At 52.2% G+C, this 60178-nt stretch overlaps 1 protein-coding gene across 2 annotated transcripts; it reads left to right on the forward strand.

The window, feature by feature from the left end:
- The first annotated feature begins 2242 nt into the window (after positions 1–2242).
- SLC29A3 (solute carrier family 29 member 3) lies at positions 2243–49873 on the forward strand. Of its 2 annotated transcripts, none has more exons than XM_042241187.2 (6): positions 2243–2345; positions 6102–6400; positions 29719–29801; positions 37446–37672; positions 41929–42091; positions 46416–49873. In XM_042241187.2, exons 1-6 carry the CDS (start codon positions 2312–2314, stop codon positions 47065–47067), a joined length of 1458 nt encoding a protein of 485 aa, XP_042097121.1. In that variant the 5' UTR covers positions 2243–2311; the 3' UTR covers positions 47068–49873. The 2 variants fall into 2 exon arrangements, with proteins under 2 accessions (XP_042097121.1, XP_027817971.1); XM_027962170.2 differs by lacking the exon at positions 2243–2345 and adding an exon at positions 2894–2953.
- The last annotated feature ends 10305 nt before the right edge of the window (positions 49874–60178 follow it).

The following is a 60178-nucleotide window of genomic DNA, read 5'->3' on the forward strand; positions in this document are numbered from 1 at the left end:
CAGCTGAGCCACATGGGAAGCCCAAGAATATTGGAGTTGGTCCTCATATGTAAAAGAAGCTAACTAGAGTACCAGCCTCAAAGGAGATGGTTGTTGGGGATGGGGGAAGGCAGCCAGAGCGTCCTTGAGAGCTATCAATATTTTGAACCCCCCAAACCCCTGCCCCAGGCCTCATAGAAGGCTATTAGCTTGGGCTGATATGAGTAGGGAAACCAGGCTTGACTTCATAGGGATACCTAGACAGCGTCTAAGCCTAAGCCCAGGTTCATACGGCCCCAGTTTGTCCACCACACCAGGAGACGTCCCCAGCCAGTCCTTGTCATGCCATCGCAGCTCCCCGGAGCCAGAAGCAAGTCCCTTTGTAATACTGAGATAGCTTCTGTTCAATTGTCAGAACTTTCAGAGTATTTCCAAGCCAAGGTGTGGCAGGATGCTTTACTCTGAGAATTATAAATTATCAACCCAGTGAAGAGCGCTTGGGATGTTTTGAATTTTCATTTGTTCTTTCTTCTTTCTTCCTGTCTCTCTCCCTTCTCTTCCCTTGCTCTCCTCCTTCTCTTTTTTATTCTCCCTCTCTTCCTCTGTTCTCTCCCCACTTCTCTCTTCTTCATGTGCATTTCAGAACAATGGTGATGCCCAGTAGCTGTAGGCACTGTACCATTTACAAATATTTCCCTGACATTCTCTGCCTGCCTGCAAACAGGCATCAACTCCGCCCAGTTGAAATGCCTGAACTCATCTCCACCCCGGACACAGAGTAAATGGCCCTCAGGCAGGAAAGTGTTGCTTCCATTCCCGTGCATGCCTGCTAAGTCACTTCAGTCATGTCCGACTCTTTGCGACCCTATGGACTGTAGTCCACCAGGCTCCTCTGTCCATTAAATTCTTCAGGCAAGAATACTAGAATGAGTCGCCATGCCCTCCTCCAGGGGATCTTCCCAACCCAGGGATCGAACCCGAGTCTCCTGCGTTGGCAGGCGGGTTCTTACCTCTAGCACCACCTATCAAAAGGGGCCTCCACAGCCAGTCCACAACATCCGGCCAAACCAATCACTGTGGCCTGCCCACGTATTCCCATCCCCTTGGTCCTGAAATCGGTCTGCCCTCAAGTCGGCTGTAGGTTGCAGGGCTTCTGATGTCCTCTGCCCCTTCTGGCCTGTCCCCCGGGGAGAGTGCAAGCTCCTCCCAAGCAAGACCCCAGCCCTTTCCACCCTTGGGTCTTCGCACTGTTTTTACTCTCTCAACACTTCTGACAACAGATGTGGTGGGTTTCTTTTTTACATGTATACTCCAACAAATTCTCCAACTCTCTGGACACCAGCTGGGGATCCAACAATTCAATTCTGACACTATCTGGAGCCACAGATCCTACACATTGAAGGGTCCCACAAGGCTGCCCCTACTTCAACTTCAGACTCCAGCCATAGGTATAGAGTACCCAGGGTGCCCAAACTTTTGTCCAACTTGGTGACAAAATCAGGGGTTCCCACACACTCCCTCCGGTTTCAATAATTTGCTAGGATGGCCTACAGAATTCAGGAAAAAACTTACCATCATTGGTTTATTTTATATAAAGGATACAAAATGAATAAGGTACCAGGTCCCAAGTTTCTGTCCCCATGGAGTTGGGGTGTGCCACCCTCCCTGAAGGTGGATGTGTTTGCCAAACCAGAAGCTCTCTGAACTTGACCATTTAGGGGTTTTATGGAGGTTCATTATGTAGGCATGGTTAATTAACTCATTGGTCATGGATGGTTAGGTCATCACCAGCTCCTCTCCCCTCCCTGGAGGCAGGGCATGGAGCTGAAAGTTCCAACCTTCTAATCCCCAGGGTGGGTTCCACCAGCCCTCAACCAGAAGTTATCTGGGGCCCACCAAGCCCACCTCATTAACATAAATTCAGGTGTGGCTTAAATGGGCTTGAATAACAAAAAAAATCACCCCCATCACTCAGGAAATTCTATGGGTTTTAGAAACATTCTATCAGGAACCAGGGACCAGATCAAAGATATTTCTGATCCTAACACACCACAGGCCCCACTGCAGGGCCTGGCACATAGTAGGTCTGCTTAATGAAGGACGCACAGTGTTCTGCCAGCCTCACCATGAAACAAGGCTGCCACCTCCCCGTGGCCCTGAGAGCACCCAGCGCTGACCCACCGCAGTGGGGTCAGGGGACTCTCAACAGTTTTAGAACCAGACAGAGCTAGCGTTACATCACACTTCCGTCGGGGCTTCCCACAAGCCCAGCTTTCTCAGGTCCGTGAGAGGGGCACAGGACAACTCCGGCCCCTCCGGGCATGTGACAATAATGAGCGTAGACGTCCGGTCAAAGCAGAGAGAAGGTGACTGCCTTGGGCGGTAATTTAGACAGGAAGTTCTGGCGGCCGGTGGGAGGGCCTGATAGGGTCGGAGTGGTCCTGAGGACTAGCTACTTCTCTGCCTCAGCTAGTGAGCTTCTGGAAGGCGCTGGCTCCCGGGAGGGTTCCCGCGGGTGCGGGGAACAGTAGGGGATCAGAGAGGTGCAGGTGAGACTCCGCCGCTGCCTGGGCGGGGGCGGGGGTGCGGCGGGTGCAGAGCTCTTCGGGTCCTGGGGAGCAGGGCTCTGGGAGCTGACGGGGTGGTCGGGCTCCACGGTGGGGAAGCAGCGGCGGAAGCACCGGGAGAAGACTCACTGCGCACTTGCGCGCTAGCCTGGGCGGTGCACCTGGCGGCCGGCGCCTCACTCCCTCCACCTGTGAAATGGGCGCGTGCCCACAGCATGCCGCTCGCGTAACTGCGCGCGGAGCCGCGAAAGGAGACCCGTTTGCAAACCCGGAAGCGCCGGCGGGGGTGGGGCAGGCAGGGGGCGGGGCCTGGAGGCGGAGCCCGGCCTCAGGGCCGGCCGAGCCCCGAGTCGCAGTGGCCGCGGCAGCCGGGGAGGCAGCGGCGGTGGCGGCGAGCGACGGCGACAGTAAGTGCGGGCCGGCGGTCGGGCGCGGGCCTGGCCCCAGCCCAGCTCTTCAGGCTCCTGGTGGCTCCCCGGGCTCTCCCTGGGGGCGGCCTCCCCCCTCCCCAACCCCGCGGCCCTCCCGGGGGTGCTCCCCTGGAGCCTCAGAACCCCGACCCAGCCTCCAGCTCGGTGCGACGCCTCTCGCTGTGACCCCCCTTCCCCGGCGTCCATTCCCTTCCTTCCTTGCTCTCGCCTCTCACTTTCCTCTCACGTTCCCTCCTCCTGGGTCTGCGTTCTCCAGATTCTCTTCCCGCCCCCTCATGAACTTCCTGAGATCGGACCTCACCGTTTGGATGCGGGGAGCCTGGGTATGGACAAGTTAGCCCAAAGTATCCAGAAGGTGGCTGAGAGCCCAAATTGGGGCGCCTGAGTGTCCCCGACCTCAAGGCAAATTCTGCCGTGGCCTCTGCCTGGCGCCCTGTGTTTCCTACAGTGCTTTCCCATAGGGGAGCCTCCCCAGCCCCTTGCCCCCATTTCACAGGTGAGGAAATCGAGGCACAAAGGCGAGATTGACTTAAGAGTCAGTCAAAAACTTCCTGGGAACCAGCGCCCAGACCTGGAAGATGGTCTGCGGTGGCCCCAGGCCCCATGCGTTGAGCAGGGTCTACCCCTTGCCCCAAGTCAACCAGGACAGGAGCAGGGCTGAGCCCTGTGGATTTCTACAGGTGCCTGAGGAACACACCCAAGGGCATCACCAGCCCGGCCCCGGGGATGCCAGGACTCTTCCTTGCCTTTCTTCTTTTTTAATCCAAAGCCAGCAGCTAGCTTTCATAAAGAGTAATAAGACTTTGCTCACTCCAGTGCCCCAGCCTGTGACCTGAGTGAGAGAAAATTCCTGGCTCTTTCAGAAGCTTGGTCAAGGCCGAATGGTCCTGGACAAATAGGCCCCTGGAGCTGAGAATGGAGTCCAGCCGAGTGTGGCCTGAGTGACTGAACGTCAGCCCCGGCACCTACCCCTGGAGTTTGAGCATCTGGAAAGGACCGCTTGCCCATTGTCTGTTGTCCTATGTGGGTCATAATTTTTACATTTTTAAACACTAATATAGAAACTGTATGTGTGTGTGCACACGTGTGCGTGCATGACCACACTGTCTGGTTAGTTTGTTAGTGCTGAGCTCCCTGTGAACCAAAGCTGGGAAAAGGCTCTGCTCAACCAGGGGAGTTTAAAATAGACTTGCTGACACAGATGCTCTGGGCTTCCGGCCGCCTCCTGCCTGCCTGCTGCAGGGTACGTGCTGCCCCAGTAGGGGTACATATCCTGGCTGTTCAGAACCCATTCATTCAGCAGGTGCTGATAAGGGTGCCCTGCAGTGCTGCCTTCGCCTCGGTTCACAGCTCACTGACCGGGAATTCTTCCAGAAGGTCTGTGCTTGGAGCCGGTAGACAAGGATGCACATTGCCAACCACCTTCCTCCCAGGGAGGCCAAGGAATCCACATGGCCCTCAGACTGATTGGCTGAGTAACCTCACTTTTCCCATTTGTTAGCTGCATGACTTTGGGCAAATTACTCAACCTCTCTGAGCCTCACTCTGAGCCTGTGAAATGGGTCTTAGAGTAGCACCTACCATATTGGCTGTTGTCAGCCTCAAGTGCCAGGTACAGACCTGGACATGCCCCAGTGCTGGATTTAACTATTGGGAATTCTCACTGTTTGAATGTGGGACAAATCAATGTGGGACAAACTTTACATCCTCATTCTTTGCATCTGATAAAAAGGAAGCAATAATTCCTGCCTAATTCTGAGAAATATTGTGAGGCTCTCCTGAAATAGCAGATAAGGCCCTATACTATACCTCTGTGACAGTGTTCGCATTTCTCCTGGTCTGGCTTAATGCTGAGTTAAGGCTCAGCCTCCTATGTGAGCCTAGATGCACTGATTTATTTATTGCAGAAGGGACTACAGACTGTCCCATCCTCAGTTTTATGGAAATTTTTCCCATTTATCAAGCTGCTGCCACAGCCTAGGTGCTATATAGAGCATAGAAGTAGGCATGCTACCTTGCAGCCAAACTCCACAGCCAGCCAGCCAGCTGACAAGCCCAGGATGGCAGGGAAGATGCTGACACTTATCAGCATTGCCAGCCAGTTGCAATTTACAATAACCATTGTAAAAAGGCTTCCCCGGGTTTGCAGATGGGGAAAGTGAGGCTCAGAACTTGGTGCCTTGCCCGAGGCCGTGTACACAATTGTTACTGGCAACCCAGAATCTTTAGTTTGTTTTAGCTGCTACTGCAGATGGGGAGTTGCTGTCTCGTGGTGGGATGTAATGAACAGAGGTGGGGGCCCAGGCAGGAGCTGCAAACCCAGGCTTGGCCGTTTGCCTGGTCTGTGACCTGTTCTTTGGACCCCAGTTTTCCCACAATGAAATGAGGGAGTAGACTATTAGATGTTTCAAACCAGCTTCTGGGGGCAGCTCTAGATACTATGAGGTTTATTTTTTTTAATGTTATTTGAATGCCTTCATTTTTATTTATAATTTTTATTTTTGAACAGACAATACACTCACAAAGTTCAAAATTCAAGAGGCACAAAAGAACATGCAGTGAAGTCCCCAGCCTCGCTCCTCAGAGGCAACCACTGTTTGAAATTCCTTGTGTATCCTTCCAGAGGGTATACTTACATATGTGTGCATCTCCCCTCCTCACCGACCTGATCTGTGCTTCTTATGTACAGATAGTACCATATTCTACACAATTTCCTCCTCCTTAATTTTCTCCCACAAAGTTGAAAAGAGTTTAGAGAGCATTCTTGGCTCATCGAGGGGCCTAATTCTTTTTGTTGTGGCTGCTTAGAGATTTAAATGCCTTGAGACCAGGTTTGGCCTTCTGGACTGAGTGCTACAGGCCCCACTATGCCACATTGCCTTACTCCCAGCCAACCTGTCTGCTACCATGTGGCCTCTGTATAGTTTGGGGGCATCCTGAGGTCACTTACAATGCTGACATCTTGTCTTTGCCCCTAATAATTAAACCTGGAGCTCTCTAATCACACTTTGGTGACTCCACAGATCCCCAGGTAGGGGCAGAATCAGCTGTGTAAGATGGGTGAGTCTCCAGCTGTACCTGATCTCAGCTTCTGATCACCTACCCTGTCTCTCCGCTCCAACAGTGGCCATCATCTCAGAAGATGACTTTCGTCATACCTCCAATTCCACCTACAGAACTGCAAGCAGCTCCCTCCAAGCTGACCAAGAAGCACTGCTTGAGAAGCTGCTGGACTGCCCGCCACCCAGCCTGCAGAGGCCCGAGGACCGCTACAACGGTACCTACATCATCTTCTTCAGCTTGGGCATCGGCAGCCTGCTGCCATGGAACTTCTTTGTCACGGCCCAGGAGTACTGGATATTCAAACTCAGCAACTGCTCCAGCCCAGCCACTGGGGAGGAGCCTAAGGACTCAGACATCCTGGTAAGGCGAGCTTCTCCCATGGGGTTGGAGGTCAGTGGGCAACAAGCTTCCTGGAAGGGACAAAGGCTGAGTTCACGTGGGTGCACCCTTCCAGGAAGGCTTGTCACATATTGCGAGTATGGATGCAAGTTGGGAGGCTGTGTAGAGTGTAGTACGTAGACAGAATTCATTTCAGCCCTAAGACATGCTCTGTGTTATGTGTGAGGCCTTTTGTTTCACATGGCAGGATAACATGGAATTGGATAAGACACAGTCCCAGCCTTCACATTGCTTAGTATTTAACCTGGGGAGGAGATGCAAATGATGAGTCTGTGTAGTGTGGTATAGTAATTGACCCCAAAATCCTGAGTCTATGCCTCCATGGGTTTGAAAGGGTGACTCTAATAGCATCAAGTTCAGCTATGAGTTGCAGAAAATTCCAAAAGAGCAGTGGCTACCACAAGATGGAAGGAAGGTCATTTTCTCTCATGTGCAAGCCTGGAGGGGCCAGCCCAATGCTGGCATGATATTCCATGTTGTCAGGAACCTAGCTGCTCCACCATCTGTAGTTTCCATGTTCAAGATCACTTCATAGCCCAAGATGGCTGTAGGAGTTCTTGCCATTACATCACACAGGAAGAGGAGGAGAGGCGTAAGAACATAAACACTCTGGGAATTAAGCACATGGCTTCTGCTCATATTGTATTGGCCATAACGCAGTCATGTGACCACATGCACCTCAAAGGAGGCTGGGAAATGTAGTCTTTAAGCATAGTCTTTATCCCAGAGAACCATGTACCCAGCTCAGATGAGAGTTTGTGTAGTTGTGGAAGACAGGGGGAATCGAAGAATGGGGATAAGTAGTCTTGTCATAAAGGGAGAGATCTCTGCAACTTAGAAGAATGGGGAGGAGACATTCCAGGTGGAAGGCAAAGTCTGAGCTATGGTAGGATGGGAGGAAAGTTCAGACGTCTCTGAGGAACAGTGAACCGTCTAGTTTTCCCGAATGTGGGGCACCCACACATGTAAGAGACAGATAAGGCTTGATTTTATTGCCTTGGCCTTGAAGTCCTTGCTCGGGACTTGAATGTCAAGGTGAGGAGTCTCAGTTTGGTTGGCAGTGGCATCGGGTCTACCCTTGCCACCTGGGGCTGCTCACTTTGTGGGCTGACTTTTCCCTCAAGCAGGGCGAGTGTTAAAGAAAAAATAATTCTGCCACTTGTTAAAGCAGTAGGGAAGCCTTTACTCAAGACTGTCACAGTAAGGGAGAGAGATTGGGCTCACCTACTACAAGGACCGGAGAAGGCAATGGCAGCCCACTCCAGTTCTCTTGCCTGGAAAATCCCATGGACGGAGGAGCCTGGTGGGCTGCAGTCAGTGGGGTCGCTAAGAGTCAGACACGACTGAGTGACTTCACTTTCACTTTTCACTTCCATGCATCGGAGAAGGAAATGGCAGCCCCTCCAGTGTTCTTGCCTGGAGAATCCCAGGGATTGGGGAGCCTGGTGGGCTGCCGTCTCTGGGGTTGTCCAGAGTCAGACACGACTGAAGCGACTTAGCAGCAGCACTGCAAGGACAAGAGGGGATTTATGGCCAGGGAGCAAAGCGAGAGGTCAATGGATGGAAAATTCCTAAGAGGAGCCGTCAAGGATAGGGTTTTTTTTTTTTTTCTCTCATAAATTAATGTTTTATTATACTTTGGTTTAGTATAAAAATTGTCAGTAACCTTACTTGGGAAATAGCCAGAGCATTTGAGAATTCTTTTAAAAATTTATTTTATTGAAGTATGGTTGAAAGAGCCTCAGTTTCCACAACTGATCCAGAGCAGTGTCTGTTCTCTCTTGAAAGCTCATGGATGGGGGAGGTAGGGTGTCTCTGAAGGCAAGCCAGACTGGGGCTTGCCAGCTGCCACCTGTCTCCTCTAGGGCTGCCCTAGGGAACAGGAACAGGATACCCTAGCTGACCCAGCCATACCCCTCAACTGGCCTGGGAGTTGGCTCACCAACCCTCTTCTGAAAGTACATTTGAGATCCCTGACCTAACCCCGTGGAACTTTCGATGAGTCTGACATTAACTGAGGCTTCCCTCTTGTCTGACTGGAAGGGCTTTTCCAGTTACGTGGTCACCCAGGGAGCTTTTTCAAAAATTCCAGTCTGGGCTCCTCCCCTGACATTCTGATTGAATCAGGCAGAGATGAAGTGGACATGGTAATTTTAAGACTTCACGTCTCCCCCTCCAGCTCCAGCCCCAGCCCCTAGATTCTGACATCCTGCGAGTGCCTCTCTCTGTTAACTGAGGAATTCATAGATGCTTCTAGGGACCAGAGCAGCCAGTATAAACTCATTTTGCTGCTGAAGGGCTGTCTCAGGAATGTAATGTAGTAATTTAGAGCATCCTACTCTAGGTGTGGTCTTGGAACCAGGCTTCACTGGGAGCGTGTTAGTGAGGCAGTCTCAAGCCCCTGGACTGGCTGAGTCAGGAGTTGCTAACATGCCACCCTGGTGACTGGCAGGCATGGTGGAGCTAGGGCAGGGCTTCTAGAAACAGACTGTGTGGGTTCAAACCCTACCTCTGCTCTTAGCTCCCTGGCGTCTCAGTGCTCATCTTGCAGTATGTAACAGGAGGCTTATACCCCCACCAGCTTCTTAGGGTTGTTATGAGGATTAAGTAAATTAACATGCACACACAGCACTTAGAGTCTGGTACCACTGCTGTGAGTGCCGTATAAACATTATTATTATTATCATTCGAGCGATGGGGCCCACACTCTGAGCTGCATGTGGCCCTGGTGTATTTCCAGACGGCTGGCTTAGCCGGGGTGCTTTATGATCCACTTTTATTTACCAGTGACTCAAGCGTCCCAGCTTTCTGCCAGCCTCGGTAAATCAGCCAGCCCACTTGGGCTTCATCCAGAAGATCCCCGTCTGCCTGGGCCAGCACCCGGCCTCGGGCAGCCCCCAGGGCTGGTTCCATGTGCACCTGTCCCGCCTTCCCCTCTGCCTGGTGGCCCGGGTGGGGAGGACGTGCAGTCCCGTGTCTGGGAGCCTGCCCTTGCCCGGTGGCCATGTGCCGTGAGCCGCTCTGGCTGCAAGGCAGTCCTTTCCCAGCTGCAGGCACTTAGCATTCCAGGCCCTGCTACTGTGCTTTATTGCCTCTTTCCAAGTGCTGGCAGGTGCAGATGCAGTACCAGCGGCTGCCCGGAGCTCCTGGCTCCTGGCATCAGAGATGAGAAACCTGTCACCCTTCGATTCATGGGCCAGGTTTGGGAAGCAAGCATGCTGGGGTGTTTCTGCATTTTGTGGACCATTTTTCTTTGCCTAATTCCTCATTTCTGCCACCCTCCTCCCCAGTTCTTTTCCCCTCTCTTCCTGATTTCCCTGTGAGAGGTGATTGGTCTGTGCTGTCACCTGAGGGCTACGTCTTGGGGAGGGAGCCGGAAGAGTCAGACATCCGCCTTCAGCCGCCCCTGCGACTCAGTTAGCTGTGGGTCTGGCTGTTGTGTTTTCTCTGTACTTTCCTCTGTATTTCCCAGGGATGGATACCTTTGGGTGGGGGGTTTGAGTCTATAGGAATTTTGCACAGACTGCCTCCCCCGCCACCCCCACTGCCCAAATTATGTACTTTCAAGGTCACCTGCCTTCTCAGGCTCATTTCCGTCGGCCTGGAGCAGCCTTGGGATGGTTTAGAAAGCTTTCTGCTCACCTGCCCCCTTGTCTCCATTCTCTGGAATAAGAACTTTGAATAAACTCACCACAAGAATGTGGGCCCAGAGCCAAAAACAATTAGAGCGTAAACAAGGAAGAATTGACAGGAAAATCTGATGCAGGGGGAACCACGATGACTGCCATATTCTGAGCCCGACTATAGGCCCACCATGCTGGCAAGGGTGTTAAACACGGTGTCTCTTGTTAACCCTGTTTTTTTTTTTTTTTTCCAGACAAAAAAGCTAAAGGCTCAAAGAGGTTCGATAGCCTGCCCCAATCAGATAGCTAGAAGGGTTGTAAACAATTTTACGGAGAACTTAGGCAGATAGATGACTGCAACATTTGTCATGTTCAGAGGGTGGTGCAAAGGGGACTGTTGTGGAGACAGGGGCCAACCTACACCCAGATTGGGCCAAACCCTGTCTTTCTTCCTATGGAGAGCCTGAGCCTGGTCTGGTCTCCTTTCTACCCAGGAAGCCCAGGGCCCTTAGCTCTACTCCTGGATTCTGGACCCAGTTTCCAAGGTGTCAGCTGATCCCTCCCCAACCCCCGACTTTCTCCACCCCGGCCCCAGTCCTCCCTTGGCTCTGGGGTTTTTAAACCGTCCCTGATCCTGTGGGGCCTCCTTGCCCTCCCCTCGGCCTTTCCTGCAAGCCTGTAGACTGCTGCTTGGCCAGGGCCTGTCCGTCGGCCACACACCCCCTTTCTGACCCAGAGAGGACAGTGGTGACGGTTTCCCCTGGTCATTCTCTGTCATGAGGCTGCCATGGCCCCTCCCCACACACCCAGGGCTCCTTTCTGAGGGGGCTGTGGACACGGCCAGGTCATGGGTGGGACCCACAGTCTGAGTTGGTGTCAGCAGGGCCAGAACCCGGGCCTGGCAATCTACAGCTGTCCCATCCATCGGCTGACCAGAGGGGGCCCCAGTGGCCCAGTCCTAAGGAGTGGGGCAGGAGGCGGGTGCATCTCTGACTCTTGGGAACCTCCCCTGCTGCCAGCCGTCTGAGCTATGGGCTTCTCATCGGCATCCCCAGCCTCCAGTGCACTTCCCCCTCAGGCCCTCACCCCACAGCTGCTGGTCCTGACCACTTATTCTGGGGAGCCATGCTCTCAGCACTTTGCATTAGCTCGTTTGACCCCACTGCACCCTGTGAGGTGGGAAGTGTTGTCTTCCATGGTGACAGCACACTTTTCACAGACCGTTCGCTCCTCAGGGGTAGTGAAATCAGGCCTCTGACTGTATGTCCCTGTGTTCCCAACAAAGAGTTGCACATGATAAATATTCGTTGCATTAGTTATTATATGACTGGGGAGGAAAGCCTCGTGACCCCAGTCCAAAAGAGGGCTTTGCAAGGGAGCAGAAGGTCTGGAGGTCACAGTGGTCACCACCGAAGGAGTTCTGATGTTTCAGGTGGTGGGCGGAGACAAAGTGGGGCTCCTGCCTCGGGAAGGGACCCAGGTTGATCTGATTTAGCAGGTGGGGATCCTGAGCATCTTCCCACTTATGGTAGCTTTGTCCTCACCCAACCCCTCAGCCCCACCCAAAGGGGCAGGATAGCATGACTGGGGAGCTATTCTTACAGCTAAGGGCAGGCATCCCAGTCCAAGGAGGAGGGTTCAGAGCAACCAGGATGAACTAGTTTAGAGAAGGACACATTATCAGATGCCTTGGTTATGACTTGTTGGTTTTACAGAGTCCCCACCACGCAGCCTGTGCCCACCACCAGTGGACCCCCCATCTTACTAATATTTCGTCTGCAGGATGACCTGGTGAGTTAGGTGCTATGCCCAGTTTTCAGATGGAGAAGCTGAGGCTCACAGATTTGGAGCTAGTGACCCAAGGTCACTGACTCCCAAGTGACAGAACTGGGCTATGGACCAGTCTGGAAGTTAGCAAGAGCCTGTGCTGGTAAGCAACATGCTCTGGACTCTCCATCTCCCCTGGTGTCCTCGGTTCTGGCTACCCACTAGAATCACCCAGTGAGCTGTGAAACCTACCCGCCTACCCTACCCATCCAATTCTAGTAACACTGAAGGAGGGGCCTGGACACAAGTATTATAAAGCTCTCTGGGTGAGGCTAAATGTGCAGCCACATGATCTAAGAGAAGGGTTACCAGGTGGGGGTAAGGAGCAGCCTCTACCAGATCATCCATCAGACAGGCTTAGGCTACCTCCTGAGAGATGTAAGTGAGCCCTCTGAAAGGACCTCCTACAGTGCAGGTAGTCAGAGCTGGCAGTGGAGGGGAGGATGAAAGTAGGCTCCCTGCTGGAAGTCCAAGGAATGGCTTTCCTTGGCCTGGGCTTCTTCAGAGAGAGTGGGGTCCTCACTGGGACCCTTCCAAACAGAAATGATGGTGCTGAAAGGTCAGCTTCTATGCACCGGTGCTGAATCAAATCTGGGAGACAGAGTTTGGGGTGAAGTAGAGAAGAATAGCTTTGTTGCTTTGCCAGGCAAAAGGAGACACAGCAGGCTCCTGCCCCAAAAAACTATGTGTCCCTACATGGGAGGATTTGGTGAGGAGTTTTATAGTGATAGTTCAAGAGTGGGGTTGCTGATAAGAGGAATGTGTGTGTGCAGGGCCTGCACGCCTTTAATCTGGCCTCAGGTCGTCTTCTGTGCAGTGAAGAATGCTAATTCCATTTGTTGGGGGTTTTGATTCTGTAAAGATCTCAGAGATATTGTGTATCCCAGGAGGTGGAATCAGAACCCAGCCCCAAGGCTGCACTGTTTTTTCTTGGCTGCCCTTCCCTTATCTCTGTATAGCTTCCCAGATTAGCAGCTGTTGGAATCTGCCCTTTGGAAGCTGGAGTCTGTTCCCTACAAGAAGAAAGGACGGAAAGGCTCCAGTGCTCAGAAGCCCTGCAGGGTCCTGCTCAGTTTCACTGAACGGGAGTTCTGGTATTCCTTTGACGTAAACACTTCAGGCTCGATTAATTCCTCAGCGTGCCTCTACCGTTCCCCCAGGGCCTGACAACCTGGGGAAGAGGCTTCAGCCCTTCCTCCGGTCACGCGCTTAGTGCAAGCTGGGAGGGCTCCATAGCCACCCTCCTCTTACTCCTCACTTGCCAGCCTCCTGGAAGAGGAGCAGTAGGGCCGACTGGGTCCTGAGGTGGACGTCCTAGCACCTGGGGTGACACGGGCAAGAGCAGGGGGGCCATGAGGATGGAGGCCCACCGTTCAGTGGAGGTGGTCCTGGTCTCCCCTCTCTTGCGCGGCTGCCTCTGTGAGGACCCGCCAGTGGGCTGTGACCTGCTCCTGGAGTTTCAGAGCCATGAGTCATTTCTTCGGTAAATGCTCAGTGCCTGGGAGGAAGCTGGGCCTGTCTGTCCCCTGCAGGGGAGTTGGGAGGAGCCCAGGAGGGTGACAGGACTTTATTCAGCTCCAGTTTTAGTAGTGCCCTCCCTCACTATGTGGCTTGGGGTCAGGCTCCGTGGCTTCTGGGTCTTTTGCACACAGACCCACCTGCAGTCTCTACAGAGTGCTCAGGATATTATTGCTGGGAGGGAAGCCTGGTGTTTACTGAGCGTCTCCTGTGAGGCATCTGCAGTGTGCGGACTGGGCCGAATCCTTATAATATTCACCACCTTTACCAAACTCTCACCCTGTGCCAGCCACTGCAGTAACAGCCCTAGTTTGTTTATTAATTCCATGAGATTTGTTAAACAACCTGCTGTGTGCCAGAGGTTTTCTTTATCTCTCTTGGTCCTTATAGCCCTCAGGGTATTATTATGCCCATTTTACAGAGAAGGAAACCAAGGCTCGAAAAATACAAGTGATTTGTTCCTAAGCACAGTCAGTGACAACTGTTACTCAAGCCAGGCCATCTGAACCTGCGTTGTCCGTGCCCTTATTTCCTGTGCCCCAAAGCTGCCTTTCTGATCTCGGGTCGCCTCGGCCTGCAGTGGCTTGAAGCAGGGCTTGGGTTCCCAGGTAGGGATTGAGGCGGGGTCGCGGTGGTGAGAGCACCAGATCCTAGCCACTAGACCAGTGGTCAGTGACAAGGGCCCAGCCCCTTCACCTTTGCAGAAAAGAATTTCCACAAAGTTGGAAAGTAGTGAAGGAAGTGAAGAGTTTATTAGGGGAAGAAAGTACACAGTACATGTGGGTAGACACATGGGCAGACTCAGAGAGAGAGAGAGAGAGTCCCGGAGTCGCACCCTGGTGGCAGTTTGAATTACTTTTATGGGGCATTTCTTCTGGGTGTCCTTTGGCCAATCATTTTGGTTTGGCTGGTTCATAGTCCATATTTGGGCTTCCCTGGTGGCTCAGACAGTAAAGCGTCTGTCTACAATGCGGGAGACCTGGGTTCGATCCCTGGGTCAGGAAGATTCCCTGGTGAAGGAAATGGCAACTCACTCTAGTATTCTCGCCTAGAAAGTCCCATGGATGGAGGAGCCCGGTGCAGGCTACTGTCTGTGGGGTTGTAAAGAGTCAGACCCAACTGAGCGACTTCACTTTCACTCTCAGTCCATATTTGGTATATCTCAGGATCATCACATGTGTGTGCACGCCTCTCTTAGCCAAGATGAATTCTATCGAAAAGGTTGTGGGTAGCTTAGCATCAGTAGATATCACTCCCCTTTAGACCTCCAAGGAGCCTTTCTGTGCCTGTGTGGTCAGGAAGGTACCCTGACTTCAAGAATAAGAAATATGTGGCCTGGGCCAGCCTCCTCCCTTAATTGTCCTGCCCTGTCTTGGAGCTTCGGTCCTCAGGGAGTGAATCCCTTATCACTTTACCCCGGGGGTGGGGGTCGGGGAGGGCCCATCTGCCTCCTGCCTCATTTCCAGATGTTTTCAGACTGCTTTTGACCCCAGTGCACGTCTCACCTGGCAGAACCTACCTGTCTGTAAGGGAAACAGCGCTTCACGAAGCAGCATCTACACTTTTAAAAGAAGATCTCTGATTGTAATTTTCAAAGAGGAGCAAGAGATCATGGGGCTGATTTTATAAATGGCTTATAAGCCACCCAGGCTGAAGATGGAGAGTTTGCTTTGGGATTTAACCTTTGGTACGAGCCCATGATGGCCTTGGGGGGCAGTGTCATGGGGGAGGGGCAGAAGCTGGACCTGAGGCGGTGGGGGAGAGGATGGGGGAGGAACTGGGGAGACTGCACACCTGGGAAATACCTCGAGGTGTTCTACTCTGAAACTTTCTCCTTTTGGAAGTTTGGAGCAGGAGTTACAGGGGGACGTGTGGTCAGGAGGGTATGGATTTCTCTGGGTTTGTTTTGTTTTTAATGCAGGGGAAATGGCAGGCAGTGTGTATGCTTGTGTGAGTGGGCCAAGTGGAGAGGGGACCATGGGTGCTGAGGAAGATGAGGAAGCAGAGCTGGGTGAGGTCCGCAAGCAGATAAGGCCTGGGCTCAGAGCGCAGTGGAGGGGTCCCAGCCAAGCCCGCAGATGATTCTTCCTCAGGAACAGGAAAGAAGGCAGCCAAAGAGAAAATGAAATAAAATTTTGGTCCTGACCTATTAAGTGGATTTCATATCCGTCAGTGGGTTGCAACCTGTTATTTGAAGAGCCCTTCACCTGTTTGCCTGTGACCTCACAGTCAGCCATAAGGATGCGTTTTCCCCAGAGGGAAGGAAAGTGAAGCGGTAAGTGACGTGCTGATGCCATAGGGCCGTGAAGACAAGGATAGGGACTATAACCCAGGGATACCTGAGGCTGTGTTAGATTTCCTGGGGCGCTTCGGCAGACACTCAGATTCTCAGGCTCCACCCTGCTGGCTGCCTCTCCCGGACGGGCCAGGTGCTCCTGACATAGCCAGCTGGCAGGGGGCTGGGCATCCAGGTCTCCTCTATGCCACATGCTGTTCCTTGAGAAGCTTGCACCTCTCTGGATGTAGATAGATCATGGCCCTCCTGCCGTCTGCTCCTAGCGCAACTCACATCTGTATTAAGGCAGGATTTTGCCTGAGCCCTGTCATCCCAGAAAAGGAGACAGTAGGGGCAGTCTGGAGGTCAGGCAGAATGGGAGGGGGGCTCCAGGCTTCTTGCACAGGGCATGGGCGAGTGGCTGCCAGGCAGAGGGCAGGTCCCTCCCCTCGCACTGCCCAACAGCCTGGGCAAACATGGATGGCTGCTCTAAACCATTTTTTAAAATTAGAACCAAAGTGAGTCATTTTTTTTATTCCCTTGTCCACCCTCTGATTCTAACTGCAGACCCAGCCAGCATGCTATTCCCAATAAATATACTGTGATGGCTTTTTCTTCTGTTTTTAGCTCTTGCTGTGTCCTGCAGCGGGAGAGAAAAAGCCCAACCTGAGATGCTGTCACTCGTGCCTTCAATGGCCTCGACTTCTCTCTTTGTTTTCTCCCCGTGTGCTCAGGGCCCCTCTCCACACCGGCACCCTGCACCCTGGCCCTCCCAAGCTATTGATGGCTACCCCTCGGTTTTATTCCTTCCCTCTTTCGTCCTTAGAATCTAGAGGCGATTTCCTCGACAAGTTCGAGGGCTTTGAGTCTCCTTAATGTGATTGATCATCCCGAGGATCCAGAGAGCAGAAACAGACTGCAGTCGTTGTGGGCGCCTTTGTTACAGGGCCATCACCTGGGAGGGGCATGTGGTGGCGGCAAGGACCGGGGGGTGGTCCTCTTGGGAGTCCTGTCTGTGTCTACACTTGTGTGTGCACACATCTGAGGTAGCAGCCTATGGTTTCTGCTCACATGGACCTCAAAAAGAGACACAGGCTCCCTGTAGAGGAGAGGTCATGCTGGGTGAGGAATTGCAGCCTAGGCTGCTAAGGACTCCCTCCTCCTGGTGGTTCTCCTGGGTTTCCTTCTACAGAGAGTCCGGAGCACTGCCACACCACCTCCACGTTATACACATGCCGCAGGGCCTGGTCCCTGCCCTCAGCGGTCAGCCCTGGGGGCCGATGCACGTCAGCCCTCTGAGAGCTGCAGAAACTGAGGGTAGATGGGGAGTTTCCTTGGAAGACCTCTTCCTCCTTGCCCTGGCCACATGGTCCGGCAGCAGACAAGGAAGGACAGGCTGGCCAAGCAACATCAGGGGCCGAGCCCCAAATCAGCTCTCACCCCGTGGAGACTGTGCGTGGACTTATAGGCTTCCAGTTTCTCTGACCTTTTGTTCTGTCTGTTTCTGAGCCCTTTCCCTGCCGACTAAGGTTCTAGCCTGAGGGTGTGTGGTGGTGGTGGATTGATGAGTCACCAAGTCATGTCCAATATTGCCACCCCATGGACCGTAGCCCGCCAGGCTCCTCCGTCCATGGGATCTTCCAGGCAGGAATTTTGGAGCGAGGGTGTGTAGGTAGCACATAAAGGATGAAGATCCCAGGCCTGCTTGCCCCTGGTCAGGGACCAGGTGAAGGTGAAGGAGGGCGGGGAGCAGAGTGGAAGGTTGGCAGAAGTGGTGTTGCCATTTACCCTGCTCACCCTGCCTGGTGGAAGGACCTGGGGTTCAGGAGGGCTGGGTTGTTTCTGACTCTTTGTCGAATTTGCTGGGTGACTTAGGGCTCTTGTTTCCTTAAGAAACTAGATTGAGGCTGGCAAACTTTTTGCAAAGGGCTAGATGGTAAATATTTCAGGCTTTTTGGGCCACGGGATCTCTGTGGCAGCTGCTTGGCTCTGCCCTTATAGAGTGAAAGCCACTGTGGATAATTCATAAACAAACAAGCATGACTTTTTCAGCATTTCCCAGAAAAAGGAAGCTAGACAGATTTGATCCCAGGCCAATCTCTTGCCAACCCCAGGACTGGCCGCTCCCTGTGGTTCTTCCCCCTACAAGTGTTCTGAGATCTGCTATAGAGGTGCCTAACTGACTTGATTTCTCTTTATAACACTTACCACTGCCTGACATATTGTCTGTTTATTTTCTTATGCGTTTGCTGACTGTCTCCTTGACCAGAACATCAGTTCCATGAAAGCAGGAACTTGAACTAAATCCCTCTGAATCACTTCTGGGCTCAGAAAGATGAGCAGAGTGAGGAGTTGATGGATAAGTGTGTGTAGAGGACCTGTCTGTGCTGGACTCATGGGGAGAGGGCACGGGAGGAAGACCCTTGCAGGATTAGATGCCGTGGTCCCACATTCAGGGGGCTGGACTCTCACCATGGGGTCAGTTTTGCACAGAATACACTGGAGCAGACGTCCTTCCCTGCCCAGTCGAGTTGCTGAAGCCTGAAACTGAGGGCTTACCCTTTGTCTTCCTCTGTCCTTCTACCCCCGCAGTCAGCCTACCTCTGAAACGTCTTAATCCCTCCAGTTCTTCCCTCCATGGCCTCGGCCTCGCTGGCTCCCAGGGTGTCCCCTGCCATCTGTTCTCCATGGAGGCTGCAGAAGTGGTTTCTTTAAGGCAAAATAGAGAGGCCAGGTAAGGGGACAAAGGACTGGGTCTGAGCTGTGTGACTTTGGACAAGTACCTGACCTCTCTGAGCCTCAGTGTCCTTGTCTGCAATGTCGAGGGATTAAGTACATGAAGAACACTTGAAATAGCTCTGCATGGTGGGGCTTGGTGAGTGGGTGAGTGGGTGCTGGTACCCAACTTCTCAAAGGCTTAGAACCTCACATCCAAACTCTGGCCTCAGCCAGTTTGGTCCCCCCTTCTCTCCCTCACTCCCTGGATTCCAGAATCACCCTGGTTTTTCAGTTGTTTGAACGCACCAACCTCATTCATCCCCTCACCTTTCACAAGCTTATCCTTGGGTCTCTGTTCACATGTTACCATCTCACTACCCTCGCCAATATAAGTCCCCGCATTAGGCCCTGTTTTATCCCCTTACTTGGTTTTTCTTTTCATTGCATTTGTTACAATTTGCTGTCCTTTAAAAAGCTTGTTTACTCTTTTTTTTTCCTCCCTAACTAGAGTACCCCAGCCTCTAGCGCATGCTGGGCAGATAGAGGGTGCTCGGCCATTACCTGTTGCATAAATGAGTGGGCTCTGAACGATTGACTGCCTTTAACATTTCTTGAGTGAATGAATGAGTGGATACATGCATAGCCCCTGCCACCAGCTTCTGCTCCTCCGTTCATTCCACTACCTCCTGCCAGGTGACCCTCTAGACCTAGCACTGACCAGATGGTTTTGCTGTTCAGAGGCCTTCCATAGCTCCCTGCTGCTGCTGCTGCTGCTAAGTCGCTTCAGTCGTGTCCGACTCTGTGCGACCCTATAGACGGCAGCCCACCAGGCTCCCCTATCCCTGGGATTCTCCAGGCAAGAACACTGGAGTGGGTTGCCATTTCCTTCTCCAGTGCGTGAAAGTGAAAAGTGAAAGTGAAGTCGCTCAGTCGTGTCCGACTCTTCGCAACCCTATGGACTGCAGTCCCAGGCTCCTCCGCCCATGGGGTTTTCCAGGCAAGAGTACTGGAGTGGGGTGCCATTGCCTTCTCCATCCATAGCTCCCTAGTACCATCTGAAATAAACACCCCTCTTCAGCCTGCTACATGAGACCACCCATTATCCTTCACCCCCATGTGCCATCATATAACCAAACTGGAGCTTAAAAAGGGTCAAAAGGGAGGAGACAGTGCATGAAGAGGTCCAAGGAGGGGCCAGGAGGCCGGGCTGCATGGGGAAGAGTCCACAGCTGCTGGACCTTGAAAGGCAGACACACGCAGGACAAATGGGCTTGGATTGGGGGTGAGGAGGTGTGGGCAGAAGAAGGAGCTGAGCAAAGACATGGGTGGAGCTGGGATCTGGTGGAGTGAGCATGAGCCACAGTCAGCTGCTGGGGATATGGGGACCAGCAAATGAGGGCGCGGGGGTGAGAGTGAAAGGGAAACCAAGCAAACTTTGAGAGGAAGACAGAAAAGGAGGAGGAACCCTGGGCCTTTGGAGGGGGGCTTGCCTTGAGGGCCTTTGGAGGGGCTTGCCTTGAGGGTCTTTGGAGGGGGGCTTGTCTTGAGGGCCTTTGGAGGGAGGCTTGCCTTGAGGGCCTTTGGAGGGGGGCTTGCCTTGAGGGTCTTTGGAGGGCGGCTTGCCTTGAGGGCCTTTGGAGGGGGGCTTGCCTTGAGGGCCTTTGGAGGGGCTTGCCTTGAGGGTCTTTGGAGGGGGGCTTGCCTTGAGGGCCTTTGGAGGGGGGCTTGCCTTGAGGGCCTTTGGAGGGGGGCTTGCCTTGAGGGCCTTTGGAGGGGGGCTTGCCTTGAGGGCCTTTGGAGGGGCTTGCCTTGAGGGCCTTTGGAGGGGGGCTTGCCTTGAGGGTCTTTGGAGGGGGGCTTACCTTGAGGGTCTGTGGTTGGGAGGGTGGAGCTTGGGCTCAGGTAGGATGGCCAGCTGGCAGTGGAAAGTGTTCTGGAGGCAGAAACTGATGCATGTGTGGGGCTGTTGCGGCCAGGGAACGGGCAGGGCTGTAGCGCAGGAGGGAGGAAACTAATAGGCCCCTCCAGTGGCAGAGGGAGCGGGACAGGAGGCCAGGGAGGTGGCCCATGAGTCCAGGTTGGGGGGTTCCTGTTCCTGTGGCTGCCTCACGACCCAGGAGGCGTGGAACAAGTAGGAGTTTCATCCTCAGGGTTCTAGAGGCTAGAAGTCAAAATCAAGGGGTCAGCAGGACCATGCTGCCCCTCTCCCTGCCCCCTCCCCCCAACAAAGACTCTGGAAGAATCTTGCCTCTTCCAGGTTTCAGGACTCCCAGTCAGCCTTGAACCTCCTTGGCCTCCGGCAGCACTGCTCTGGTCTCGGCCTCTGCGTTCCCTGGGCGCCCTCTCCTTCTTGGAAGGACGCTAGTCCTTAGATTTAGGGCTCACTCTTATCCAGTATAAGCTCATCTTAACTAATTATATTTCTATAAGACCCTGTTTCTAAATCAGGTCACCTCTGAGGTTCTGTGAAAGTGAAAATCGCTCAGTCTTACCGGCCCCATGGACTATACAGTCCATGGAATTCTCCAGGCCAGAATACTGGAGTGGGTAGCCTTTCCCTTCTCCAGGGGATCTTTGCAACCCAGGAATCGAACCCAGGTCTCCCGCATTGTAGGTGAATTCTTTACCAGCTGAGCCACAAAGGAAACCTTGAGGTTCTGGGTTGCTGTGAATCTGGGGGGACACTTTTCAGCCCATTATAGGGGTGGCATGTGTGTCAGGAGCCCATGGGCTGAGAACAGGCCTTGGATGTGGGTAGACTGCAAAGGGGACCCTTCGAAGGAGACTTTCTGTAGAGCCATCCAGGAGTGATAAGGAGTTCAGACTGAGGGCAGAGGCTGCTTTTTTAGGGAGCTTGGAGTGAAAGGAAGGAGGGACCTGGTAGCTGGGGACAGTGAAGTCAAAGAGGTGTTGTTGTTGTTGTTTTTTTCTTAGCCCAAAGGAGACCTGAGTGGGCATGTTAGGCAGGAGAGAAGGAGGAAGCAGCAGTGCAGGAGAGAGAAAATGCAGACGAGGATGCTGAGGCTTCGCGGAGGAGTCTCCCAGAAGCCGGCTCTGGTGGAGGAAGGGCACCTTCTTGCCCCAGAAAGCTTTACGCAGAAGGGAGGAAAGGCAGAGAGGCTCCTTCCAGAAAACCTCAGGAACTTTGCTTATTGTCCTCTGGCAGGAATTCCAAAGTAGCTGTGCAAAAAGATCGCAGTCTGGGAAGGCCTTCTAAGCTATAAAAGAGCAAGAGCGATAGTAACCCCAGGGACTCTGGGCCTGGAAACTGCCAGCCTTGAGGCCAGCTCAGGCCAAGCATCACGGCTGATGTGAGAACAGCGTGCAAGGGTTTCATGGGGGCTTCTCTCCTCTGAGCGGCTGGGTCATCTTTCCGGACCTCACCTGTTGACCCCAGCTTTGTTGTGCCCTTGGGTCCCTGGTATCCCATCACACCTAGGTGGATTTGCGCTTCTGTTTCTCTCACCTGTCTGACCTTAGAAACAGGCACTGCCCCTCCCGCCCTGCCCAGCCAGCCCTCCCTGTTCATCCAGGCCTTGGGCCACAAACCCCTTAGCTTTCTGAGGCCAATGCCCCAAACAGGGGCTTTAGAACCTGCAGACAGAACGCCACCTGAATCTTTGTGGGGATACCGGCCCTCTGCTCCATTCTTGGCCTGCCAAGGAACCCCACCCAATGCCGGGGTGAGGGTGCCTCCCCAGCAGCATCCGGGACACAGAGCTTGGCTCTGCACTGTCCAAAGGCAGCAAGTTTGCAACGGCAAGCTATTCTTGGCTCTAGCCTGCTCACCGCTGCTAATTTCATGCCCCTGTGATCCAGGTAATGCTTTGCTGCCTCAAGCTGCCACCCCCAGGCTTGAATCGCTTTTTCTCGCCCTGCAGGAGCCCAGCTGCCTCTGCCACGCTGTTGAGGTGGGGGCCACGCAAAGCTGCCACTCGGAAGCCACTGGGTGGCCAGCCCAAACTAGTCAGCCGCGGCTTGTGACTAATTTGCCGCACTTATTTCAAAGTGTCCTAATGGCTTTTGGGGAGAGGAGGCTTACCCAGAGCCTGCCAGAGATAAACAGGCTCATTTTGGGGCCTCCCTGCCCGAAGAAACCTCTTTACCTGGACTCTGAGCTCGGAATTAAATTCTTCCAGAAGAGATGCTTAGCACGGAGCCTCTCAGCATGGCAGAGGAGAGGAAGTTCCCATCGTAAAATGGGCCTCACATCTGGCCAGCTGGCTCGGGTGGAGTTTTAGATTGTGTTTTTAGAGCATCTCTCCCCATTCCTGGTGTTCACAGGCTGGGCCAGAGCGTCACAGATAAAAACGGGTTTCCTCATCTCCATCACAAGTGGATCGATGCCCTGCACCCTGACCACAGGGCAGCTCCACACCGCCCTGGCACCTGGGGGTCACTGATACCCTGGTGCACCCCTGGTGGCTCTGTCCAGAGCCTGGCTTTTGGTCCCCACCCCCACCTGTCCTGGGGCGTCGTGCTGGGGGTTGCCCCGCCCTGTCCTGGGGCGTCCTGCTGGGGGTTGCATGGTCAGGAGAGAAGCTGGAAGCCTGCCCGGTGCTTCCCAACTATAATGTCCTCCTTCACGTGGTTTGTTCTCATCAGCAGACCGTGTCCATCCATCTTGGTGGCTGACAGAAGTGAGGGCTTTTCTCTGAATCTTTTTTTTTTTTTCCTTTTTGATGCTATCCAGATCCACAGGTCTGAGGAAATGCCCATGGGAATGGATGGTGGGGTTTAAGGAAAAGAGATAGTTAGCAAGCAGAGGGGAAAAATCAAGCCCGTCATTTGCTGGCTGGGGCAGAGGGAAGATGTCATCCTGATGAAATCTTTGACCCGCGGGCTGGGCCCTGCTCACTGCAGGGAAGCCGTGTGCACTGCCAGTCGCGGCCTCTGGGCAGCCAGTGGCCCGCTGCAGTCCCAGCGATGGTCTTTGGGTTGGTGCAACTGTGAGGCAGGCAGCCCCGGCTACATGGCTTTTAGATTTGAGGAGTGATGATAATGATCTCCCATCCCTGCCCTGCCCTGTGTCCTGCCTCCTCACTCCCCAAGTGTGCCCCTCTGTGCCATTCATCCACCTGTTAGCCTCAAGCTTCTTATCTGTAAAATGGGAGCAATCCCAGCTCTTGTAGGCTGAATTAAGAGCAAATGGACTGGGGTCTGTGCAGGTCACGTGAAAGCAGTTTTGTTCAAATGTCAATAACCTGGTGCTCTGCAGGGGCTCCGTGTCCATTGGGTCACCTGAAAGTGAAAGTGAAAGGCGCTCAGTCGTGTCCAACTCGTGACCCCATGGACTGTACAGTCCATGGAATTCTCCAGGCCAGAATACTGGAGTGGGGAGCCTTTCCCTTCTCCAGGGGATCTTCCCAACCCAGGGATCGAACCCAGGTTTCCTGCATTGCAGACAGATTCTTTACCAGCTGAGCCACCAGGGAAGCCCAGGAATACTGGAGTGGGCAGCCTTTCCCTTCTCCAGTGGATATTCCCGACCCAGGAATCGAACTGGGGGTCTCCTTCATTACAGGCGGATTCTTTGGCAACTGAGCCTTGAGGGAAGCCCATTGGGTTACCTGGCAGGTGCCAAAGAGGACTTTTGATGTTACCTTTGCCAGAGACTAAGCCCGAGGTAATTGCAGAATGCAGGGAAGATACTGGAGGGCAGGGGGATTCAATTAGACTTTCAAGGAGCAGAAGTTTTCTTCCTGTTCCTCAGAGCTGGGCTTACCTCACGCTGGGTTGGAGGATTCAGAATGATGGGGCTGCTCTCTCTCCTTAGCAGCCCCAGGGGCGGGGCGGGTGCCCAGGCTGCACTCATGCCTCTCTGCCCCGTGGATTGAATGGACCACTCGTGCCTTCCTGCCTCAGCTCGGTAGATTCCTGTGGCTGCTGAGGGAAGCCAGCCTCAGGGTAGTCTGTTCCAACAGATGAGCCGGGGTTAGAGTCCTAAGTGCCGAAGACGTGTCCGTTCCTGTCTTCGCACGTGTTCTCCCACCTCTTGGAATGCCACTTCTCTTTCTTCCAGCACCCACCCCCTTCCCATATCTGTCTGGCAAACTTCCCCCATCTTTCAGGCTGCAGTCCAAGATGGCCTCCTATGGGAAGTCCCCCTAAACTCCCTCCTTCCCTTCCCACCCCTTGGATCCATTGTTCTACAGCTGTGGGATTGTACCCAACTACATGCTTCCTAAGGGCATCAGCCACCCTCTCTCTTCTGTATTATATGCCAAGCCACCTGCCTGGTGTTGGGCACACACGGGCTTGCCGCATCTTCAGTGAACCAGGGAGTGGGTAGAACATGAGGGGATGCTGATCCAGATGGAAGTGGTCACCCAGCCAGGCTCGGGGCTGTGGGGTTATCAGCCTCGGGGTCTCCCACCTGCAATTACATCAGGCCCAAACTGACCCCTTGGTTTTCCATGAGCTGTATAAACAAGGCTGCCATGTTGTACAGCTCTGAGGAGCTCTGTTCATTTCACCGCCCACACGACTGTTGCCCCCTGGGGTTGTGCAGTGCCATGGTGGCGGGGGGGGGCGTCCAGTGCCATTGCCCTGGAGGGGTGGTCTTCTCATTGCCCCACTCCTCTGTCACTGGAGTCCTTGGGGCCTTTGGGCTCATCTCTGGAGATGGAGGCTGCAACCTTGTTGCCAGGCGCCTGGTGGGACAAATAACAACGGAGCCTATTGAGGGAGCTCTAAGGAGTCGGTCCCAAGTGGAGGTGAACTATATGACACGAATTATCTCCAAGCATTGCATTACTCAAAAATCACCCTATAGAATGGAGATTTCAGATTGCTTTGGAGGGGGCAGTGCTGTTACCGTTCTGACTGCAGTGTGTTTGAACCAGTGTTCGGCTGTCTTCATATTTCCTTGAGTAAAATAGGAGAAGGTAACCTCAACAGGCCTTGGAAACAAATGAGATGAACCCAGGAAGGGGGCACCAGCTGCGAGTCTGCAGTGTGTAGAGTCGAGAACTGAACATAGGGCCTTCGCTGTTGGATGTTTCTTAGAAAGGAGCCTGAGGCTGCATCTTCTGTGCCATACTCTGTTGGGGAGTGCTGTCCTAGGGAAGTAAGAGTGAGGAAAAGGGAAGTGAGGCAGGGATGGAGGGGAGCAGATACAGGCTGTGGTATCACTGCACTGGCCACAGCTTTGCGACCAAAACACAGCTGCTTGCTCTGGCACATGGGGTGTCTCCTGAGGAGCCACGTGGAGCCACCACATTTCAGAACAGATGTTAGGCCTGAGAAGGAATGGCAAGCAGTGTGTCTCTGGTCTCCTTCCTGTCTCCCGCCTCTCATTGGTTGAAACCTACCTTGTGAGAGGGTCGCCTAGCCCCTCCCACAGCCACCCAGGGAGCAACAGCCTCTGCAGGCGCAGCCTGGGCAGTGCACAGGTGCAGGGGTGTCTCCTTGGCAGCTGGCTTCCCTGCTGTGGAGCAGTGGCCATGGCTTCATGACTATGTGGGGCCAGACAGAGAAGCAGATGGCCTGAGGGGGAGGCAAGACGAGCAGACCTGGGGTGGTGCAGAAGCCAAGTCCAGTTCCTTGAAATCAGTGCATGCTGCTTGCAAAAATGATCCTAATTCCAGCAAAGGATTTGGAGAGGAAAGGCTTGGGGGACTGATGTGGTCAGCCAGCATAACCTTTGTTCCCCTCGTGGGTGGGCACGTCGGTCCTCATGTCTGGCAAGGAGTTGAATGAAATCATGGTCAGCTGTCTCTGCTTTCATCAGGAACTGAATTTAAATAGCTATAGGAAGGCTGCAGCATTCAGAAAAACCCCAGTTACTAGGAACTTGGCTATCCCACACCCTCACTAATTAGGAATCTATTGCTATGGAACAAAACACTCCAAACTTAGTGGCTTACGATGGCACATGTTTATTATCTCACAGTATCTGTAGACCAGGGGTCTGGGCATAACCTATCCCTGTCCTGCCCTCAGGGTCTCACACGGCTGCAGTAAGGGGTTGGCCAGGGCTGCAGTCTTACTGGAGACTCGACTGGAGAAGGATCAGTTTTGGCTTACTTGGGTGTTAGCAGAACTCAGTTCCTTGCAGTCGTTGGATTGAGAGCTTCAGTTTCTTGCTGAGTGTTGGTCCGAAACCACTGTCAGCAACTAGGGGTCACCTGCAGTCTTTGCCACTTGGGATTCCTCAGCCTGGCCTCCGGCCTCCCCCAAGCCATCACGGGAGGAATAAAGGAGCCCAGCAAGATGGCGCCACCGTCTCGTGAGACATAATCCCGTCCACACACTCATGCATACCCTTCACCTTTGCCATGCCCTCTTGGTTAGGAGCAAGTCCAGGCAGGTCCCAGCTACACTCAGAAGAGGGCAAGATTCAAGGGCATGAACACAGGAGGCTGAGATCACGGGGGACATCCTAAAAACCTGCCCACCACACCTCATTTTGTTAGAACTCCACTTAGAGGCAAAAGCAACAATTAATTAAGTAAAACCCACCACGTTTATATCAGGAATTAAGTGTGGGAAAAAAAGAAAGAAACAAATCTCTTTGGGATGTATTGAGTCCACTTTATCACCAACCACAGCTTCCCAATCTGATCCAGGAGAAAGATGGCACATGGTCAAGTCCATTCTTCCCCTGCCTCATCACCTACCCCCACTGCCTCATCACCTACCCCCACCTGCCTCATCACCTACCCCCACCTGCCTCATCACCTACCCCCACCGCCCCGCCACATGCTGTTTGTAAGGCAGAGAAATGGGCTCGATCAGCAGAAAGGGAGTCCTAGCCTTACCCACTTGTCAGTATTTTAAAAGCTTTCCAACACTAAAAGGAACTTTTCCTGCTTAAATATCAACAAGCCAGAACAATAACCTAGAAAATCCCCATTCCTAAATTGTTCAGGGAACCTGAGCCTGCTTGATAAAACAAAGACAGAGCTTCTGCATCCCACGTGATGGCCATTCATAGACTTGTCACAGAATGAGCAGCCACTAACGGAAAGCTGTCATCTGGAGCTCAGATTTGGGGCCATCCTGGCCCCCACGTGCAGCCATCTTTTCCTTGGGGCCTTTTTCCATTGCTTCTGCCCACCCAGCGCCTGCCTGGCCTCACGTACACCCAGCCACTGTATCAAGACGTAATTGACTGAGTGCCTCGGACCAGTCTAGGCTCTACTGAGCCCATCAGGGCAGGAACAATGAGGTAGCTCCTCAAAGGAGGAAGGCTATTTCTGAGGCTCATGGTTGATGGACCGCACTAGCTGTGATTATCATTTTAATTGCAAGGCCACCACCACCTTATATTCAGGGTGCAGATTTCAGAGACCACAAAGCACTCCGCAGGCTTAAAAAGGGACCGTGGCAACGGTCTGTGCTTCAGACTAAAAGGGGCCCTTTATGACATCTTTCTTTCCTGGCTTCCATACTGCAACCAGAATCTCCCAGAAAGGAAAGAGCTCCCCCTCCGTTTTAGGATCTGACACAAATCCTACCTCCTCTGGGATCTTTTCCCCAAACCCTTACTCATTCCTGTTCTCTCCAGGACTCAGGCCCCTCATCCCACTCCCCTACCTGGAACTCCCTTAGAACACATCACCCCTACCACAGATTTGACAATGACAACAATAACCAAAAAACCCCATAGAATTCTGACAGCTCTTCCTATGGTGTTTTGAGACATTAAAAAACCTCCCACTCTATCTTATGCTCTCCATGGGACACCCTGTTCTTAACAGGGAAGAAGCTGTCTTAAGTTCTGTAGAGATCCCTGTTACTGGGGCTGTTTGTGCATTGGCAAGATTTTTGCACACATTGTTCTTTGCACTTGGCACATTTGTATTCAAAATATTTCCCCAGTGAAGTTCAATGTTGTAAGCTTTCCAGAGTACTCACAACATTTTTATATTTTCGGGTAAAAAAGAACATCATTTGTATAAAGCCCTTGTACTTGCACACAGTAGGCTTCATTCATGTAAGCTGTTTTCATGGCTTAGAACTGTCAGCTCAAAAAGTGCACAGCGTGAGAGTTGCAAGTTAAATTTTATTTGGGGGCAAAATGAGGACTATAGTTCAGGAGACAGCACCTCAGATAGCTCTGAGAAACTGCTCCAGAGAGGCAGGGAGTGGGGAGGTGAGTACATATGTGATTTTGGTAGAGGGAGAGTACATGCAGTCAACATATTTTTTGCAGATTTCTGCTAGTCACGAGGATCAGTCATCACCATGAAGGATTTTAGTGCTTTTCTACGTATGAGGAGATACAAGAATTGGGCTCATAAAACCTGTTCTGCCAGTCCCCTGAGCACAGAGTTCCTCATTTTTTCTCTCCACCCTGAACACCTTTCAAGGGGTGTTGAAAATCAGCAGCTGCAGCAGCACATGATTTAATTCTTATAGAGGTAGATGGCAAGTGCCAATTTATAATTGACAGAACCCATCGTCATTACTGATCTGGGGTTCACTATTTGACATAAAAGCACCAAAGCCAAGATATATCATCCCATTCCAGTGTTTTGATTTTTTGTTCAACGGGTATATTGAAGGATAAGGTATACTCAGTTAAAGCCACCCTAATGAGTGGACAGTCCCCTGAGTTTTGAAAAATGCATACAGTTGCTACTTAGCTTCTTTAGTTGTAAGTTCCAGCACGTCATACTCAGAAATTCTTCATCCTGTCTGTGGTCCCGTGCACTCTTTGTCTACACTACTGTTGAGCTACTTCCAGGAAAATGCCCCTTTTGCTCATCCTGGCAAGTTTAGAAGCCACTTCCCAAAATGACTGTGATCTTGGGGTACAGCTCTATTGAAGGAGCAAATCCACAGTCAGAACAGAGTTTCTCTGCAGGGATCAGGGCCCTGTGTATTGCTAAGAGTACTCACTTGGTTGCAAGAATGTGAGACCGTGCATGAATCATAATTAACCCACTTGGATAACTCCAAAATTTGACAATGAGCAAAGATGTCTGAGAGGACAAAATTTTTTTTTTTTTTTTTTTTGTCAACATACTGCAAGTCCTGTCTCCACTGCCTCATCCATGAGGGGTGGGAATAGGTGGGATGGATGGGAGCATGGTCTGCAGAACATTAGGGCAGGGACAATGTCCTACCCTTCCTTATGTCCCCATCACTTAGCACAGCTCAAGCTGGGGTCTGTCAAGTGACCGAGTGAGTGGTCTTAGGTGAGAGATGGAAGAGACCATCGTGTCTCAGGGTGGACTTAGCCATCACTCGTAGGTGTCAAGATTATAGGGAGAAGCACCCCCAAGAGGATCCCCGACCCTGCTCTCAGGTGGGGCCCCTCCCCTGCACCCCAGGTGACCTCAGCGACCCCCTCTCTTCTCTGCTTGCAGAACTACTTTGAGAGCTACCTGGCCGTCGCCTCCACCGTGCCTTCCGTGCTGTGCCTCACGCTGAACTTCCTGCTTGTCAACAGGTAGGCCACTTTCCTTCCTCTCCCAGGCCCCCGACCTTCTCCTGCAGCTTACCCACTCTCCCTTGGTCTACAGCTGCCTGAACTGTGACCACCAAAGTAGGAGGCAAGCAGTTCAGACTCCTTCACAAAGACTGAGAGTCAGATCGGTTACCTGGGCCCTGCCCCAGAATGCGCAGTCTGGGGGCAGTGGGGTCAGCTGCGTGTCTGCAGCTGCCTGGGCTGCAGGGAGGCCATGGATGGTGGGCGGGACCCAGGGAGCAAGGCTTGTGGAGGCTGGTCTTCCAAGCCTTTCTGAGAGCAGTAGGAAGTTAGGAGCCTGGGGACTTCCCTGGCAGTCCAGTAGTTGGGACTCCACAGTTGCACAGCAGGGGCACAGGTTCCATCCCTGGTCTGGGGAACTGAGATCCTGTATGCCTCATGGAGTGGCCAAAAAAGAAATATCTGAGCTGGAAGTTAGCCTGTCAGCTCACCAGCCCGGCTCTTCTATATGGAATAGGGTCACCTGTGCTCAGTGCGGAGCTGGCAACAGCAGTTCATGAGGCGAGCAGTCACAGGGGGTTATGGGGTGACCTCTGACACTGCATCCGTGAAGGGTGGGATGCACCGTGGAAGAAAGAATGGTTTAGGGGACAGCCCTTCAAACCCACTGTGTGACTGGTGCCGTCCCTTCTCCATTTAGGTTTACAGGGATAACAGCCTGCATTACTTTGCCCCCATTTCCCCTAAGCTATCATTGTCTGATAATGGTGGCTATGTGATGATTCAGAAACCTGGGCATCTCTCGGGCACAGCCTACTGAAACCTTTGGTCCCTAGTGGGAAGCTTGTTTTACCCAACTCTGCTCAGTTTGTAATTGACTGCTTGAATCTCTGCTCGAACAGGATTCTAAAGCAGGTTTGGCCCCAGGGAGTGTGCTGTGATCGATTAGTGATGTCTGTTCTGAGTCCATGAGGAGGGAGGGCAGCGCAAGTGCCTCAGGTGTGCTAAGCCTGAACAGACCAGTCTTTCCAAACATGAGATTATTCCAGTGATCTATTGTTGCATAAAAATGATCCCCAAACAGAGAGGCTAACAGCACTCTCAGTAATCGGTGTCTCTCGCGGTCCTGGGAGCCCATAGGCTCAGCTGGCAGCTCTGGCTAGCCGTCTCTCATGCGGGACAGCTCTTTCTCTGTCCCTCCCCTTGGTCTCTTGTAGGTTGGCCTCAGGTAGTAGGACTTTTCATATTGTAACTGAAGAGCAGCTGCTCCTACAGAGCAAGGCAGAAGCTTCTTGGTTTTGGTACCCTACCCTCTGCAGTGACATACTGTCTGTTCTGCCAAGGCAGTCACCAAGCTCACTCAATTTCAAGGGGACATAGACTCCATTTTTCAACGGAAGGAATCTCAATGAATTTGCGTGGCTCTTAAAACCAAAGTGCAGGCTGGACAAGCGAGAGGGAGGATGGTCTCTGGCAGCCTAGGGGCTGAATGCCAGCTGCCCCCGCCCCACCTGCCTCCTTGCACCTGCCCAGCACACAGGGCTATGATCAGTGTCCCAGCAGGGGGAACACAGCCTCCAGGGACCCTCCCCAGGAGGAGGTGGGGAATGGGCTAGGAGTAGGGCTGAGTGGGAACCCTAAGGGGAGAGCTGGGTTCCTGACAGTGACTCAGAAGAGAAGGCATGAGAAAAGGAAGGTCATGTAAGAGGAAGATGCTGAGGAAGAGGTGACCGAGCCACGGTGGTGGGTAGTCCCTTGGCCTCTCACTGCCCTCTCCCCTTTCCAGGCCCCTCTCGTGATCCTCTGTGCAAAGTGGAAGTCAGGAGATGTGTGCCCAGGCCCACAGGGCCAGGAGGCGGTAGCCTGAGCTGACATCTTACCCAGCACTGCCCTCTCTGAGGTCGTGAGGCCCAGCAGGCAGCAGCTGGCCAGGACCTGGGGTCAGCAGTGGCAGGCCAGGTTCAGCCTCAGGGCCCAGGGCAAATCATCTCTAATCCTCACAGTTAGCAGTCTGAGCACAATCCCTGGCAGCATTCGCTCCTTTAATCCTGCAGTGGCCTAGAGCAGCACTTATTCCCCTGTTTTATTGATGGGAAAACAGGCTGACAGAGGTGACCTGCCCAAGGTCATGCAACCATTAAGAGGTTGAGGCAGGACTGGAACTGGGACCCTTCTCCCCCCACATCTGGACTTGGAACCTCTGGGCCTCCTGTCTCCTAGCTCTCTAGCTTTGCCTGCCCCCTCCCTGCACCCAGAGACACATCTCAGACCCTGTAAGTGAGAGCCCATTTCTGCCCTGGCTTCGAGATGCTGGAGAGAAAGAAGTGGTGCAGAAAGTCTGCATCTATCTGCAGTGGGGACTGTGGGCCGTCCAGGTAGCTGCCCTCCTGAAGATGGCTGGGAGCTGAGCTCCCAGAGCCAGCTCCCAGACCCATCCTCCAGAAGGGTCCGGTCTGCTGCAGGGCCTGCCCTGGCCCTTTCCTGGCTGCAGGAGCGGGTGAGAGCACTGTGGAGAACGCCCCAACCTCTGTCTGTTTCTGGACTGTGGAAAGATGGTTTGGAGCTAAGCTGTTTTTTATTTAATGTGTGAGATTGAAATGTCCCCTTTTCTTCCCTCCTGGAGAACCCTGGCTTTCTCTAACTGGCTCATCCATAATCGCCAAGTGTTTTATTATGTAAAATCTGTAGCATCATAAATACTTATGAGGAGGATTTACATTTTGGAGACTTAAGAAGAAATCAGTCCCCTGGGGTCCTGAGCCCTCACGAGCAAGGGGAGGGGGGGTGGAGCTGGCAGCTTGGGTACAGCTGGTGATCCTCTCCAAGAATGTCACATCAGTGTGGCCAGCCACACAGTCCTGGGACTGGAGCTCTCACCTCAGACAGCCCCTGTCCCAGAGCAGAGCCACCAACCCCAGGCTGCGCTTGTCTAGACTTTCCCTCACGCCCTCCGGTGTCCCCAGCCCCTGGGCCACTGTCCAGGTGGAAGGAGCAGAGAGTCAGGCAGCATGCCCGTTAGTGGATGTGGGGTGGGCTTGCATGGGGCACATTTCATGAAGCTTTACTAGCATCGAAAACAGCCCTGGGCAAGATCCCTGAGGGCTTGGAGCCCCTGCAGGGATGCGCCTGCTGAGAATGGGTCCTGCAGCTGATAATTAGGAGGAGGAGACCTGTGCGGGTGAGGGGCAGGATGCATATGGGAGAGTTGGGAGAGTTGGGAGAGTTGGGAGCTTTTGTTCTGCATTTAGTGTTTACCTCCTCACCTCCCGCTCTGCACAGCCCCTGCCCTGGGGGTGCCTGGCTAAAAAGTCCCCCAGCTCTCTCCAAAGCCACTGTCCTGTTCAAGCAATGATCTACCTTGTTGTGAAGACACAGGAAAGTTTCCGAGATGCCCGCAGTGTTCCTGGGGTGGACTTTTTCTGTGTTGATTCCACGAGGAGGTGGTGAGAGGCTGAGGCCATTCCCAAGGCTGGCTGAGGTTGCTGCTGCTGTTTCCAGCTGTCTCCCTGCCACACTGAGGGGGTCAAGAAGCAGGGACTGAAAGAGAGCTTGAGGCCCAGTGTGCACTGCTAGGCTCCTTGCTGGTCAATCTGCGGGTCCAGGAGGTGTTTACAAGTGCCCAGGTCCTGTGCCAGCCCCATGGGTGAGAACAAGGTCCTGTCCCTGTGGGGCTTCCCACTTCTGCTGTGCCTGCTTCTTGCCCCAAGGAACTGCTAAACTTTTGGGCTTTTGTCCTCAGTCTCTCTCTCCACTTGAATTTTTTCAGATTTAGAAGCATAAACTGGAAGAGACACGCATGTTATCTTGTCCCACCTCTTCTTTTTCAGGATGAGGAGACTGAGGCCCCGCGAGGTTAAACGTTTGCCTGAGGTCACACTGTGAACTGGTGGTAGAGTTTCAGGGCTCCCGTCTCTGGACTCAGGCTCTGTGCCCCTGTGGCTCTTATCTTTGAGTGTGCAGGGAAGCTCCCGCTGCTGGGATAAGGTGGGGGACATTGTGTGACAGGGGCTGCATCAGGAGTAAGGCCTGACTCCCAGTCTTCAGGGTATCTGGTGTGCATTTAAAATGGACGTTCTGGGTCCCCTGGAGTACAGGTGCTCACCCGATCGCCCACCAACTCCCGCCCAGGTCGAGGGCCCTGCAGACGCTAGGAAGATGTGTCTTAATGTGGAGTTTCTCAGAAACAGACCTTAGAACAAGGATTCAGGTGCAGGTAGTTCATTTGGGAGACTGTGGTAGGAGAAAGGGGGGACCAGGAAGGCATGGCAGCCAATAAAGGATGCCTTGTCAAGCCAGCTCCCATGGTGGGTGACCGGTGGGTGACCGAGCTCGACCTGCCCCGGAACGCTGACAGCCAGTGTGGAGCACACACTCGAGGTGGGAGGGAGCGGGGGCAGGGGATTTATCCTCCCACTTTCCCATCATTGGTTGAAGGCAGCTCCTGGGAGGTGTTAAAAACCTAGACAGCATATTAAAAAGCAGAGACATTACTTTGCCTACAAAGGTCCGTCTAGTCAAAGCTGTGGTTTTTCCACTAGTCATGTATGGATGTGAGAGATAGACCATAAAGAAAGCTGAGCGCCAAAGAATTGATGCTTTTGAACTGTGGTGTTGGAGAAGACTCTTGAGGGCCCCTTGGTCAGCAAGGAGATCCAACCAGTCCATTCTAAAGGAAATCAGTCCTGACTATTCACTGGAAGGACTGATGCTAAAGCTGAAACTCTAGTACTTTGGCCACCTGATGTGAAGAAGTGACTCACTGGAAAAGGCCCTGATGATGGGAAAGATTGAAGGCAGGAGGAGAAGGGGACGACAGAGGGTGAGATGATTGGATGGCATTACCGACTAGATGGACATGAGTTTGAGCAAGCTCAGAGAGTTGGTGATGGACAGGGAAGCCTGGCACGCTGCAGTCCATGGGGTCGCAAAGAGTCAGACACAACTGAACTGAACTAAACTGAACTGAGTTACCTGTCACTTGCAGCCTGCCTCCTGGTGAGAGGAGAGGGCAGATGGGCAGGGCACCCACAGGACAGAGGTAGAGTTCCAACCATGTTGCTCCGCAGCCACATGTGCCTCTTTGTGGGTTTGGCACTCATTTTTTTTTAAAGATTTATTTATTTATGGCTATGCTGGGTCTCCGTTGCTGCCCAGGCTTTTCTCTAGGTGCAGTGAGCAGGGGCTACTGTCACTGTGGTGCCCCGGCTTCTCACTGTGGTGGCTTCTCTTGCTGCAGAGCAGGGGCTCAATAGTTGTGATGTAGGGGCTTAGTTGCTCTGTGGCATGTGTATCTTCCCAAACCAGGGATTGAACCCATGTCTTCCGTGCTGGCAGGCAGACCCTTCATCCCTGAGCCACCAGGGAACCCCAGTTGGTACTCTTGGTGACAAACGGAAGAGACACAAAAAGGATCTTCTCATTCTTTCCCTGGAAAATTAATGTCAGGCCTGCCTCCATTGCTGGATCTAGGAGAGTACCAACGTCCTCATCCACCAAGCTTGGGCTCTGTGTGCGTCTGCGTGGCTTCATCTCAAATGTGGCCTCTCTCCAGGCAGCTGGCCAGATAGTGACCAGCAGCCCCCAACACAGTCTTGGCAGACAGTCAGCTGCTCTCCACCTCTGAGTCCCAGGGTTCACTGACTGGCCCTGCGGGTCACATGCTGACACCTAACCCAATCCAGTGGCTGGAAGTACGGAGCACTGATCACCCCAGACTGGCCTGTGTGCACTCATTTGTAGATAGGTTGGTGCAGACGCCATGAGCAGCCACCTCTGCAGGACAGCTTGGCATGGAAGGAGTGCTTCTGGTGGGAGGGACGCCGGCAGACAAAGCCTGCACGTCCACTCTCTGCTCCACCCTGAGGATCGTCTTGGCACTTATCCATGGGACAAGGCCCTCCACGGAGGGGTCCTGTATCTGCTCAGCGCTCTGTGCTCCCAGTGTCACCTACGGCCAGAGGTCACTTCAATTCCCTGAATGTGCCACACTCTGTCTCGCAGAATACGTGCACTCCCATCCAGACATACCTCACACTCAAGCTTAGGGGTCAGCTCCAGAAAGCCTAGGAGAAGCCCAGGGTGGGTCTTGTGCCCCTCAGAAGTGCCCAGGAAGCTCCATGGCCCTGCCGATGGAACGCTTTGTGCTGGAACAAAACGCCCATCCCTCATCTGCCCTGTGTCCCGGGCATCCAGCCCAGGGTTGGACACACTGGTTCACCTGTGTGTTTGTGGAATGAACACACCAGAGCAGATGCGTCTCAGCAGAGAGCCAGGGGCTGGGTCTCAGCAGACCTGAGTCTCATCCCAGCTCCTCACATCACAACCTTGAACTCTCCTTTCACTTCCGCGGGCTTCCTTCTGCCCCTGATCCAGCGGAGGTGGCACTGGGTCTCCAGTCAGCTGAGGATTGAAAGGAAGCTCAGATTATCCTTGGGGCCACAAAAGCAGTTTGAAAAAAATCCTTTCTTGCTTTTTATGCTCATCATTTCACACCTATTTACATATGTACAGATCTTTCCTACCTTTCGTGTCTTTCTTATTTTTATCCAAAAGAAATTTGTGTATAACTAATCTGCCTTTTCACTCAGCCCCCTTCCAACTGGTTAGGGGGAAAATTAACTAAACATCCAATCTGGTTTAAAGCTTAGTGTAATCTGATGATTTAAACAGCCTCTTCAGATGATGTTCTCTCCCTGGAATAAAAATGCAGTTTCTCAGAGATTCCAGCTTCCCTGCTTCTCCCTGCAGGGTGGTGTCTGGGCAGGTTGGGGGCTGGGAGGAGTGTACAGCTTAGATGCAGAAATAGTTAGAGGAAGCTGGCTCTGGCTTGGCCTCAGCTGCTTCCCACGACAGCTGAGACCATCACAGGAGCCTCCTCCTGTCCTCACCACCTGTTCTGGAGCACCATAGTTCCTTCATGTCAAGGGAGGCAGTAAAGTGGCATTCTGAAAGCACCGATGGGAGCAGACCTCCTGGGCTCACAGCTGAGTGACCGTGAGCAAGTTGCTTAGCCTCTCTGACCTCAGTTTCCTTATCTGTGTCTGTGGAATAGGTAAGAATACCTATTTTGAGGAACTGGTGTAAGAATTCAACACATTAGCATTTAGAAAACTCTTAGAAGAGTACCTGGCACGAAGGAAGCGCTGTCTGCTGTGGTGATGATGACAGCGATGATTTTCTTCCCTTCTCCCTCCTCCCTCTGCCACTGCTAAGTTTGGGGGAAGGAAGCCAGATGGTTCTGTTTAAATACTAGACAAAGCCACTGGGAGGAGTAGGGGTCTTGCCTCAAGAGCTCTCATCTCCTGTCCTTGAGCATCACAGCAAGATGAAAAGAAGCAGCATCCAAGAGCATGTGCCCCGAGCTGACCCTGCCTCCTTTCTCTATGTACTCCTCTCCGGAGACCCTCACCGTGCCTTCAGGTAGATTGATCTTCTTTCTGTTCTACGGATGCAGAGGCTGAATCCAGTGTGATAGAGTCACTTATCCAAGGCCACACAGCCTGTGAGCCAGGAAGGCAGGATTCAGACCCAGGCCTCCTGAGTGCAGAGTGCATGGTCTCAGCCACTAAGAACATCTGCTTCCTTAAGAATGGCCACGAACCCCCACCCGGCTTGGGAGGCCTGGGGGCGGGGTGCCTCTAACCACTTCTGGCATCCTTGCCTCAGGGTTCCGGTTCGTGTCCGCGTGCTGGCCTCGCTGACGATCATGCTGGCCATCTTCATGGTGATGACCGTGCTGGTGAAGGTGGACACCTCCTCCTGGACCCACAGCTTCTTCACCATCACCATCGTCTGCATGGTGATCCTCAGCGGCACCTCCACCATCTTCAATAGCAGCGTCTTCGGCATGACTGGCTCCTTCCCCATGAGGAATTCCCAGGCTCTGATATCAGGTGAGAACTAGGGCCCAGACAGCTGACCAGGTTGGTCTACCTGGGGATCATTTGAAGGACCCAGAGGTGAGCATGTGGTAGTCCCTCCAGAAAAACAAACGAGTGTTAGGTGTGTTTCCATGATCTGTTATTACAGAACAAAGCACCCCCAGGCTCAGTGACTTAGAACAATAAGAATCACTTCTTTGGCAGGGGGCAGCCATATGGCATCAGCCAGGATAGCTTGCCTGGGGCTGGAGGATCCATTCTCAAGGTGGCACACACACCTGGCCGGCATGTTGATGCTGGCTGTTAGCTGGAAGCTCAGGTGGGGTTGGGGCTGGGGCCAGGGTTCCTCTCCACATGCACCTGCCCGCGGCCACTTGAGCTTCCCCAGGGCGTGGCATCTGGGTTGTGAGTGCAAGCATCCCAAGAGACCCAGGCAGGAGCACTATGTCCTTTTATGACTTAGCCATAAAGGCATGTCGGGGCACTTCCACTATAACCATGAGCCTACCTGGATTCAAGGGGAAAAAGCACAGACCCACACACCTCAGTGGATGAGTGTGAAAGTTATACTGTAGAAGGGCAGTTGTGAGGGGAGACATAGCTTCTGCTACTTTTGGAAAATAGAGTCTGCCTGCCCAGTGGGTTTCCTGAACAGCGTTCCTTTCTTTCCTTCCCCCCTCTCCCCCTTTCCCTTTGTCCCCTTTCCTTCTGGTTTCTTTTCCTTCCCCTTATCCTTTCCCCATTTTTCTCTCCTTTCCTCCCTTCTATTTGTCTTTTCTTCCTCTCTAATTTTGTAGAAGACTTACTGTGCACCAAGGATTCAAGGATGAACGAGACTCAGCCTCCCGGGAGCTGATAGCCTAGTAATAAACTCCGCTGTTTCCCTGAACTTTGGCATTTTCTGGGGGGTGCTAATGTGATTTGGGCCAACTCCTTTAACTGAATATTGATGCTCACCTGAGCCTGTTGCCTAGAGCTTAGCAGTTCTGTTCTGTCACCCAAATGTCTTGACAAGATAAAAAGGAGCTGGGTCAGAATCAGTGCTTTCCCAGGAGACCACCATCCCTTAAAGCAAGGCTAGGGGCTCAGCTGCTCTGTTCAGTGTCCCTGCATGTCTGTCTTGTGTGAAGGAGTGCTGTAAACATTTGAGAAGAATTTTGCAAGGCCTCTTCTCTGTGCCCATTAATTGATGATGCTGAGCAGTATGTGATGACAAACACCTCGACAAGTGTATAACTCCACCCCATCCCCACACCAGGGCCAGACATCACTGATTGATCTGTATCTTTTCTCCTAAACTTCTAAATCCTTCTCAACATAGCACTGGAGACACTTACTGTCGACAGATCAGAGATCAAACGTGAGCTCAGATGTGTTTGCCATTTTTGATATAAGATTGGGCTTCTGGCTATATCCTCAGATATGCTCTCAGGCCTAAAATAAAATAAAAGTGGACCCATTTGCTAAGTTTCCTGAGTACAATCAATATACCCCTTGTAGTGCTTCAAGTAGGGCCTGCCTAGGCTGAGGGAAGTGATCATTGAACTTTGGATTTAATCCTTTATGTCACCCTGGTTTCTTGTCCCCTCATCTCCCTCCATCCTGCTAGCGGATGTATTTTTCTATATAACAGTCTTGCTGGCTATCTCTCCAGGAACCAGTGACCAAACACACCAATATGCTGGCAAGAGGCCTTTCAGGTTCATCTGACCACCTGCAGATCTTCCAGAGGAGACTGTCCTGTGCATTTTGAAGGAAGTCCATTTTTGAAAAAGTGCAGTAATCTGGTACTCACACTTGATGTTCATTACCCTGGGCCCTGAGCCTTGTCATCACTGTGTGCAGCCCCCAGTGCACACCCTTCACCTGGGAGGATTTGGGGTGTCCAAATCTCCTAGAAGCCCCAGCACCCCTCTCCAGCCCCCGTTGTCTTCCGTCCAGAGGAGTCCATCTGTGAATTTCTGTGTGTTGGCATCTGAGGAACAATTCATTTGTTTTGTACTGGTGTTTTTTTAAGCTCCTCATTTGCATGTATTTCCATAACTGATGAGATAAAAGTGGGGAGTCAAGAAGGATGAGCTCCCAGAGGCCTGGTTTGTTGTTGATGATAATATTGTAAATTCTCTACAAGTTGGGAAGAGAGAGAGGAAAATCAATAGGCAGTGATGTTAAAATCTCTTCCTCGGGGCAGCCAGGGAATGTCTTACCAAGTTTAACTCCGGTTCTTACAAAACACCCAGGTGGGGATTACAGCTTCTCAGAAGTTGGCACCCTCTTGGCAAAAGGTTTACCCTGTTGTTGCTGCTTTGATGTAGGAAGGACAGAAATAGCCAAACACCTATTTGGGGATCAGAGAGGATTTATATGGCATTTCTCAGCATGAGACACTGTCCTGCTTTACATGTAATGATCCTTTTAATCTTGGTAACTTTCCTCAGGGGTGAGTTTTAACATTCCCATTTTACAGATGAGAAAATGGAGGCATAGAGAGATTAAGTGATTTGCTGAAGGTCACACAGCTAGAAGTGGTAGAGCCAAGATTGGACTGAGATGTTCTTAGAGTCTGTGCTCTTAATCACTATGCTGACTTTCATTTCTTTGCCCTTCCCTCAAGTTCCAACCTCCGGCCCCACCCAGGCTAGCAGAGATCATAGAGAAGGTTGGGGAGGAAGGGGTCATGGGGTCTTCCCTGCAGAGCCACAGAGGTCCTGGGCTGTGGTGTGGGTGAGGTAGTGGGTGGTCATCATGGTGGATGAGGGCCTGACCATCACTCTCCCACCACTGCCCCACACAGCAATGGGCAGACAGGTAGTATCTGGTCAGACCTGCCAAGTAATGACAAAGCAGCTGGTGCTCACTTGGACCAGTTGGCTGTTTGTAGTCAGTGGCCTTCTTGCCTCCTTGAGAATCAGTGTCGTGATCCTCTAAGGCCAGCAAATCCATCCACGCAGCCAGGAAATCCTGTATTCACAGGCCTTTACTGTGTTAACCCTATTGGACATGCCCATTTGTTCAGTGTTTTTTCCCATTCTCTGATTCCATCCCACTATAGTCTCAAGGGAAGAATAGGATAAGTATGAGCCCCATCTTCCTGGCAAATAAACAGGCCGAGAGGAGTAATGATCTGCTCACATGTGACCATGTATAAGCTCTAACTCGTGGCCGCCCACGGCTGTGACGGCTCAGCAGAGAAACAAAGTGCTTGCCCTGCCTCCCAGAAGTGACTGTGTGATCATGGCAAAGAAGGGGACTGGCATTTGCAGAAAGCCTGCTTTGTGCTGGGCCCTTTCTAAACATCATCTCATTCAGCTCTTAAAGCAGCTCTGCAAGGCCGGTGTCATTGTTCTCACTTTACAGATGAGCAGACTCTGGTCCCAAGAAGCCATGTGAGCCCCCAGCTCACAGCGAGTAAGTGGAGTCAAGTGTCAGATGTACACCTGTTTGACTCCTGGACCCGTGGGTCCCTGGGCTAGGATGTGACACAGCACAGAAGGGAGTGGTGCCACGTGGTCACCCGGGCCTCCTGCCAAAGCCCTTGGCGGCACAGCGCCTTCCAGGTGGCGGGGCAGTCGCACACATACGAGTGTGTGAAGCCTCGCCTGTGACTGCATGGGGGTGTGTGACTGTGAGTGTGTGTGCGTCTGAGACAGCTTGTGATAGAGTATGTTTGTGAGTGTATGTGCGTGTGTGACAGTGTATATGTGGGTGCGTGTGCATGTGTGTTCATACGTGTATGGTACACAGCTAGGGTGAGCTCTGTGGGCTCCTGGCTGGTTTTCCAACCCTTAAGGCCTCCCAGTCAGCCAGCCTCACTCGAGGCAGCGGGGAACCTGTGCTCGGACAGGCCAGAGCTTTTCCCCCAGGGTGATTCGTGGGTGGGCCCAGGGCAGGAGCGGAGCTCTCTGACATGTCCCACCCCTGAATCTGAAGTTTCTGACCCCATCAGAAGGGCAGTAAAGAGAGAAGGAGGGTCGAGGGTCGGAGCTGAAACCGGGAAGTGGGTGAGACCTTGGAGGCCATTTGCCTCCTCAGGCAGCAGCCTCTTCACGCCCACTGGAGAGGAGCTGGGCTAGGGACACCTCCGTGGAGTCAGAAAGCTCGCGGCCACAGGGCCCTCCTCGTCTGCCAAGGCCTCAGGGTACTGTGAGAACTGAAGCATCTCTCTCACCAGGGAGAACGTTAAGCCGGAGCAGAGAGCGGGCAGGCCTGAGAGGCAGGGCGGATGCTCCCGCCCTGACCATCCCCGTGATGTCCCACGCTCTCCGCAGGAGGAGCCATGGGGGGCACCCTCAGCGCCGTGGCCTCGCTGGTGGACCTCGCGGTGGCCAGTGACGTGACAGACAGCACCCTGGCCTTCTTCCTGACGGCGGACATCTTCCTGGCGCTCTGCATCGGGCTCTACCTGCTGCTGCCGCGGCTGGACTATGCCAGGTGAGGCCCACACGTGCTCTCTGGCAGCGAGTCGGCTTCTTCCAGATTCGTTTCCTTGTAGGCCCTTGCAGAGTATTGGAGAGAGTTCCCTGCACTACAGTAGGTCTTTATTAGTCATGTTTTACATACAGTAGCGTGTTCTGGTCACTCTCACAGTTTCTCCCTCCCCTCACTGTACCCCTCAGTAACTCAGTTTCTACATACGCAACTCTATTGCAGTTGTGTAGGTAAGTCCACTGGTAGCCTTTTCTTAGATTCCACATACTAAGCGGTAGCATATGATCCTGTGTGGTGTCCTTCGACCTTTATCCTGTCTGCCTGCACTCTTCTCTCCTCTAGGTAGAGCTCATGTTTGTTTCCTGGTTTACTGCACATCTCCCCATTGAAGTGTGATCCCTCTGAGGGCAAAAATCCTGTGGGTTTTGTTCATTGCTGTATCCCATGCCTCAGGCTGAGCCAGGCTCACAGAAGTTGCTCAGTAAATTGGCTGGGCCCTTGGATGTAAGAAGCTGGCTTTGCATCACAACCCCAAGCAGCTGGAGTCTGCATGCTTTCTGTTAGAGGGCAGGCAGTGAACGTGGGACCTGAGGAAGGCTGATGACCAACAGTAACTCCTTGGGCTGAGCCCTTCCGCTCCTCTCTGCAATCAGCCCAGCCTGCTGGGGCCTCTCATTTAAAGCTCATATATCTACTCCTCCTTGGGGCAGGGCTGTGACTTACTGCAGTTATTCCCATTCTCACATGAGAAAACCAGGCTCAAAGAGGTTAAATTACTTGCCTGAGTCCTGCAGCCCTTTGGCAGCAGAATCAGGATTTGAGCCCAACTCCAAAACGGTGATTTCAGTCCCTGTCTCTTGAGGCCCCTCTCTCCTCTGCAGGACCACTTTTCTTGCCTTAGTCTCTCTTTTGCTTTCTCTCTCCTTCCTCCTTTTTCTTTCTTCCTTTATACTTTTCTTTAGAAAAAACAACCCATGGCTTTTTCTTGCTTTTTATTCTTTTCAGTGCATTTTCACATCCATTGTCATATTTGATACAGGAATGGCAGGAGTTATTTTCCCCACTTCACAGGTGATGAGATGGAGACAGAGAAGGCCAGGCGATTGGCCTGTGGTCCCATGGCACACAAGCCAGCAGAGCTGGGGAGCACACAGGTCCTGGCTCTGCCGGAGCCACAGGAACCTATCTGGTGTCGGGGCGCTGAGCTAAGCAGTTCATTTTTTTCACTCAGGCTCTATGACCACCTAGCACGGTTGCTATCATATTTTCCCATGTTACCAATGAGGAACTGAGGCTTTAGAGAATTAACCAACATCCCCAGGTTGCTCACCTGGTGAGTTGTAGGCAGGGATTGGAACCCAGAGCTGTTTCTGGGCTGCATTCTTTCCGCTGCTTCATGCTGCATCCCTGGCTCGTGACTGCAAGGTCCTCCCTCCCCACTCATTCCTCCTGTCCCTGTGAGACTCACCTGCCTTCATCAGAACCCCGACTCTGCCAGGGGCAGGTTGCTCCCTCCAGTTAGAGGGTTGTTACGTCAGCTGGCCCAGTGGCCTCAGGATGAAAGGGGATGGAGTGATGACACCATGTGCCACAGGTGACTTCAAATCCATGAGTCTGCCCCTCCCCTCTCTGACCCTTCAGGGTTGTCATAAAAAATTACCCAGTTGTATTCCGTGATGATGTCCCTGTGATTCCTGGGGTCTGGCTGGCTTACTGTCCCCAGCACCCCATATATTAATACTGCCTGCCACCTTGTTGGTGCTGATTATTTGAGTCATGAACAGAAGGCAGGAAGCTCCCCAACTCCTCCTGCTTTTTCCTATGTCCTTTTCAGGGAACCTCGCATGTGCTGTTTCCACTGGGGTGGCCAGCCTTCTTTGTTTGCCTAGGACTGAAGGGGTCCCCAGGACCAGGGACTTTCAGTGCTAAAACCAGGACAGTCTCGGGCAAAACAGGACAGGTGGTCACCCTAGTTTTCAGTGTCACTTAAGCCATCCAAAATGCCTTCCAGCTGAGCACATGAGACAGCATACGCAGGACTCTGCCAGCCCGTGAAGCTTCTATTTCTTTGCAGATTAACACTTCGGTCAAGACTTTTGGGTTTACAGAAACTCATCTGAGGATGGAGCTTTAGAGCAGTGCCCCAGGGCTGCTCAGACTAAATTTTACTTGAAAGGAGCCCTAGGTTGCCACAGGTTGCTGCGCCCAGTGGGGCTGGGCCACACTGCCCCGTCACACCCAGGAGGAACTGAGCCTCACACAGTGCTAGAGTCTGCTGACCACCTCGGGGGCAGTTAGATCTGGAAGAACTTATGGGGAAGAGCTTCAGCCAGAGGAACTTGGTGAGGAGCTTCCTCAGAGTCAGCTAAGGCAAGGACTTGACACTGAGTAGAAGGGGAAGTAAGAAGAGCCCTTTCCCTAAATAGTGATTGGGAAACAAGACAGGGTTCAAGGCCAAAGTGCCCAACTCAACATCACATGGAAAAGTGATTCTGGAGAGGAACTCGCCCACTGACTTGCTTGTTGACAATATGTAGCCCTTAGGGATAGGAGGGCTGGCAGGGATCTCAGAAGCCTATAGCTACAGAACGCTCCATTTTATAGAGGAGGAAACTGAGGCCCCAAGAGGCCTCAGTCCTAGACTTGGCCTAAGGTCACACGGGGAGGCAGAAGTAGGGCTGAAACCAGAACCCAACTATCCCCAACCTTCTGTTGTCCCCAGCCTCACCCAAGTCTTCTGTTTGAGATATGTTAATACATACTGGGGCTTCCCTGGTGACTCAGATGGTAGAGTATGCACCTGCAATTCAGGAGACCTGGGTTCAGTCCCTGGGTTGGGAAGATCCCCTGGAGGAGGGCATGGCAACCCACTCCAGTATTCTTTCCTGGAAAATCCCCATGGACAGAAGAGCCTGGCCAGCTACAGTCCATGGGGTCACAAAGAGTTGGACCCAAATGAGCAACTAAGCACAACACAGCACATGTTAATACAGTCAGCCTGTATCTCCTGGTTTTTAGGCACCCAAGGCCCAGAGAGGTTGAGTGACTCAAGCAATGCAGCAATGCAAAGTGGCAGCAACGCAAAGAGAACTCAGCCTCTTCTACTCTGGTCAGAGTAGAAGAAATTGAAAAAAATGATCATGTTCAGTGTTGAGAATATGGGGGAAAATATACTTTTATAGGCTTATCAGTTCTTTCAACAGTTTTGCTTTGAAGGGTTATTCTCTGCCTAGAGATTTAGCTGGGAACAGCCATACATGTCCTTGCCCCAGGGAACTGTCTTTACTTGAAGGAGACAGATGATAAACCAGTAAACCAACACAATGATTATAAATTATGGTCAGTTTTTTCTAAAGAAACGGGTGCTCTCATGGAGATTGAAGGGTTAGGTTACGTTAGTTTGGATGGGTAGGTGGCACAAAGCGGAGATAAATTGGTTCTACCTATCCGGAGAGCAGGTTATCAATATCTATCAAAATTTTAAAGATTTTAAAGCAATTTTAAAAATTGCTTGTGATCCAGCAATTCTTCTAGAAATCTGCTCTACTGAAATTCTATACAAAGATTTATGTATAGGGATATTCATTGTACTATTATTTCTAGTAGAGAAAACTAGAGCTAACCTAAATGTCCAGCATTAGGGGAATAGTTAAATTGTATATACATGCAGTGAAATACTCAGTGGCAACACAGCATAGAGGCAGAACCATGTGTCCCTGTGTGAAAGGATGGCCACAAGATACTATCCTTAGACAGTAGTGCACATGCATTTATGTGTAATAGTTATGCATCTATTTAGGCAATTATATAATATATTTATATTCTGTCATTTATACTATTGCATAAAGTTTTACAATACGTAAAACTTTAGTCCCACTTTTGCTTAAGAAACTTCACTCTCTATTATTTGGGTTCGTTTCATCAAGCATGTGTGACTTCTATAATTTAAGATTTTAAGCTATTTTATATTTGAACAATAAATACTGCTTCAGCTCCACCTCTCCCCACCCTATAACCAAGCAAAACTGAGCGAGTGAGGCCTAGAGCCCAGCTCGCCGTGCAGTGTCAGTGCTGGCTTCCTTTGTCCCTGCTCATGACGTGACCAGCACTACAGAACAATGGACCGGAGCCCAGCCTTTCAGGCAGCACCAGGGCAGGAAGCCTGGGGACTGTGCAGGCCTCCCTCCAGCCACGCCGCAGCACATGTGCCATCTGAGCTTGGGCTCTACATCGGGGCTTGGGCTCTACATGCTGGACCACCTCGTCCCTGGAAAGCCCAAGTGACCCTTCTTTCTAGGCCCTCTGACCACCAGCTTCTCCCCTGCAGGTACTACATGAAACCTGTCTGGCCAACCGTGTTTTCTGGTGAAGAGCAGCTGCCCCAAGACACCCCCAGCCCCATTTCGGTGGCCCCGGGATCCAGCGACCCCCAGACGCCGCCCCTTGGCCCCATCCTGAAGAAGACCACTGGCCTGGGCTTCTGTATCGTCTATCTCTTCTTTATCACCAGCCTCATCTTCCCCGCCATCTGCACGAACATTGAATCCCTCAGCAGGGGCTCGGGCTCGCCATGGAGCACCAAGTTCTTCGTCCCCCTCACCACCTTCCTCCTGTACAACTTTGCCGACCTGTGTGGCCGGCAGATCACGGCCTGGATCCAGGTGCCCGGGCCCAGAAGCAAGGCGCTCCCCGGGCTCGCGCTCCTCCGGACAGGCCTCGTCCCCCTCTTCGTGTTCTGCAACTACCAGCCCCGTCGCCACCTGCGCACGGTGCTCTTCCAGTCTGACGTGTACCCGGTGCTTCTCACCTCGCTGCTGGGGCTCAGCAACGGCTACCTCAGCACTCTGGCTCTCATCTACGGGCCCAAGATCGTGCCGCGGGAGCTGGCTGAGGCCACCGGGGTGGTGATGACCTTTTACGTGTGCCTGGGCCTGGTGCTTGGCTCCGCCTGCTCTGCCCTGCTCGTGCACCTCATCTAGGAAGGGCGATGACTGGACTTCAGTGCTGCATGGCGCCCGGGGGCTTCAGCAAGATGGGCAGGAAGCGCCAGAAGGCGCCAGGTGGCGAGCAGGAAGGGCTGGAGTTGGTCTCTGCAGAGCCCAGCACGCACCCAGGCCTGGTTGCTCCCAGGGTTCTGGGACTAGTGCCATTCCCAGGCCAGGCAGACATTCCAGACACTTCAACAGACGTCCTGAGACATTTCAGGACCAAAGACACCTGAATAAGACACAGTTACCAGATACACAGTCAGAAAACTCTTCACCAATGGGCACATTCCACCCGTCATTTTTCCCTCTTGGGAACTGTGTTGCCAGGATTAGGCTCTGAGTTGTTAGTGGGTGAGTGCCAAGACTGTCTCCAGTCACTTTGCCTTCTCCTAGCCTTGCTCCTTCCAGCTGATGGCAAGATTCGAGACTTCTTAGCCCTCCTCCCCAGGGGAAGTCCCCCTGGGATGGCCAGTCCTCAGGCCTAAGACCCGAGCCTTTGCAAACCCCACTTTCCACTAACCAGACTGCAACCCTGGGAAGACACGCCTTCCAGGAGCCCTTCATTCCCCAGACGTGGGCTCCAGAGGGCCTCCCTGTGTACACGGGACCAAGCATGTCAGGCCTGGATTTCAAACAGGGATCCTTCAAGTGGTCTGTGGCCTGGATCAGGACAGGGTTTACGTCCATGTTTACAAAATGTCAAGGCCATTGGTTCAAGGGCCGAATAAATACCTGGGTTTTTAATGAAAGCCTTACTGATGGCTGTTTTAGGGTCTTGGCAGGAAATAGCATACTCAAATTGAGTAATTTAAGAATATTTGAAAAGTGGATATAGGAACCCTAAGGGGTTATATGCATTATATCACAGAAGTAGTAAGGTGGTTCTATTCCAGGCCTGAAGAGAGGCACACATCCAGCCTGCCGTAGCCCACAGGATGTATGTTCCCTCCCTGCCATCCCTCTACAGCCGAGAATCAGGTGGAGAATGGAGAGTGGATGGAGGGGCAGATGTCCAGGGGGAGCCACCAGCCCCTTCGCTTGCATAAGCTGGCTTATTATGAGCATCAGTAGAGCTCTGAAGCCTTGTCAACAGAATTAGATGTTCCTTTGTCCTGGCTTGTTCTTAGTAGTTGTGTGTTTTGAAGCTGTTGTTTCCAAAGGCAATGCTCGTGTTCTGAGGCCCCCACGTGCTCATGATCCCCTGACATGAGTAATAATTTGTACTTTTTCAGGTTCCTTGAAGGCTCCCACAAGGCTGCTCCTTGGGGGAGCAGGCTGACGTGGGAATCAGAGAAAGGGACTAGATCAAGCAGGAGTTCTTTCTCAAGAATCATCCTGGAAACACAGCGCTTACCCCCAAGAAGTGGCAACCCTGAGAGACATAAATCAAGGAGCCCCTGCTCTGAAGAGTGCCAGATCTGAGATGTCCTGCAGACAGCTGATTAAACCGGGAGGCAGCCAGTAGCCCACCCCATGGCAGCAGATCATGTTCCCCCCCCGACTCCGGCTAGTGCACACTCCTTTTCTTTCATCAGAGATCGAAAAGGACGCCCTTGAAGGGTTTTATAAAACCTGACACTTGAAAAAAAAATTTTGTTTAATTTAAAAAATATATTATCCCATCTCCCCTCCCCTTGCAGGAAGCTGAAATCTCCCCCTTGGTTTTTCTCACTGCCTTCAGTGCTGTTGATCATTTGGGGCGTCTGTCTGGCAGGTGGTTCTTCTCAACCTCAGGTATCTTATAAACGGGCAGCATGTGTGTGTGCGGGTAAAAGAGCAGTCTCTGAGCTCGGAGGTGGGGACCACCTGGAGATAACGGAGGAGGAGTGGGGGTCTCTCATGCTCTGTTGAGGAGGGGTAGCTTTCCTCTGGTAGTGAGATGATTTGAGATTAGCATGAAGTAAGAGGGGGAGGAGGGTGGCCAGCCGTGTCGGTGCAGCGCTGTGGGAACTGAGATGATGGACTCTATCAGTGCTGGCGCCAGCACCAGCTCTGCCACTAGAGGAAGGGCCGGCTGCTTGGCTGGTGGGAAGAGTATTCAGGCTTTTGCCCACTCTTCTTTGTTGCTCACTTTAGTGGGCATTTTGCAAAGGATCATTTCTTCTCAGGGAGGGAGGAAGGAAAATAAAAACACATCTCCAAGTAGAGGGGCAGACCGTGGAGTTCAGGCACCCTTGTCCCCAGGTTACTGTAACAGCCGCTCATGGGGCCTGGCCGCTCTGGGTCTCAAGTCTCACGTGACCCCAGCAGGCTTGTGGAACTAGCTCACAGGTTCTGGGTGTGAACAAAATTTGCTAAAGAGAAGGATTTTTCAGTGAAAGAGGTGGAGAGGGATCCCTGAGACGTTGCCTCTGTCTAATAGTTCTCTCATTCAATCCCAAGTGGCAGTTTTTAGTGCCTACCCTTGTGTATTTCCAGACATTGTCATTTTCCTCCTTTCATTCAAAAAAGAAAGCTAGAGGCAGCCAAACGACTGACTGTTTAACTAGTGGGTGACCAGTTCCTGCACCCGTGAGGACACGAGGAGGCTTGCATCAGGGGTGGATTTTATTAACAAAGACCCTCATTCTGCTGTCTTCAGCCCACTACTGCCAAGGAGATTTGGGGCCCTCTAATTAGCTTGGACGTGACATGGGGTGGGATGGAGGGCTCACTGCAGGACCTCAGCTTCTGAGACTGTGGAACGCTTTAACAGAGAACACCAACCAAAAGAGGGAAGGCCAAAAGTCAGTTGAAAGATGTTATTCCACTGGAGGTTAAATTTAAATAAAAGATGTTCATCTTTTTAAAAAACTAACTGTATCGCAGTTGATTTACAATGTTGTGTTAACTGCTGTAGTACAGCAAAGTGGTTCAGGTGTACATATATTTATAATACTCTTTTCCATTATGGTTTATCATAGAATATTCTTTAAATTATTTGCTTGTTTGGTTTTGGCCACGCTGGGTCTCTGTTGCTGTGCAGGGTCTTCTCTAGCTGCGGCGAACAGGGGGCTCCCCTCCAGCTGCAGTGCAAAGCCTCTCACGGCAGTGGCTTCTCCTGCGGTGGGACGTGGGCTCTCGGGCGTGCGGCTTCAGTAGCTGGGCATGTAGGCTCAGTAGCTGCGGCTCCCGGGCTCTGGAGCACAGGCTCGATAGTTGTGGCCCATGAGCTTGGTTTGAAGCTTGAAACGACTGTCGTAGGGTGTTGAATATAGTTCTCTGTACTCCACGGTAGGACTTTGCTGTTTCCCCGTTCTTACAAAAGCTTAGGTCTGCTAATCCCAACTTCCCACCCTGGTCCTCCCCCAGCTGCATCCCCCTCGGCAACCACGAATCTGTTCTCTGCGTCTGCATTTCTGCCTCGTAGATGGGCTCATTCGTGTCACATTTTAGACTCCACATATGAGGAATGCATTTCTCTCTCTCTGACTCACCTCGCTCGGCGTGATTGTCTCTAGTTGCGTTCATGCTGCTATTAGTGGTGTTATGTCGCTCTTTTTATGGCCGAGTCATTCTCTGTCATACGTGTATGCTGTATGCTCTCTACGTGGACGTTTAGGTTCTTTGCGTCTCTCGGCTATTGTGAGCAGTGCTGCTGTGAGCATGGGGTGTGTGTTTCTTTTCGGCTTATAGGTTTGCTTGGATGTATGCCCGGGAGTGGGATGCTGGACCGTATGGTAATTCTATTTTTAGTTTTCTGAGGAGCTTCTACACTGTTTTCCATGGTGGCTGCACCCACTTACAGCTACACCAGCAGTGTGGGCGCATTCTCCTTTCTCCACACCCTCTCCAGCGTTTATTCTTTGTAGACTGTGTAACGATGGCCATCCTGACTGGTGTGAGGCACTGTGGCTCTCATTTTCGTCTGTTGTTGAGCGATGTGGAGCATCTCTTCATGTGCCCATTAAGCCCATGCTCATCTTAATCCCATGTGTGTTCTGAGGGAAAGTGTGTAGTTCCTACTTCACCAGCTTTACTTCCTTGCTGGCAACTTGGTCAGCGCCGGCTATGCCTGGGGCTCAAGCCAGCTGCTGCCCTCCACCTGTCCGCCGGGGTCAGCCCGGTTGCCAGTCCAGCCTTGACCTCAGCAGGATCCACTAGGAATTTCAGCCCACTAGCCGGTAGAGACAGGGACTAGCCATCTGGTCAGAGACCTCTCCTTGAAACTCACAGGAGACCCAGGGTCTTGGTCAGCCTTTGTATCAGCTTCCCAGACGTCTGGCTCATTGCTCCCTGTGCCAAAGCTTTACCTACATTATTCCCCCACCTGGAGATGAAGACAGTGAGGCTCAGAGAGGTTAAGTAACTTACCTAAGATCACTCAGCTACTAAGTGCCCAAGACAAGAAACCCAGTTCTTTGTGAACTCAGAGGTCCTCCCCCAGCCTGCCCTCATGCTCCCGTGTTGAACTCCACTTTCTGCTTGGTTCTGCTGCCCCTGTTTCTCAGTCTTAGGTTACTGAAGTGTTGTTCCGAGTAGCTCTGTTGCCCAGAACCCTGGCCTAGTTGATCTGACTAGTGCAGCTGACCAGAAGCCCTGCTGGACTGATCACCTGTCGGTCCAGACCCACGGCCACATCAGGCGCACCACACCGACCACGCCGTGCTGGGCATGGGGTCTTGGGCTGCTTCCAGGTCTTCTCTGTCCAGCCCATTTCAATCCCCAGCCCCTGCCCTCCTGGTCCCACGCCCCCATCTCCCCCACACCAGCCCCAGCTGCTGAGGTCACCCCAGCATGGTTGCTGCTGGACCCATCCCTGGACCCAGGGTGGCAGGACACAGGGCAGCTGGGGGTCAGGAAGCTTGTGCCCAGCTCCCCCCGGCACTGGCTATGTGAGTCACGAAGCCACCCTGAGTCAGTTTCCTCATCTGTAAAGGGGGTGACAAGTCCAGGAGTTGAGGCTACCTGCTGTGCCAGTGACCCTCCACGCACACCCGGTCATGCCCACTCCCCAGCCCACACAAGCAGGGCTACTCAAAGGGCACAACTCACACCCTCCGCTCCCGCCCAGGATCTGGCCACACAGGAAGAACCAAGGCAGCATCAGCCTCAGAGGACGAACTCAACTTCAGGCTGCTATGGACTTGACCTCAAAGGAGAGCAATGAAGATGGCTATGCCCTCTGCCCCATGAGACTCCAGCCAGCTGACCCTTCTCACTCCACTGAGAGCAGTTCCTGCCTTCAACTTCAGGTTAAAGGGTACCCAGGGTCTGCAGCTCGGGATGGAGGGGTGACTCGTAGGCTTCTGGGGCCCAGCAGATGCTGGAATCCTGGTCCTGCCACCTGCTGGCTGGGTCGCTCTGGCCCAGCTTGCAGATGCTTTCTCATATCTAAAGTGAGAAGCCTCTCAGGGCTGTTCGAGGGTTAAATATGCCCCCGTGTTGTAAGTCAAAGTGCCTGGCGTATCGCAGCTCCTCGGTGCGTGTGTTTCCTGTGCATTTTTTAGTGGTTCCTGGACAGCCTGTGGTGATGCCCAGTGCGTTCCCTGTGGCGGGCACCCTGTAACCCAGTGCTCATTCCCCCCTTGTCTGGCCCCCAGGCTCAGCACTTATCTGCACCAGCACCTCTAATGCTGATGCCCAGGCCCCTGCCTGGGTCATGCGTGACCTGGGGTGGGCAGGGTGCACCAAACAGAAAGCCGGAAATCCAAAACCCCAGACCAAGCTCTGCCCCCGACTCGAACTTCTGGCCAAGACACTTTACTTTGTTTCTAAACCTCAGCTGGAAAAACGGACACTCCAGCACTTATCCTGCCTTACGGACACTCCAGCACTTATCCTGCCTTACGGACACTCCAGCACTTATCCTGCCTTACGGACACTCCAGCACTTATCCTGCCTTCATCATGGACATGTGGCCAGGTTCCCAGATGCCCTTTGAAACCTGGTTTTGTCCAAAGTGGTTCCAAGGGTCTGCACTCTGGAGCCAGGACTCTCTGGGTCTGAGCCCTCACCACTTCCTAGCTGTGTGACTGCTGGCAGGTTCGTCTGACTCCATGCTCTCAACTGACCTTGGGGGCGATTGTAGTCCCGGCCTCCCATCTGGTGGTTGTGTACGCCGAACGGTAACTGGTAATGCATACAGAACATTTAGGGTTGACTCTGGTGTGTAATCAGTGCTAATTACCTCCTCCTAGAAGATTGTGTCTGCAGAAGGCACTGGCACCCCACTCCAGTACTCTTGCCTGGAAAATCTCAGAGCCGGGGGAGCCTGGTGGGCTGCAGTCCGTGGAGCTGCTAAGAGTGGGACATGACTGAGCGACTTCCCGTTCACTTTTCACTTTCATGCATTGGAGAAGGAAATGGCAACCCCCTCCAGTGTTCTTGCCTGGAGAATCCCAGGGACGGGGGAGCCTGGTGGGCTGCTGTCCATGGGGTCACACAGTCAGACACGACTGAAGCGACTTAGCAGCAGCAGCAGCAGAAGGTTGTGTCTTCAGACCTTTCCTGTTTACCTGACGCTAAACCGTCAGTACTAACCCATTGCCCTCATTTCTTTTCCTCACTGGATGCTGGGCGTGGCCCTGCATCCCAGTTCCTGGCCCCTCCCATGTGCCAAGGGCTGCCCATAGTTGGTGCCAACAGAGTCTGCTTGGAGGAGCTTCCCAGGAATGTGGCTTTATGGTGCTGCTCATCCAGTGATGTTTTTAAAAAGGGAAAGAGAAAAAGAAAGGAAGGGAAGGGAGGAAGGAAGAGAAAAGAGATGAGGGTGGCCTGGGAGTCTGGGGTCTGCTTTAGGATGCAGGTGGGTTTGTGAATGGGAGTGAGAGGGTATCACTTAAGTCTTTTAAGTGCAGAGTTCTAGAAAGATTCCAGCTGTGTCCACTGGGTCTGTATGGAAAGTACAGATGCTTTCCTTTCCTGTTCTCACCTACCTGCTTCACCTGTCTACCTTTCGGTGGAGGCAGCTGGAAAGGCATTTCTGGCCCGCAGAGCAACACTCTGCTTTGTTATCCCCAAGTGGGTTTTGGTGCCTTTAACCTTGGAAGAGCACTCATTGGATGAGGTGTTTCTCTGCTGGGTGGTGTTAGAGACCACGATTCTAAGGAGCAGGCCCGGCTGCTGTAGCCTGGCGAGGGCATGGTCTGCATCACAGTAAAGGAGGGGCTGATGAATGAGCGCCTGTGATGGCCAGGCTGTGCCTGTACAAGAACCCTGCCAGGTAGGGCTCACATCCCATTTCACAGAGGGGGAAACTGGCACTCAGAGGGGTTAAGTGGGCAAGAGGCTGAATTGGAATATAGACCAGGCCTGTCTTCTCTCCTGTCCATCCAGCTCTTTTAGAGGATTGTGCATGTGTTAGTCACTCAGTCCTAACTCTTTGGGACACCATGGACTGTGGTCACCAGTTTCCTCTGTCCATGGGATTCTCCAGGCAAGAATACTGGAGTGGGTTGCCATTCCCTTCTCCAGGGGATCTTCCCAATCCAGGGATTGAACCCAGGTCTCCTATGTTGCAGGCAGATTCTTTACCATCTGAGCCACCAGGGAAGCCCTGAGGATTGGGGTGGGGGGGGGGCGGTGCTGTCAACTTTAATGGTTTGCAGGTCTGAGGAGCCCCAGGCCACATGCTCGGTAAGTGGGATGAGGCTCCAGGAGGCTGGAGCAACCTGTCCAGTGTGAGTGACAGTGGTCAACCCAGTCTGCCCTCAGTGCTTCTGTGGGGTTTGGTGTGGAGGTCACGGATCTTCGGTGGCCAAGGCTACAGTCTTTATGGGAACCTGAAGCACAAGCTCACCAAGTCAAAGGCGAGGTTTACGGAGATGTGACAGAGGCAGGAGTGTCCCTGTGTGGACCTTACATGTCAGTCGCCTTGCATGTATCTGCTCCAGGGCCCACCTTCCCAGGCAAGGAACAGAGTAAAGTGTAACATTCTGGGATGACCACACCGCCTGTCCCTGACGAAACAGACACCAGAGTTGGGAGGGGCCCTGCGGTCACCGAGGCTGCCCTCTGCCTCTTGGCAGGGCAGTACTTGGGGTGCTCTAGATCCCAGGCCTGTGCCACCCTGAAGATTCTTCCAGACTGAGTCCCGGAGCCCCAGGGAGACTGAGGTGCCTCAGTCCTGCTCTTCTTCTGTATCAGCCATGTGTCCCCAGTGTGCCTCCCACACAGCTCACTCTGGCAGAAGACATGGGGCCTCTTCCCCAGCAGTCTCACCTGACAGCCTCCATCTCTGCTACTCTGGCCCCGGTCCTGCTCCCTGGAGTTCAATGAGGGCATGATGTCTGACACCCCTGAACTTCTAAGTCCTTCTTACTTCCTTCTAAGACTCTTACACAGGTCTTAACTGGGGATCCCCAGATGGAATGAGAGGCTCAAGGAACCCTGAGATCATAGTCAGAAGTTGGGATGCTTCCCGTGGACCAAGGGACCATAGCTTCCGTCAGATTGTCAAAGGGGCCGTGTCGTAAGCTTTCAGAGGCCCTGGGACCAGACTACAATGACCTGTCCTAACATATTGTCCCTAGATGGGCACAGTGCTGAAGGGTGGGACTCTGGAGCCAGACTGCCTGATTCTGAATTGTGACTCTCTCTCTCTTATTAGTGATTTGAGGCAGGTTTCTTAACCTCTCTGCTTTCTTATCTGCAAAAGAGGTCGAGTTGACAGACTACCTATCCTCATGTGGTTGTCATGAAGATTAATCCACACAAAGCTCTTCATCTGTGTTAAAACTGTTAATTCTGCCCATCGCCCTGTGAAGTTGGCAGTTCGGGTGATCCTCGCCTCTCTTCTGATGAGGAGGAAATGGTGGAGACTGTAACTCAGGGACAGAGCCTCTGCCTACAGACGCAGCAGGCCCCACTGGCCAGCCCTTGAGATCCCTGCAGAGAGGAAGTTAGGACAATGCCCTTGGAGGTGGGAGGGTTCCCTTTAGAGAAGCTGGGGAATAAACTGGATCTGCCAACAGTTTCAGTCACAGGACACAGGAGGCTGGAAGTGGCTTGAGTCAGAAGCTATATACCTGAATGGGCTTGCCTGACATCCCGACCTGCGAACATCTTCACAATGGCCTCCCTGAGGTCCCCCTGTCTAGTCTGATTTCCAGAGAAATAGAAGAGCTACCATTTATCAAGCATTATGAGCCAAGCATGTTAACACATAATCTTAATCCATTCAATCACACTATAAGGAAGTATTATTATCCCAATTTTATTGGGGCCAAAACTAAGATTTAGACATAGCTGCTAAGTGGCAGAGCTGTGATTCAAAGCCAGGTCTGTCTGACTGCAGGACTCCAGCTCCTAACGATTATGACAGCAGCAGTTTGCATCAGAGTCACTGGAGCGCTTGACAAAGTGCAGACCTCTGTACCCACCCACAGGGATTCTGATTTTTCAGGTCTGGGGTGGGACATGAGCATGCGCATTTTTTAACAAGTTCCCAGGTGGTGCTGATGCTGCTGGTCAGGGAGTCCCACTCGGAGAACCAAGGTGCTGGACCACCAGAGATGGGTGAGGGGCTGTTAGGAGCTCACACGTGCCCTGAACTAAGAGAAAGCAAGGGCTCCATCTGCTCCAGTTCCAGTCAAGTGAAGGCTCAGGACTGAAAAGTCTTTCAAGAAGCGAGTACGCTGTGGACACTCTACGTCATTCCTTAAAACGATCACAGATCTGGGGCAGAGACTGCATTTAAGTGCCAAGCTCATCTGTGGTTCAGAAGGTAAAGAATCTACCTGCAGTGCTCGAGACTGGGGTTCAATTCCTGTGTTGGGAAGATCCCCTGGAGAAGGGAATGGCAACCCACTGCCGTATTCTTGCCTGGAGAATTCCATGGTCAGAGGAACCTGGTGAGCTACCATCCATGGGGTCGCAAAGAGTTGGACACGACTGAGTGACTCAACACTTCCATCTTCTCCACCAGCCCCCAAGGTTGGCACCCCGTGGCTTTACGCATGGCTGCATCTTTCCCACCTGCCTCCTTCAGCATCAATATTCAGGAGGAAGGAGGGAGTGAGAACAGGTAGGGCCTGAGGGCCCAGCCCACCGCTTGCAGTTGGCAGGTTAGAAGGAGCTGTGGTCTCACTCCCTCTGGGGCACCCTGGGGAGCGGTGGGGTGGGGGTGCTGGGCCACCTCCTGCCAGGGATGGGGTCACACCTCCTACCTGTTCTCGGGTGCTCATTAGCTGCTGAGGTGGTGTTAACGGTTTCTCATTTTGCTGAGTCTTTGCTGAGACTCAAAAAGGGAAATGAGCCATTACCAAACAGCAGTCCTTTTTGAAACAGAAACTGAACTGACTGCATTTTCTAATAACATCTTATGAGCTCCAAATGCAGAAATCTGGCCTGCCTTTATTAGAGTTGCCTTTCAGAAGTCATCCCTGGCTCGCCTTCTGCTCACACAGTTCTGTGAAGGGGGATGCGGAGGATCATCTGCCAAATTGTGCCAGCCTGTTGTGAGGATATCAGGAAATTTCCCTCTCCTTGCTTTTTGCTGCTCCAGAACCTCAGGCTCTGCCCTGATGGGTAAGGACTAGTCAGCTCAATTCTTGAAATAGAGAGCCAGGGTGCTGATCTCACATTCAGGGGACTTTGAGCAAGTCACTAACCTCTCCGAGCCTTAGTGTGCTTACCTGCAAAATGGGGATATTAATCTTGCATATCTTAAAATCCTGATCAGGTCAGAGTACCCTATAAACTGCAAAAGGTATACATAATATTTGCTCTCATTATTATTCTAAAACTACTGTAGGTTCATTTGTACCCCATCCCATGGGGCAAGGTATCTGCAGACCCAAGGGGACCTGACAGCAGAGAGGTCACACCTCTTCCCCCTCTGGACCGTCCTCTGGGCACCCAGGATCTCTTGCCTAAATAGGCTCAAAGTGCAACCTGGGCAGGCTCTTTACTCAGTCTATCCCTCAAGGGCAGAGTGCTTGAGGACCTTCTAGACTCAAGGGCTGGCTGTGTGCAAGTGGTGCTGGGTTGGGACATATGAGTTGGGGTATCCACAATTGTGCATAGAAGACCTCTCCAGGTGTGGGACTGAGCCACCACATTCCAGAGTCAGAGAATCCCAGGTTCCATAAAGGTGTATGTGTCAAGGCAAGCAGGAGAATACATTGCTACCCGATTATAACTAACATATTGAGATACAAGATGTATGAGCCTCCATTTGTAGTCTTGCCCGGGGGCCCACAGATGTTCCTTTTTATTACTAGAAGTTTGAATTCCACTTTCTTTGAGTCAGGTCAACCTCTTATTTTCCTCTTTGAGTCTGTCCTCCTATTTCCTTTTCTCTGTCTTCCTAAATATTCAAAGCTGTGCCTTACTTGGAAATGTAGCCAGGACTAGTGGAAATTCATTTGAGATTCCAGGGGCCCTCTTTCTTCTCCTCTTCAAACCATCTCTCACCCCCTAGAGACACACAGGGCAGACTGTGGGCAGGGTCTTCTAAGCAGTATCCAGACAGTGGGTGTCTGTACTACTTTAGAGTATGAAGATAGAGCTCCATGCTGCTGCCACCATGGGGTTTAAATGATGGGGACTAAATGATGCTAAAAATAAGCCATGGGCTCCATCCTGGGGTGTGGGGGAGGCCCAAGAAGCCTAGAATTTTGTACAAAGAGCAACTATAGGAAGAATGGTGCTGCCTCGTCCTCCCATCTCTGTTTTGCAAGAATGCAGGTCCTCAGTGGCAGAAGCAGGGGAGGATCTGGCTGGTGAGAGGAAGCAGACCTCAGCTTCATGCCCCATCAGGTTCCCCTACCTCTTCCATGGCCTGGTGTCATGACCCACATTTTGTTCCATATAAAACCCTTTCCCAGTGACTCCTTTCCTATTCAGACACCCTTTGACAATGCAGACTCTGATCCGGAGGTAGGGTTGCTTGCCTCTGAAGTTAAGTCTCCCTGGTCCAGACAGGAAGAGCTGCTCCTTCTCCTTACCTTCTGAGATCCTGGGAAGATGCAGACAGTGGTCAAACAGCTTTTTGTGCACATCAAGTTCTGTCCATCTCACCTGTGCCTGAGATGTTTATATGTAGAGGAGGAAGGACATGGGAAGAAAAGACTTATAGTGGACCCACTAGGAGGTGTCTCCTGCTCCCCACCTGCCCCACAGACCTTCAAAGAATCAGACCGAATTCTGGCTATTAGACACCTCCAAGGACTGTCTGGCCACTGTTTTTTCCAAGTGTTGAGAGTGAACTATTGGTATTGTGCTGGGTGAATTCACGTGCCATCCAGCAGAGCATTAAACAACACAGAATCTCAGCATGTGGAAGTTCTCTTTTCAGTTCTTTCGATCCTAATTACCCATTGGAGAAACTTTTGGTTTAATTCGTGAGTGTCTTCAACACCTTGCTAAAAACTTGCTCTTCTCCACTTTTAACAAAATGACATCAGACCTCAGTTCATGATCTTGCCCACTAAATTGAGAACAACGGTTTTTGTTTTTCTTTTTAGCTTATCTTCTACTTATGACAAGTGCTACTGGTTTTCCAGTAATGATATACAGTTTGTTTTCATAGTAAATTTAAGTAAACCATCTGATTTAATGAGTATCAAATTTAAAAGATACAGACAGTATTTGGATATGGCTAATATCATTCAATCTTACTGTTTTAGAGGCAGGGAAACTGAGACTCAGACAGGAGTCCCAGAACCCAGGATGGGTAAGTATCTCTAACATTTAGGAAGGACAGATATTTCTCTTCCCTGAAAACCATAGTCTGTTTTCTGCTTGAATGTCACAGGCTAAGTGATGTCCCCCCTTCTAAGTTCAGGCTCTCATTAACTTGTTTCAGGGCTGGTGTTTTCACTACATCCAGTTTAGCCAATAAAAGTGAGAACTTTTGAAGTTACTGATTATCCCACTTAAAACTCGGCACAAACTGGGCCATTTTCAGAGACAAAGGGCTTCATCACTGAAGCTAGCAGTGACTGGTAGGGAGGAGAGGAATGAGGTAAAAATAGAAGTGGAGAGAAGTATAAGGAGGAAGTAGAAGACACAGAAGCTTCAACATTTTTAAGGACCTGAAACTCTGGAGGGGGGCAGCTATGTCTCCCAGACCGCCCCTGTTCTAAGTAGACAAAGCGATATGTCTCTGACAAAGTTCTGGCCAAAGTCACCCTTTAATGCTGATAGAACTATTCCTTGTTACCACAGCTGTGATGAT

This window comes from Ovis aries, chromosome 25 (assembly GCF_016772045.2).
Source record: "Ovis aries strain OAR_USU_Benz2616 breed Rambouillet chromosome 25, ARS-UI_Ramb_v3.0, whole genome shotgun sequence".
Taxonomy (NCBI): Eukaryota; Metazoa; Chordata; class Mammalia; order Artiodactyla; family Bovidae; genus Ovis; species Ovis aries.

Excerpts from the sequence above, each read along its gene's own strand:
- SLC29A3 (XM_042241187.2), top strand. The coding sequence starts at position 2,312 with ATGAGCGTAGACGTCCGGTCAAAGCAGAGAGAAG. Across the intron at positions 2,346-6,101 it reads CCGGTCAAAGCAGAGAGAAG|TGGCCATCATCTCAGAAGAT; the intron begins GTGACTGCCTTG and ends CCGCTCCAACAG. Across the intron at positions 6,401-29,718 it reads CTAAGGACTCAGACATCCTG|AACTACTTTGAGAGCTACCT; the intron begins GTAAGGCGAGCT and ends CTCTGCTTGCAG.